A 72089-nucleotide genomic window follows, 5' to 3' on the forward strand; every position below is an offset into this window, starting at 1 on the left:
CTTTTTTTTAGCACCGTTTGCTTCCAGGAACATTTGAAAGTCACCTGCTCCAGTTTTCTGCCAGTTCCCTTCCAAAATCAGACTGCTTCAGTTATTCCATTTTTCTCACTTATGTACTTTATTTCTATCACTGTGTAAAAAAGACATGACACAGGAGTTTTGGCAAGGATCCGCAGGGCTTTTCCTCCTTAGGTCATTTCCAGGACATAGTCACGTGAGACTAGCAATGATTTTAAAAGATTCACCCCTGCTGCAGGCATGAATTGGCGGCAGCAAGTGCTCTGCTTCACAGATGCTTTTGCCCCTCTCTCCTACTTAACAGGATTTCAGGCCACTGGGCAAAGCAGACGGTCCTTAGCTGTCCATAACTGCTCCTACGTGACTTCCTCTTCTTCTACTGCCTAGAAGTGAGCACGAAAAGCAAACGGCAAACATTTTTTTTTTTTGCAACAGTTGTTCTAGTCTGCAGCTGTGTTTAATTAATTACTTGGGTAACTGAGATGGATAGAAGAGCTTTTGAAAGCTGTTGAGAAGAGAGCTGTCTGCAAGCTAATTATACTGTTATAATAATCCCTTGGTATTCCATGGACTTTTCATCCTCTGACTGAATAATAGTAGAGGAAAATATCCAAGGATCCCTTATAGTTTTGAATAAACAGCAGAGAAGTGTGGTAAAGCAAAATAGGATTCAGTTAGGAACAGCTAAAAGTCTTTCAGCTTGCTCACTGACAAATCGTAAAAGATCCGTTCCCAGGAAAATACACAGAGGATTTTCAGAATGTTTCCCCTCCTTCACCCAAAATATTTAAGTTTGCTTTTTTGTGCTTTAGGTAGCTGACATGATTAATTTTAATGAGAATATTTAATACTTATCAGAACCACTTGGGAAAGTTCCTTGTAACAAGCGGCACTGCCAAGAGGCAAAAATGACCAGAATGTCATGTAGCATTTTTGCTCATTTTGGGAAGAAATATGTATGTGTGAATACTGAAATATTATTACCACAGAGCCAAATTAAAAATTTTTCAAGGACTTAATAGCATGTTTGGGTTTTTTTTTTTCTTCCCAGAACAAGATTTTATTGTCAAACACTCCAGGTTACACCTGAGAAATTAGGTTGGGAGGGGCAGAAGGGAAACGCTCGGTACCCGGTGAATTGGAAGACCTGTAATAACCACAGGACAAGTTGGGTGGCTCTTCCATAAAATGCTATAAGACAAGTTTCTTTCCCTTTGTGTGCAGGACTCCACATTGTGAATTGCTCATGCAGGAGACAAAACACATAAATCACCCTGGGAAAAGTAAAGAATAAAAATGAAAAAAGTCTTCCAGTCTGTGGCCCCCAAAGCTTTTTTATTTACATACGTTTATCTCACATAAGCCTCAGTGAGCTTTCAGCACATATTTCAGTCCTCAATGCTGCTACTGATTATAAACACACAATACCCTAAGAGGTATACATCTCCTGCAAATATATCTGAAAATAAAGACCACATATGCAAAGTGAGTAAAATCAGTGCCAGTCAATGCCTAATGATATCGGTCAGGGACACTTCTACTAAAGGTCTTCTGTTTGCTGAGCTTCCATTCAGCCAACAAAAACTGTGACAGGAGATGGCACTTGGTTAACATCAAGCTATAGCTCTGTTTAAGCACCATGATTTTTAACCTTGCTACATACACAAACATGTTAGCTCAGCATGTTCTCTAGAGCACGACACATCTAAATATTAATGGAAGTATTAATTCAGATGTTAAGAAAACAACAGTAAAATTATTAGCAATAACACCTCAGCTGCTGTGTCTCCAAGCATGGAAGGTATTCCAGAGTAACAAAACCAAAAATGACAGCTCTGTAATGCAGTCACACAATGCTGGTTCGAATGGACATGAACACATATTTTCAGCTTTCACATGGATAGTCCCACTAATAGTGCAGATGCAATAGACCTTTTCACTAGAGACACACATTTTCAGGTCTGGGTATGCAGCAGCTACTACTCGATAATGTGCCAGTTGCAGACACTGTAGGTAGACAGAGGAAAAATATCTCACTTTTGTGGAATAAGTCTGTGCACGGGCAGGCGGAAAGGAGCTGTTAGTGTAATGCACTGACAGCCACTGCAGAGACAACCCGGAGATTGTATTTGGCTGCTGACTGCAGAGACTTTTCTGCAATACTTCAGGGTTCTGCATAGCTAGCAAAGACAACATTTTACCAAGCTGAAGTTATGCCTGTCACTTTCATTTAGGGAACGTCATTAATAATCTGGTCAAAAGGGAATATCCCAAAACCCAGCATCAGTGGAAAGATCCTTAAAGCAGCTGTTGCAATGCAGCAACTTCAAAAACCATTTGGTGATTTTCTCATCTCTTGATAAACCCTGTTGGGCAGGAGGGTGAACTTGACAGTGAGTACTTGTCTTCTCTCTCTGCCCTCAGCTTCCTTGCAAAGGCACAAAGCTGTAGTTTTTTGGGGCTTGTCAGTGAGAAAAATCAACACCTGAAGCCCTGGAGACATAGCTCCACCCCACGAGAATCTTGTGTCCTCCCAGTCCAGCCCCATGCTGTCCTCTGAAGGTGACTTACAACTGTCTTCAGAAGTGCCCTAACAGAGGTATCCCCTCTGCCTGGACAGACATGGACTTTCACAGCTGCTTCCCATGTCTTGACCCCTTTTTGATGGTGCAAAATAGGATGGAGTATAAGGGGAAATGCTAAATGTGCGCTGGGTGATAGCTTGTTTCTCTCTCTGATATTCCTTCTGAAATTACATTTTCTTGAGCCTGACAGCTCAACGCTCTCAAATGAGAAGAAACCTGCAAAATCAGCACCTGCAGTTAAATACTTGTCATGAAAACAGAAGCCTGGATCCCAGATGGGACTGGTCTTAGTCCTCTATGGGGAGGTGACCAGCTCTGTTTAGCTTGTGTGTCAGGAAGGAAGCTTGCCTCCAGCCAAGCTAAATGGTGTTGATAATTCAATTGTAACAATACAGTTTCAGTCTTTGTGTCATCTCCTTTAGACTAGTCCTTCCAGAGTTATCAGTAGACTCCATCTTTGCAGTTCCTAGTTAGGATATGGATATTTAGCAAACACAGATGTGCACCTAATGAACACTTTCCATACGTTTTCTCGGTAGCATTATTTGCTTTTCTCAGGTAGGGTTTCAATTAGTCCTACTGAGCACTTGAAAGATCAATCTTCCATTTAAAAGGGAATAAATGCTGGTTTCTTGATTTCTACTGTCTTTTGTAGTCTACTGAATATGAAATAGAAAATGTCACTACAATCAAGTGCAGAGAGTATGATCACAGCAGTAATGTGAGCGAGCATGGCAACCAGCCTCATCTGAGGTAAAACAATGTGTAATTTCCATCCGAGACTTCCATTGCTAGCTACAGCTGAAGTCAACCAGCCACTGTTTCAGAGATCTTTTTACAACATGCGTCATGGTATGTGGGCTCCCCATGGAATCCGCCACTGGCATTCCCCCATGGGGGGAATTTCCCCCGTGTCAGTGGGAACAAAGTAAACAAATTCAAAGGATTCCAAGATGATATCTGATAGGCTGTCTCACATGGGATTTGCACACCGAGAACAGTTCACAGTGCTCTGAACAACAACAGGATGCTGCAGTAGTGCTGTAATTGATCAGTCACAAAGAATAGCCCTCCCTCCCCACACCCAAACACCCCAAAGGTGAGGAAACAATAAGCAATGATGAAAATTAAACAAAATAGAGGATGGAAAGAGGAAGGAGGGGATGGCAGACCAGCATGTTTCTATAGCCATAAATGTACAGTGTCTGGTGATCCCATAAAGATGAGGAATACTTGGGGTTTATTGTATTTTCTGTTGCTTCTCTAAGGTAATTTCCCATTTCAGTGAAATATCTCAGTGTTGGGGACATTCCTCCCTGGAAAACTCTGTGTCAGTCCTTCCATGCCTCTGGCTCGCAGTGGTGAATGCACAAGATAAGGGGGAATGAGGAGGTAACATGTGGTAGCTCTCCCACCTGGCCTTGAAATAACTCCTCCAAAAGATAAAACTGCAAAGTTACCGCTGAAATCAACAACGCAGCGAATATAAAGGCACAAAATATATTTCCCCTAAAAGCTCCACTGGTGCTAATCACACATGACATTTATTAATGAACTGTATATAATACAGTAAGGCTTTGTTGGTTTGATATGTAACGGGGGGATTTCAGTTTTTCTATCTCACCAGCGTAGTTCATGGATCACTTCGCTTTCCACTGCTGACTGCATAGCACTGCTGGTGCAGCAATGAGTTCTTACACGGTAAGTTGATATTCGGGCAACGTTTGTAGTATAATCTAGCTTTCTTTTAGCAAAAAAGTAAGTTGGAAACCAGGATAGGATTCAGCAGCATGTGACCAGTTAGCCTGCCGCAGCTCAGGGGCTGCCGTCTGACAGTCCCTATCCTGTACTGTACATCCACCATGTGGAGGGTCTGCTGTGTGTTGGTGAAAATCACCTTTACAATTAGACAATATTATTTTGATATGTGTGGTTTTATTTAAAGTGCTTTGTGCTTGTAGCAGAGAAGATCGATTGTAGAAAAATTGAAACTTGTTGCAACTACAGTGTTTATATTAATCTCAGATAATTGAAATGAATTATGTATAGCAATGATTTAATGTCAAGAAAGTGCAATTTATTCTTATCAATCAGTTTTTCTTTGGAAACGAACTTAGATTCTAATGAGACTTCATAGATTATACACATTTCAGGACTAGAATCATAGCTTTTTGAGCTGGAACTGAACAATGTGAATTCCTACAGTGTAATTAGCTCATTTTCTCTCTAATTTTTTCCAAAATAAATCTGCTTTTTGAAAGACATTCCCAAAAGCTTTGTTTAATCTTTTCTTTAAGTGACTCATATGATGGGACTTCTCACATTCCCCTTCAGAGAATATTCCCAAATCTAATCAACTGATTAATATATTTTCCTGCTTTTTGAATGAAATTTGCTGCTCTTAAGTATTTTCTTTGAACATGTACTTCAGTTCAATATTTATATGCATTATAGTAACAAAAAAAGGATCCTAATAATAATTGTTATACACATAGGTTATTGCAGTAGCTGTGTCCTCTGTTGAAAAATACCTGATCCAAATTTCAGACATACCCTGATGGACAGTGGCACCCTTGCGGCATGAAGGCTGGCAGTGTGATTGGCACCCTCTCAAAGCGAGGGTGCTTGAGGGTGAAATGAGGAACAAGCGAGAGGTCCACTAACCCAGTGAAATGCATCTGATCGGCTGTGCAAGATCTCTTTATCTTCTAACTCCTTCTCGTTTCCCCTCCCCTGCAAGGTCAGGCACTCGGAGGAGCAATTTATAAACTCACAGCTCATATTCTGGTTGCAGTTCCAGAACTGACACAAAATTAAATCAGTCCTGAGTGCAGTAGGATACAAAAATTACCTTCCCAGTCTACTGAGCCCTTCAGGACTTGCAATAAATCTCCCAGCAGCAGCATTCCAGTGCCGGTTGCCTATCTTCCTTGCCTTACAAAAAGACCTTGAAATGGAAACAGAAGGGTTTTCTTTGAAGTCATATTTCATAGCACAAAAAGACATGCACAGAAGCAGCTGACTTAAGTGGTTTCTCCCTCTTGTTCAAAGTATTTTCTGAAAATTTTTAAATGGGACTTTTTACTTAATCCCCAGAACTCCTAATTGCTGGGGCCACACCACATGTGAAAGCAGGAGCTGATGTCAACAAAGGCTCCTTTTAAAAAAAGATAAAGACAAAACTCTTTAAAAATACGCTAGCTAGCAGAAACATTGTTAGGCTTCATCTAATTGCATTCCTCCCCTGAAAATTATAGCACTCCTCCCTAAAAATATTGAACTTAAGCAAATATGTTCACTTCAGCTTAGAATTGGCACTGAGTGCAGATGAAATATATCCCTGCGTGATTATTAAATTGAGCAAGCCATAATTATCTCTAGTAAGGTTCCCTGGGCTTCAGCAGAGATATCCTGAAGTTGGAGTCTCCTCTGTTAGAGCAACCCTTTCACTTACACTTTGTGGAGCAGCAGGAATGGGTCTTGAGGCTGGCTCAGGTCAGTTCAGAGCCCGTTTTGCTGGTGCGTGGCCTGGCACAGTCTCCTTGTGCTGCACTCGCCTGGGGAAGAAAAGGCTCAGCCTGTTGGCTCGTTCTCTTTTCCAAGAGCTCACGGAGTTGGGAGACTGGCTGGCCCACAGCCCTTGTGGTCACCAAATTGAGGGGCCCAGGAGATGTCCCCCACGCTGACCACTGCCTGGGGATGAGGATAGTCGGGCAAGGGAGCAGCTCCCAGGAGGAGCAGAGGTGCCCTCCTCTGCTACCCCCAGTGGAGAGGGGGTGGCTGCCCTTGCCTCGGTGACCGTGGGGATGCAGAAGCTTCTCAGAGCCTCTGTGAATGTCACCCTACTCTTCATAAAGGGTTGCTGTGGTTTCTTTGGTGTCAGGCTCTCTGTTGCTCCAACCAGCTTAAATACTGCACAGTGGACATGGGCACCAGCCCTGGCACCTCCCAAACTTTGGTCCTGATGCTGATCCAGGCTTTGGCCTGGGACTCATCTCTATTTTAGGTACAGAGCCCTCTGAACCTGTTTGTGTGCAAGCGGGCAATGAGAGGAACTCCCACGTGAGCGACCTGTGAAGACTTCATTTTGTTTTAGACTGCTTAAAGTGTTATTGGAAAATTTTGTAAGGCAGCTCAAGTGAGTGAAAATGATTTGCTTAGGATGAATGTAACCACCAGTGCATTACTTCACATAATCTAAACAGAGTTTCAGGCACACTTCATCTATCATTCCCTGAAAGAGAGAGGCTGAGTTAATGCTCTCTGACAAATATTATGTTTCTCAGGCAGCCCTGGTGCTGTCTTCCACGTTTCCTGACCCACTTTGATTAGATACATAAACAGCATGAGTAGAACACAGGTCGGGTTTTGCTGTTGGAAATGCAAGATAAGGATACCATAAAGGCTCATCAACACCCCAGCTTGCTCTGTGCAAGACACCAAGCACTCGGGAGATTGGAGATTCCTTCTCAGTGCTGTAAGATGAGTCACTTGGCTAATAACTATGATTTATAACAGTGCTTTAATAGCTCCCTGGGCTCTCTGACGAAGGCAGGAGAGGGCAGGGTGTCACACCTCGGGACAGTTGCCTGCAGGGCGGGGGCAGAGGGGAGATTGGGGCCAAAGTCCAGCAGCAAGTGAGCATCGCTCAGAGAGCTGCTGGAGAAGCCCTGGAGGGAAGCGTGGAAGACACGCAAAGCAGAGCCACCGATGGGCTCCTGACAGCAGATTTGCTAATGCTGGCACTCTCCGCTGAATCCAAGTTTAATGTCAGGGACAGGGCTTGGAGCTGGTAACAAAGAGGGAAAGCTCCATCTCCTCCATGTTGCCTTTGCTACAAAAAGGTGGAGCAAAAAGGTGTACAAAGAGGCGAGGCCCTTGCCACTACAGCCTCTGTAGTGGATGATTGAGTGGGTTAAATTTGCCTTAAAAACACCCAAAGCCTCAAATGTGTTTATTAATTAGGTCTAAGTGGGCCCATAGCTACATCTCTGGGCATGTATACAAGAAAGTAATCAGAAGAAAATTGGAGCATTTCTTTCCAAGCATGAAAACCTCCCACATCCATCAAACTGCGATTCCCCTGAAGTCAGCCCTCACTGCTCGCTTTCCCAGAAAAGAGCATTACAGAGCAACTTGGAAGTCAGCAAACAATGTACAAGACACACATCTTCACTATATTGCTAATCCAAAGGGCTCAGAGGTTAACTGAGAGCTGGCAGGAAGAACAAAACAGAGTTTTCTCTATCTGCTTTCCCTATTACAATCATGCTAAAACATCGGCTGGAGGAGGAAAGGCTTAAGACAGCACTTCAGAAGGCTCAGCTTTTTCCCTCAGACCTTTACTCACTTGTTTGAGCAAGAGAGTACAAACTGAGCGACTCCACCTTTCCCCAGGCTGTTCAGAGAAGCAAACACAGCTCTGCCCCGCGGACCTGAATAGTGACATTTGGGTTTTAAGTGCCAGGGGTCCAAGGCAGAGTCATCCACGCCAGTGGGCAACTTGGGAGCACCCAGATAAGTCTCCAGTTAGATCTGGGTGGGCACAATATACCTCTCTATGTCATGTTGCAGGTTTTAAAAATATATTACACAGGGCAGATTGTAGTGGTTTAGCTGGCAATCAAGCACCACCCAGCTGGTCGCTCACTACCCCCCGGCAGGATGGGGGTGAGAACCAGAAGAGTAAAAGTGATAGAACTCATGGTTTGTGATAAAGACAGTTGAATAGGGAAAGCAAAAGCCACACACACAAGCAAAACAAACCAAGGAATTCATTCCCTCCTTCCCATGGGCAGGCACATGTTCAGCCATTTCCACAAAAGTAGGGCTCTGTCAAGCCTAATAGTGACTTGGGAAGACAAACGCCATCGCTCTGAATGTGTGTGTGTCCCCGCCCCACCCCCTTCCTTCTTCTTCCCCCAGCTTTACATGCTGAGCATGATGTCAATATGGTGTGGGACATCCCTTTGGTTAGTTGGGGTCACTATCCTAGCTGTGCCCCTCCCAGCTTCTTGTGCACCCCCAGCCCACTTGCTGGTGAGGTGGGGTGAGAAGCAGAAAAGGCCTTGATGCTGTGTAAGCACCTAAAATATCCCTGAATTGTCAACACTGTTCCCGGCACAAATCCAAATCAAAGCCCCATACTAGCTTCTATGAAGCAAATTAACTCTATCCCAGCCAAAACCAGCACACAGATCAAGACAACTAATTAAAAATCTCAATCCAAAATAAAAACAATAAAGCTGATGGTTAAAAATTTTAAAACTGTGTTATATTTAATTCTGATACCTAAGTTCAATCATGATGATGTATTTTCAGTATTTATCTTCTTTTATTACAAATAACTAAAATTTCAAAATGAAAATCAATTAAACATAATGGTTAGCCCCTTCAGACTTCAAAGAAATAAAAAAAATAGGACGTTTTCACAATTTATGGATTTTTTTTGAAATGCTGATTTTCTTGTGAGTGATTTATAATTTGATGGACCAGTGATTTCTGATGAAAAAAATCTTTCTGTTAAAAACATTTTAAAATAATCCAATTACTATCTAAAAACATCTTTCAGGCTGCTAAATTGTCACTTGTTGTAATGAAGCACACAATACATGTATCCTTATTAATTGAAACTCTGATATTTTTTTTTTTTTTGCACTAGGAAGTAAGAGTCTATCCCTACTGTATTCTCTAGCAGACTTACATTTCTACTGAATATTGAGATGGGGAGAAGAGCATCCCAGGGTCAGTGGTATTGTCTTACATGGGTTGTAGTAAGGGGTTCTTTCACTGCATTTGGTGAAATCTGTATACAAAAAGAGCAAACTTTTCCTTTTTTTTTTTTTTTTTACTAGGAAAAGGACTAACAATAGTAAATAAAAAGACTGCCACTGCAAGGAAATAAAAATAGCCATGGTTGTGGGCCATGGTGACAGAGAAATAGTCAAGTTGGTTTTATCTGTCCCTGGAGATTGCTACACCACAACGGTGTGGGTGGGGGAGCTGGGTATGGACGGGTTAGGATTTGCCTGGTCAGGCACTGCCTCAGCAGCCAAGTCTGTGGTTAGGACAGAGGGCAATTTATTAAGGGTCGGTTTCTACAGTTAGCAAAGACCCTCCAGTGTGTTACGGGCTGATGCAGCAGGGGTGGGAGGAGGGCTGACAGTCCAGCCACTAACGTGGCGTCCACTAATCAGCTGGCTGCTTACCCTGCCCTGGTATGTCCACAGGAAGGGTCGAGTGGCTTCCTTGGAGCCTGCTTTAACCTTCTGTGGTCGAACATTAATGCCTGAAGCTCCCTGTGAGCACAGCGAGGCTCTGTGTGCAGCATCACTCTTCCATGCGGGCTCCTTTTGTCAGCCTGGGGCCTTGGCCAGGGTCAGAAAAGCAGAGAAGGAAATTAAGGTGAATCTTAGTTTGCACTGACAACTGAATTAATTTAGGAGTTATGAAGAACAGGCTACTGTTTTCCGTCCTTCCATCCTTCTCGACTGGGACTGGCTTTCCTTTAGTCTGCCTATTGTATTAACTATGCCTAAATTGTCTTCAAGATGCTGCCTACATTGAGCCACATCTGGAATGTGCCTTCAAGCTTTTTGAAGTAAAAATGGATCTTTCCTTTGCTTTCAATGATCTGTGGGACTTGCTGGCATGGTTGTTATAATGGTGTTGCTTCTATGCAGTTATTAATTAGCCTAATAACAAAATATGAGGGGAGGATGAAGAGTCACTGGCAGGTTTGAGGGCAGCTACACCATCCCTCCAATCCTGTGGCTGTGAGCTGTGCTACAAATGCTGCCAAGTGCCAACACACAACATTGCAGAAAGGGCACCCACAAGGTTCTGCGACTCTGAAAGCCTTTCAGGAAACATCATATGGCTTCGATTTGGGAAAGACCACACACATTACAGTACTTGTGCCACCTGTTACACGTTTCTTGCCAGCCACTGCCTTGCTTTGCCGGTTCTGGTGTAGAGTTGAGCTTGAAAAATCTTCTTATTTTGATAACAATACCACGGTAATATATATTATCCTCATTATAAACATCCCGAGGGTGTATTGCAGGAAGAGCACAGGCGACTGAACCAGCAAAAGCCAAACAGTTGGTAAAAGTTGTTTCTGCAGCAGGTTAGCAGTTTCCCAGCAGAGTAGGGCAGCCACTTGGAGGTTTTGGAGGTTATTTTTGTCCTGGAATATATAACTCATGCTGCAGCACCTGTTGTTTGGTTTTCCTGGCTGCTGCTCTGCAGAGCATGCCCTGCGAATGGAGCCGGGGAAGTCAGGGGGTCCGCTCTGCAGCACCACTTGTGCTTCACAGCCCTCTGTCTTCTGCTCGCTGGACGACCTGCTCGGCGCTGCTGCACACCAGGGAAGTGCTCAGGGAGAACGACAATGCCCACATGCCACTGTAGGTGCTCTGGGAATAGCCTGTGCCGCATCACTGCTGACCAAAACTAAGCACATCTCCCATCTGCCCCCAGAAGGAGTCCAACCAACTTAAATTATGGATAGCAGAGTGTTAACAAGTTATGGATGCCACTGATAGCAACAGTAAAGCTGCCACAGCTAGGTTGCCTTGTATCTTCCTTCCCTGAGAAAATGATCTGGTTGATAGAAACCAAGAAACAAGCACTGAGATAGCATGGAGGTCCTGGCAGTAAACAAAAACTTGCTGTATTTTGAACAGCAAGGGACCATATACTCTACTGATGCTTTTTAAGAAGTACAGGTTTGCTGCTCCTTTGTGTAAGAATGTGCTTGGTGGGGACAGGGGAAAATATTGCTGGCCATTCTCCTCTGGATGTGTTCAGACATCCCACACGTGCTCTGAAATCTGGCATAATTTGCTGGAAGGATTGCATGAACGTCTCAGGCTTTTCCAAAATTTTATCATACTGGGAATGCCGTACCTGAGCTAAGGTGCCACAACCCATGTTTGTCCCCAAAGACCAGGATTGCCACCAGCAGTCAGTAGGCCCTTCAAGCATTTTCTAAACCCTTAGGCAATGTGAGGGGTAAATGTAGCAGGGAATTAAGGAAGACTCACTGCAAAAAACACCCCTAATAACTAAAAATTGGAGTATCTGAAATAAACTACCCTAAAGCTATCTTATTCCATTTGAATAAAAGAGCAGAGCAGCAATATATCCCACCCTGGGGGGGTGCAGGTGAACAGCTGGGCCTGGAGAGCACAGGACAGGGCCCGGAGCAGGTTGCCTGGGCTGGGTGAGGGCTCGAGTCCAATCGTAGCAGTGTGGGACTCTGCGACTGAACAAGAATTACCACTTGCAGGTGAGATTCCTGAAAGAACAATCACCTGAAAGAAACTGAGATCTCATGGAAATCAACAGTGGATTTATCACTGGAGCCAGAATAACCATGAGTAGTCATTCCCTCTTTTTATCTACTGTCGTCTAATGCAGAGGTTCAACTGCGTACATCAGGGCGGGCCAGAAGTTGGGATGGCACAAAAGGATTGTGGGTGCCAAAACTAAGAACGACCAAACCTGCTTTAATTTTGCTTTAGTCTCATTGAAGCAGTTCACCTTTCGCGACCCTATTTAGACACACTACAAAATAAACCAAATATCCAAGCTTAAGTGATGTTTATTTTTATTTTCTTCAGCCTCCCTTATTTAGGTAGATATTTTAACTATTTCTAAAGCCTATGAGGAAAGAAATACACAGGCCTAGAAATGAATTATTACTTGATTGCGTGATTCAAGAGTAAGTTCTTTATCAATCATTTGGTCTTTATTTAAAGGCTATTATGTAAAGTAGGATTGTAGGCATTTAAAAGCAGACTTTTGAATCAGAAAATATGCACGCTGCAGCTAGGATTCTGTTGTTTATTTCTAGAGTCATTAATACATGTTTTATGAGTTCCTCAGGAATAATTTGTGCATTGTTGTGTTTATTGAGATAAGCGGACAATGCTTTTATGACTCTGCTGGAAAACAAACAAAGCTCCCTGGTGAGTCACAGTCCTTATTGTAGACTATTGGCTCCATCCTTAATTCCCCCAGCACCCCTTGCCTTTTCTTTCACCAGTCAAACTTAAGAAGCTATATAGCATTGATAACTTTGCTGTCCCAAACCCAGAGATCACAAGTGACCTTCGTGTTGTCTCCCCTCCTTTTAAATTCAGTCATAATTGCCAACAGCCCCCAGGTTAGGTGAGATATGCTTTATATTTGCACCTCCTCTTCCTCATCTTGCACTCACTACTCCACACCAAGCTTTCTTAGCCTCTTAGTCCATTTCTATAGATTTTACAGTTAGAAAATAGTTATTTTAACAGTGCATATTCACTTGCTCATGCTTTCTGGAGAAACCCAGCTTGTGCACCTCAGGGGAAGCCTCATCTGTGCCCTGGCCAGGAAGGGATACCGAGGGGTGACACCCTCTGTGCCACCTTGTGCCTGACCTCTCCCTGTGGTGACATCCATCATCCAACTGATTTCAGTCAGAGAAGACATCATAGATGCACCTCAGCAGCTGTGAAGGCAGATGGGAAAGTGACAATTGGGTTTGGTATAAGGGAGGGATAGACACTGGGAACCATCGGGTTGTGGGAGGTTTCCCAACTTCAGGCCACAGCTGATGCTGTGGCTTGGAGGCAGCAGAGTTGTATTCCAGCAGTCACCCTCACTTTCTAAGATCCTTTTATAGCAGACAGCAATGAATATTTCTGCCTTAACCTTCCTGTAACAATTTTTTTGGTGGGAAACACTTTCACTTCTCCAGCTGTTTTCCCTTGGTTGTAGCAGCCTGACTTTTGGATCACCCTCTGTCCTACAAGACCCCACCTGTCTGGTGGGCAGGAAGCTGAAGGTGCAGGCTTCTGATTGTTGTCACCTGTCTCTGTTTCATCATAATTGTAGCATGTATTTTTATGTATTTTTACCCCACCCCACCCCCCATACTTATTTGCTTATGTTACAGAATAACAGAATTCATTTCGAAGCGAAAAATCATTTCTCTGACGCAGATGAAGGACTGAAGAGAGTAGTGAAATCTTTTGGCTAGTTTTATATTTTAATGAAGAAACGTCAAATATCTGATGTTCTTTTAGATGCTCAGAAAGCAAGTTTTACTGTAATTAGCAAGGGAAGGAAGTGCAATGAAATGAAATGTGTCCAGCTCTATTAATGATCAAAGTTTGTTGGGTTGAACTTAAAGGCTGAGGTAATGCAGAACTCCCAAGATTTTCCTTTGTGTGTGAAACTTGTTCACAAAGCTGGACACATTTTACAGGACTATCAGCTAGCTTTGATAAGGGAGAAGTAGCCAGTGCCCAAATTTAGGCCAGATATCGATGTGAAACGCTAATCCTTGATCTTCTCAAAACCAAATGAGGTAAGCATGCTCAGAGCATCCTACAGACTTACTAGAGCCGTCTGAGATTCAAGCTGTTGCCTTTGCTTTTGCTGCGTATTGGCAGCAAGCTGGCTAAAATCCAACAAGAGGAGGCATCTCTCCCGGGTGGGCCCTCTGAGTGCCAGTCTCCAGCGTGTCCCGCACAGCTTGGCAGAGAGGTGCCTCTCTGCCCGCCGACTACCTCTACCTGGGGATGGGAGCACAACATGACCCCGTGTACTGATTACCACTCTCACAAATATGAAATACATACCATCCATTTTTTAATATATAATATTTGTAACCATATATTGTATATATGATACATATACTGAATAAAATATATATATGTAATATGTATATATCTTGGTAAAAATAAAGACTGTTTCATTGTAAGTATGTGGTATATTATTACAGTCAGATGGTCAGATATAAATGCATGCATACAGTAACCAACATTTTTATTTAGCTCAGAAAAGTTGTCTCTGTTTCTTCCACACAGCAAGCTAGTTTGCTTTCTGTCTGCGTGAAACAGAGAGGCAGCTTCCTAAAAGCTGTATGCTTGCGCAGTGTCAGAGCAAGGATCCAACCCTTAGGCAAGTCCGTCGAGCCAAGGTGTTGCCTCTGCTGAATAAAGCAGTATCACTTTGAGGACAAATTTGCTTTTAGGTATCCATTTTGTCCAAGAGCATTTTAGAAACGTTGATGCCCTGTGGTCAAGGCCAGACGAAGCCACCTCCTGGCCAGACACCAGACAAAACCACTAGCATAGTCTTTAACTTGACAATAAAAACGTGAGGCCTCACAGTACATAAAACATCCCTGCAGATTGCCAAGGCCACAAGGAAACCTCAGTACATTTCTCTTTCTGCACTAAATGTTAAATTTCATACCAACAATTAGCAGCTGTATTACAGGTTCCTGTGCTGGAGAGCAATGGATACAGTTTATTACTGCTCTGCTTTTGGTAGAGGCTGACCATGGTAGTAAACCAAAACAGCTTTGGGCCAATAGAAGGATGAAGGGACAGCATTCTCACATTTTATCTTTTTCTTCTCTAAGTGATACACATCCCAGGTGTATTAGTAAATGTGAGAAATTAGCCTGTGCTGAATGATAACAATGCTGGTTTTTGTCTAGAACAAATATTTCTTTGGTTCCTTTTCATCACACTCCCAGCAAGATCTGTCTTGAACATACAAACACAGAATTTGCTTCTAGTTATTTATTTTTACAGAAGGAATTGTGTATGTAGATTCTGCCTGTAACGCCCTGGACTCTGTACTTCAGCAGTGGCATAGACCAGAGGAGATGCTGACATTACCCAGAAGCAAATCTGTTTTCCTCCTGCTCCTGTTACTGCAGTGGAGCATTCATATTAAGGATCTGAAATACTATATTCCTGTCATCACCATGGATGTATGAGAGCAAGATCCCATTGGAGAAAACTGGGGTTTTCTTGATGGTAAGAACTCTCTGCTTCCCAGCTTTTATCTAAAATACAATTTATATATAACTATATCTATATAAAACTGTTACCTACAGATGCCATGCTCTCAAGACAACAAAATTAAGGTGGTGGTGCCTTCACTGAGTACTCTACCTAAGCTGAACACATGAATCCAACCCTGTCTTTTCCCTCTAACTTTGAAATTCTTAATTTTTGATGTCTTGTTGGAATGTTGTTGGTAATCCTTGCCTGCTTCCTTTTCTTTTCAGTTTGGGTGCTTGAAGGACTTACAGCTGTGTTTAGCATTTTTGTTCTTGTAGCTTTGCAGAGGCATGGTGGGCACAGAAGGCAGCTTGACGTGGCAGGAGACGCAGTGGGGGAAAAGGCTTAACACGTGGTGCAGGGCTCAGAGCAATGAGATCTTCCGAGGGAGCACTGCCGTAGTGCCAAAGCTGTGTTTGGAGGCTGGCTGGTGCTAGTGCAAACTGGATTCTCTGATTTTCAAATGCCTGATACACTTTTTACACAAACTGTTTCAAGCCTAGGAAAGTGCAGCTGTCCCTTGCCTTGAGAATCCCTTCCCCTCGTTAGGTTGAAGCTACCATATTTCAGTTCTTCCTACGTGCAAGATGTGGATGCAACCTTCAAACCAAAATGAGGCAGACCAGATCATTTAAAATACACATGTTCCTCTCCTCATGGTAACAGTGCTAGTGGCAACTTTTAGCCATGATTACTTTCAGCCACTTAATGCAAATGTAATTATCCTTCAGACTAGGAAGATACACCAATAAATATTAAAATTCAAATCCACAGGAAGCGAGTCAGCTCAAGTGATGAGAAATGACTCTGAAGTCCGTTATGGCTATCTGTCGCTGCCGTTGCTGAATCATTCCCATGGACATTGCCAGCCCCAGGGGTCATCATCAGGACTGAGTTGAGAAGCATGCTTTCTGGTTTTAAAAGTTTAAATGATCTTAACTCTCCCTGTCCTCGATCTCCCGTGGCTGAACGCAGATGAATTTGACATTCCTGTGAGCACCACCATTGTACTCAGACTGAGCCAGCGGTGTTTCGGGGCTCTCAGGTTTTTTTAGCATGATCACACTAACCTCAGTGCTACTCCCAGTTTCTTGCCCTTCATTTTTGTCCAAGTTACTGGCCTGTTTGAACTTTCTGGTTTTCTCAGTCCTCAGTTTCCTGCTGCTGATTGATTTTAGACTGCAGTTACCTCTCTGGGTAAATAAATACGAACAATACTATTACTCATTTCTGAAATGAGTAGCTTTAAACTTAGCTCTGGTTTCTAAGCTGTGATTCCCAATCATGTAATGACATAAAATGGATTGTATTACTTCCCACCTTGACTTCTAAACCAAGTCTTGATGTTGCTGAGATTTCTCTCTGCTGGAGCTACTTGTTCAAGTGTCTGAAGCATCTTCTCTTGTGATTATTGTGCCATTATCTTTGCTGCATTTCTGTAAGGATGCCAACACCTTTACCTGATAGGTTCAGACATGCTTGAGTGGCCTGTGCACAGAGCAGCCCTAGAACTGGAAAGATGATACAGAGATGTACAGGCTCGCATGGAGCTCTCTTGTACTTAACTTTCAAGTGCCCATTTGCACCTTGGTACCAGTATCTTTGTACTGCTCAGAAAATGCTGCCTTTAAGCAGTATTTTATTTTTGGAATCAAAGATTTCCCCATATCCTGTGCCATCCTTTACAGCTTCTCAATCATTTCAAAAGGAAAGCTCAAAAACCTCTCCTGCTGTCCATAACTCCAGTGCGAGGTTTGCTACAATCCTATACTTTCTCCTTTCATTACTGATAACGTGGGCCTAATTCCTGCCCACAGTGAGACCCCTTCTGTCAGATAATCAGTATAAATATATTTTACAACAGATGTATGCTATGTTGCACCCTAAATGATTCCTCAGACTGCCAGGGTGGGCTAAAAGAGCATTAACCTGAAGGAAAATCTGGCTCTCATTTCTTTTCTTGGGTCCTCTAGTATGGATTAAGGATGTTCTCTCACTTCCTTTTCTTCCTGTCATTACACGCTCTGCTTATGGGCGTTTCATCTTACAAAACAGAACCCTAAGCAGTTAGGAGGACCTCCACTTTGTTCATACAGATCTCTATTCTTCCTCAGTACATGTAGCCCCCAAGGTTTCAGCAGGGTGTTTCTCCCCTCCCCATCCTCTATAACCCAAGCCTTCACATAGCAGGTACGGTCTGGAGACCTGAAGGGGTGACATTTTGGTGTGAAATGTTTGACAAAGCCACATCTTCTGTATGTTTCACGTAAGAAAATAGCATTATACAACAGAGTATGGAGAATGCAAGGCTGACTATTTCTTTGGAGACAAAATGAGTCAAAAAATCTTGGAGGCTTACTTATAGAGTGGCTCTGTCTGTTCCAGCACCATAAGATCAGACAAAGGAAACAAATACTCACACTAGACAGCTTGAAGCAGCTTATTTCCTACCTTCTGGGTTCTCCAGCCCTAAAATAGTCTCCACTTCAAATTTGGGCCCTTCAGGTTTTCTCATAAAGCAGCATTTTATTGCTCTGGCTGATTTTAATTCACTTGGGCAAATTATTTTCCTCGACTGTCCTTCTCAGCAAACGTCCAATGCATTCTCTAGAAAGCCAGGCCTCTGGACATTGGGTTTCAGACTGCCAAATCACACAGCGATGGCAAGCATTTCTCGTCCCACATTGTGTCACACAGGTGAGGCACAAATCAACCCTCCTGGCAAGAACTCTTGGGGACGCCCCAGTTTTGGGGGAAGGAGATGGTGCCATTGCCTGACCCATGCTGCCATTCACTTTGAGGAGCAAACCTTGCCAGAGCTGCCACGTAGCAGGAGGTGAGCTGGAATATTTACCCTCACTATGAGAAATCTTTCATACACAATCCCGAGAGACAGAAACGATGCCCACGTACGCCTATGGAACTGTCCGTACCCTGAATGAAGGGCAGGTGGTATTTCCATAGATGAAAGGGAAGTGGGCGATGGAGATTGGACACAGATACACACCCATCATGCTTTGCAGATACTATATGCACAGCCAAAGAATCCATTTCAGCTGAATTTATCCACATTAATTCCTATGTGTGAATTTAAAAATCCACATGATGACACTTCCAGTTAACGTACACGGACGTATCTAACAGGATTGCTTCTAGAGGTTGCCGAAACGGCCCGGTATCTTCACCTTAGTCTACACAATTCTTTTCAAACATAACTGTGATTTGTAATCCAATTGATACTATGTTATTAAGTTTCTTAAGCTCTATACTTCTTGTACTTAGACTCTATTATATATTTCTATCACATGGCAATTAAATAATCAGGCTGATGATTTCCACAGGAAGTTAAATAACCCATTCAACTGTATGATATTAGCTAATAGAAAATCCCTTCTGTCTGTTTTTCCTTATAAAAACTGTTGACCAAAATTGTGTTTTGTTTGCGTATTAATTAGCATACAACTGGTTTAGCTGTTTTCTCTCTACTGTTCTTTCTATATCTGCTGAGAACTGCGCCTTCATGAAGATTAAAGGCCAGGCTCTAACCCTCCATCTTTAACTCAAACTGCAGGAATTTTTTTTTTTTTTTTAATTTCTGTGTTTTCTTCCAGGAACTGGTGGTTTTGGCTCTGCGTAGGACCAAGAGAGCCCTGCTCTGCAGGCACTCTCCATACCCCAGCCACCACAAACTTTTCTACCACCCTCGGTTTGTAGAGTCCTACTGTCACCGTGATGGAAATGACCGTTTCTCTGCCAGCCTATCCTGATGGCCTCAGTAGCCTGAGAATTCACGCCAAGCGCAGGAGCAGCTACCTAAACCAGTGCATCATAGATCCTAATAGCTATTCAGCTACCTATTTGTGTGCAAACCGCCCAGTAAATAATGTATATTTGGTAATCTTTCCCTAAATCCAGAGAGCTGAAAATATTATAGATCAACTTTGATAATGGCTTTTACATTATAAAATATGAATAAATTAGTTAACTATATAGATGGGTTTACCTTTATAAATGCTATTATGCCACACTATGGAGTTTGTCAGAAGCATTTGCATTATCAAAATCACTTCTGTACGCCATGACGTGCTTTGGCTTCCTAACAGAATCATTAAGGTTGGTAGAGACCTCTAGGATCATCAAGTCCAACCATCAACCCAACACCACCATGTCTCCTAAACCATGCCCCGAAGTGCCACGTCTACACACCTTTTGAACATCACTAGGGGTGGTGACTCCACCACCTCTCTGAGCAGCCTGTTCCGGTGCCTGACCACTCTTTCAGGAAAGAAATTTTTCCTAATACCCAATCTAAACCTCCCCTGATGCAGCTTGAAGCCATTTTCTCTCGTTCTATCACTAGTAACTTTGGAAAAGAGACCAACACCCACCTCACTACAGCCTCCTTTCAGGTAGTTGTAGAGAGCGATAAGGTCCCCCCTCAGCCTCCTCTTCCCCAGGCTAAACAGCCCCAGTTCCCTCAGCCGCTCCTCATAAGACTTGTGCTCTAGACCCTTCACCAGCTTCGTTGTCCTTCTCTGGACACGTGCCAGCAACTCGATGTCCTTCTTGTAGTGAGGGGCCCAAAACTGAACACAGTATGTGAGGTGCGGCCTCACCAGTGCTGAGTACAGGGGCACGATCACCTCCCTGCTCCTGCTGGCCACACTATTCCCGATACAAGCCAGGATGCCGTTGGCCTTCTTGGCCGCCTGGGCACACTGCTGGCTTGTGTTCAGCCGGCTGTTGACCAGAACCCTCAGGTCTTTCTCCACTGGGCAGCTCTCCAGCCACAATAATAATGTGCCAATACTGGATTTAGATCCATATTGGATGTCCAAACTGTCCAGTCAGTCTGATTTGTGGAAGAGCTGTTGCTAAAAATTTTAACAGGCTGCAAACCTGCTGCGGCTAAGTCACAGAAAATAAAATGAAAGAAAACCGCTTAGCGACCTGGAAATTTCTGAACGCCCATCATCAAATAGTCCTCCATGTAGGCAAACTATGCAACGGTGTTAGGCTCAGCTTTGGATGTGTATGTGGGAAGGGTGGATATGGTTATCCACATTTGCCACCATAATGACAGCTGCTAAATGAGTAGAAAAAGCAAAGTCTGAGAAAGAAAAAATTTAAAAGTGAAATATTTATCAAATTTTAAGTTAAAAGCTCAGAAAAGATTAAACTCCTGTCCTGAGAGGCTGCTGCGTATACATGTCTGAGTTCTGGCCAAAGAGGTTTGAAAGGCTTAAACTTTAAAACTATAAATGCTGACTACTTTGCTTCTGCTGTAACCATACTGCTGTTCCTCTTCACCTAAAACTATGCATTCAGGCCCAATTTCCTTATGCAAAAATATTATCGCTCACTGCCATCTAGCGTTAATGGCACAGATTGTCAGGAACTTTAAGTTACTTTTCTGGCTTTAAGAATAAAAAAAATTTGCATTTTTGAAGTTTGGCCTTGTGCTGAGAACCTGAACATTCCTGTTTCCACTGACAGAGGGAGCTGCAGACGCACAGTAGCTCAGAAAATCCAACAGCTTATTCATAGGAATAGATCTGAGTTTAGAGGCCACACAGCAATGCCTATGTCCATGCCCCCAATTTGCTGTTTGAATGGAGTACCCAAGTGCTTATTATCTGCCTCAAACTATTACTTAAATAAACTATTACAGTCACTCTTAGATGCAAAATGCTTGTGCAGATTCTGGGAGGCAAACCCAGGACAAAACTTTGGTTTTAACAGCAAACATCTTCAGTTACAGCTGGCGTGGATTTATGCCACTGGGTTCAGAGGTATCAATGAATCTTGCTAGTGAAGAGAAACAAACGCCAAATGCTTCCTGAATCTCTACAGATGCCATCCACCACTTGACATTAAGCATCTGTTCACCTTAGTAAGTGTACTAGAATAGGCAAAACCACCGATAACCTCCTCCTTCCTCTATTTTGCCAGGCAAGGATTTAAAGTCCCAACGCTGGGATAAAGCAGTTGGGTGAGAAAGCATTTTTCCTACTGAACAGCGCGTCACCCCTGGCAACTGTACGGCACAAGTCTCACTAATTTACAGTGCATCTTCCTGTGTTTTCTGAAGATTGGACAAGTTCTGTACAGTGTGAATTACCTTCTGGTGGCTACCTTTTAAATAAACAGGAATCATAATTCTTCCTGTAAAAAACACTTAATGTATATTAACTTCTTAAAGTAAATGTCTGAATTCTAAAGCAGACCACAGAGCGGTACAACCACATAGAGTCACAATTAGTTTATTAGTACTGTTTTTGAAACAAATATATGCAGGTACTTAAACACAGTTTAATTCATGTTTATTTCCACATTTGATATATTACTGTATATTACATAATGCACTGAATATCCAGTAAATAAATAATAAATCCAAAGTGCAGATTAAAATAGCAAGGTCAGTTCTGAGGTTATCAGGAAGGCCAAAATCACACTAGTGGTATAAGGACAGCAAGTTGTAAATGACTGACACGTAACATGTCATTATATTGTTGCTATGTGCATGCTAGTACAAATGATCCCTCCGAGAACTGCATATAATTATCTACAAAAGAAGAGAGTCCTTTCCTTACGTTACGTTTTCGTGATCTTTTTATTTCTTACCTTTCAGGCCTGATCCTGCAGTCCTTACTCAGCAAAACTTCCAACACAACCTGTCAGGGCTCTTTCTTTAAGCCCATTGGTGCTCTCAAAACGTCTGAATACTAAGTGATTAGAGTTTGAATTTCTAAAAATTCGGAAATTCTAAAAACATTCGTAACAGAAAATAATGTAATTAAGTACAGACCTAAGAGTATCAGGGCCAAATCCAGGAACAGTTCTAGACAGAAGCTTTGGGAACTGTCAGGACTGCAGGGTTGGCATCTGGTGAGTTAGGCACTTTCCTGACTAGCCAGCCACTTTTAGGATCACAGTTTTGGATGTAGACACCTTCGGTCTCCTTAAATACTGTTTTGAGCACCGGCATCCTTTCTTCGGATCTGGCCTTATTCTACACTTGAATACACGATGTATCACATTAACATTATGCACAGACAATAGAGTGACCTTAAAGTAAAACAAAATGATAGTACAACATGATATCATAGCCATATCTAGAATAAGCTATTGTTCTTTTCTGTGCTTGGGTTAGGCACATTTGTTTTAACAGCTTTTAACACTGTATCCCATTTACTATTCTTGTGCTCTAACTGCCTTTTCCTAAACTTGTGCTGAAATAAATCATTGCTGTCTTCATCCTCAGCCTCTGACACTATCTCCATCTTTTGGATAATCAATTTAATGAGGTCATGCTGCTTTTCCAACAGCGTCGATATATCTTTGAGCCTAAAAAAGAAAAAGAAAAAGATATGCATACAGCAAGCGTTGTCATTTGGTGTCAAAGGAGATTTTAGCCATTGAAATTACAGATGTAAAAGACCTGACAGTCCTCAGCTTCACCCATCTAACAAAGAATATTATTAGGGATACATTTAATTTTTCAAGCTGTGGTACTTCTCTAGGTTTCAGGAAATAGGATTAAAGACCAAATTTCTGGTTTCTGAGAAAAGTAACTTGCTATATACTAAAGGTAAGAGCAACTTCACTTTCAAAGTAAAATTCTGAACAGTTCCACCAAAAGTTTTTCCTATTGACTGAAGTAATCCGGCAAGAAAAAAGGGCCAGACTTACAATGGCAATTAAACATCCACAAACATATAGTGAACTTCACGACGAGTTTAACAGCATATGAGAGATACTGATGAGGCACTTGCTGATCTCTTTTAAAGTGCCAGCCAAAGTGCAACTGATGCAAGTAGAGTTAACATCAATCAGTATCATGCATACAGAACACAATATCTGTTATCTTTTAAGCAACAATGAGCAAAATGGGTAATGTGTCTAGAAACTGCCTTCATAAAATTACCAAACAGGCTTTTTGAAAATCTGTATTTCAGAATGTCTAGACTTACAAAATTACAGCATGAAATATATACTGTGACTGAAAAGGTTCTCTGTGAAGAAGAGTTTGAGGCTTCTTTAGATGTAGTTGCCTTTTTTTTTTCCACAAGAATTAAAATAGTGCAGCAATAGGCTAACATTAACACAAAGCAGAAAATATCCCACCCCAAATCAAACCAAAACCATACACTCTCAGCACTGATTGCCACTAGCTTCAGTAGGAACTGAACTCCATTTTGAATTCTGACAATCCATACTGGCAACATAGTAAAACAAAGTTTTCAGCTAGTAAGTATAACTTTCCATAATGACATTGCCACAAGTTATTCTATTCCAAATAATTTTATAATTTTATAAAATGATAGTTTTCTTCCATCTCGGGGGGGGGGGAGAGTATGTTCTATGCTGGTTCCTAATATATTGATGCAGCATGGGTTTGAAGAAAGACTTGTTAAATTTCATGGTTTGCCTACATCTGTAGGGTGTATTCTCACCCCTTCGGCTCTTGCTGAGACCTTGATGCAAAAAAATACTTAATCAGAATCTGTGCAGGGAGACAAAAATTTAGTAGGTTAAAGGAAAGGAGAAAGAAAAAATGTATAGAGAGAAGAAGCAGGGGAGAGTGAGACAGAGTGAGAAAGGTTTTCCTAGCTGTATGTTCACAGAAGGCTTTTCTGAAACCATTCTTACAGATATTTTGGTAAGATGAGTAAGAAAAGTACAGACAATTCCTTCCAAGGCTTTGGGAAGAAGATGATTTGTTCAAAGGAGAACCAGGACACCAATCCACTTTTGGGGAAACAATCTGAAGAGGATTTACCATCGGACCAGTGGAAAGCCAGTTACAGATTGTGTATATTTGGAAACCAATTGGAATTACACCAACTGTGAGTTCAAAATAACCCTTGAAAACCTCCACACACAAACCTCTAATTCTGAAATAAAAATGCATTTTCCCCATTACCGCAGTTTACTTTAATGAGCAAACAAGCCTGTCCTCTTTCTCTGCCACGGGATAAAAAATTTTTCTCTACCACACAAGTATTTTGAAGGTAAATACATTACAGAATATAAAATACTATGTTACCATACTGAAGGAGCTTACTTAAGGACACTAGATGCATTGATTTTTACTTTTTAGGTACAGTATGGAGCTTTAGAACACTTTTTAAAATAGGAATATATTTGTAATATTGCTTCTACTTATTTTTACAGCAGAAAAATAACATAATGAATACCTGTATTTCTGCTTCAGGACTTCCAGTTCTAATGTTGTATCAGTGCTCTGTGCATCTGTGGTAGAGTCCTCACACCCAAAGCAATACTGGAACACGCTCTAAACAAAACATGGAATCAAACTGAAATCAGATGTTATAGTCTTACAATAGATTAAAAATCCCAAATAAGTGAATGGTAACAGTGTTAAAGTTGAAGAGTTTCTGTTATGAAGTTATTTTTTTGTATATTAAACACTTGTTTTGCAAAATTTGTTTAATCAGAAAACTCAGTTTACCAATAACAACTGAAATGAAAAGTAAACAAATAAAAGAAAAAACGCCAAAAGGGAGTAATTCTATTTTCTGTCTGAATAACTTTTGTAGGTTGTCTCACTTAGCGAAGTCACAGATCACTGAGAATTCAAACACTAACTATATCTGAATAAGTTAGGCTGCACTCAAACTGATTTATCATCTTCATTGAAGACAGTCAAGGTTTAATCATGATCCCACTGATGTCAGTTAATGATTTGAGTCTTATTAATGCAATGTTTCTAGCAATCTGTGTACAAAGTAAGTCGATCATATCACTTTTGAGTAAGAATTCTTTAGTCCAAGATTCACCACCTTACCATAAATCCACAGTATCTTGGCCTGTTGGGATATACAGTGATTGATTCCTGGTCCACCCGGCTTAAGAACCAAAACGGCAGCTTCTTCTCTAAGTTGGTGTGAAGATTAACCTAAATGTAGTTTTGCATTTAGAATAAGATACATTCTCTTAAGATAAAGACACATTATCATGTGAAAATAACCATTTTGTCATTATATTAAGTACACTATTACTAGATGTCATGTCCCAGAGGATATCTACACTGCAAACGATGGTATAATATTTGAACAGTCCAGCCCAGACACTAAAACCATCTAGCCATAGCAGCATTGAGTGTCTTAGCAGGATTAATTATTCCACACAGATACACACTCTTATAACCAAAATGGTTCCAGAACTGAGTTAGCTCTTGTGAAATGGCTTAAATAGCTCCTTAGTACACTGTGGGTTGCAGTATAGAATTACAGGGCAGAAATGTTCAAAAGACAGAATACCAATCATAGCCATGGGTTTTAAGACCAAATAATAATGGGAAAGAGAGTGATCCTTCTCTCTTTAATTGTGCTATATCCTTCTACTAGATTATGACAGGGTCAGTATAAAGATGCCAGTGGAACACCTGTGAGAAAGGAGTTTTCCCTTGGGTAGAAACAAGCATGTTATATAGAGTGCCTTTTCAGGTGATGCTACCTTTGCAGTCGTTCTCAAATTGCTACAGAAATACTGAGCATATGTATCTGAAAGAGCAGGACAAGCCTACTGCAGACATCCATAAGCCTGTCAAACACACAGAGGTTACATGCTTATGAAAGATCTCATAGTACTGCCCAAAGTTGCAAGACACTATCCTTCCTGAGCATTCTGTTGGCAAAGAACTAAACAGGTGAAAAGCATTAACTGCCATTGTATCTCTGCTTTAGTTATTTTTATCTCTAGCAAAAGAAATCTCTCTTGGGAGGAAATGTTACTCTAAAAGACAATTCTTCAAATACACTTGAACTAAGCAAGTACAGTTTAAAGTTACGTCACTACCAGAAGTTATTTTTGAGCTCTTCCTGACCTTGTGTATTCTGTCCACGTGCAACTCTCTCCTTTATGCTCAGCCACTAGGTAGGCTCTGAAACTTTTTTAAAAAAGCAGAGCCATCAGGGAACATAGGCAAATCCACTCCCTGCACCAGTTATGTGAATGGTGGGTTCCTCTCACAATACAGACTTTGAGCAGAACTTCAAGGAAGCATGTGGACAGACGGTTCCTAAGAATATGTCAGTGAGAAGTAATCTTTATTCTTTATTTGACAGATGTATACTGTGTGTATTTCCACTTGTGAAAGTCAGGCTTGACATAGAGTTCACAAGGAAGAAAAGCTTTTGAAAACTCTATGCCAAATTTATAATTTCTTAAAATGAAAATTTTATGAAGTTGTGCTATTGTCCTAGCCCCAGTATGTAAGCTGTAAGGACTACATTTGCAAAAGCTACTTTGAAAATATCTCAGATGCATACAGTTTTTAAAAGCATATAGGTTACTAAACTCTCTTGATTTCAACAGAACTTCTGTTAGTGTCTTTATACATCTTAAGGTAACCAAAAACATACAGAAATGTGACATTAAGTTCCTTAATTATACCTGGTATTGCATAGTATCTCCTCAGTACACAGACCAGCATGAGCCTTCAGTAGACTGCAATGTATTTGGCGTCCTTTTGATTTCTGTGTCCTCAACCTTCTTTCCACTGCATCAACTCTCTCCTTAAAAGGCAACTCTCCAATTTCTAATGTTGCATTTACTTGTTTTGAGATTCTGTTGTTGGAATAACTCAGAATTCATTGAACTGACTGTTTAGAAGCTCCTTAAAATGCATTTGCTTATACATTTCCTTGACAGTGACTCACATGACTGAAAATGATACTCAGAATAGGATGCCCGTGTTCACCAAGTTGCTTTACATAGATGCTAAGATGTTAGTTAGGGATGTTGATGATAAATCAGCTAATTATCTGACTGGTGATATCTAATTCCTACAGTCGGTGCTTCTATGGTATGTTACCTACCTGCATTGCAATCCTTTTGAGTGCAGCATATTTTTGTACTTCAGCTATGTCTCCAACAGCCAAACCAATCTGAAAATACCAAGAAACATTTCATTATCGATTTTTTCATAGTCTGTGATTTCAACTGTATTTCTTATTTACATTTAAATCCAAAATTACTCTAAAGTTAAATTTATTTTGTTTCACTTGAAGTTGGAAACATTCCCCTTTTGTGCATATTTGGGAAATCCATATCAAGAAATGTAGTAAGCTTTTTGAATGCCAACTATCTGTCTACCAGTAAGGCACTAAAGAGCTACTTCGAAGATTTGTCATGAATAACATCTCTTCTTTTTGATCCTTCATTGCTGCTGTTATGTTAAAAAACTTGTTGACCTCTTGATTGTCTAGGATCAAGGTGGCAATAAATAACTTAAAGTCAGTTGCTCAGCTCATATAAAAACCTGATTTCCTAAAAAACCCCTGATGTTCAATGGAACACGGCTGAAGATATATTACATATTTTTCCTGTTTCTCACCATTACCAGGTTTTCCGATTCTTTTTGTTCAGGGCAGGCTCATTCGTTAGTTTTAACACCACTGTTGACTGCTGTTTTGTGTGCACTGAAGACCTGAGTTTTGGCTATTTAAAAAAAAAAAGTTAATTCTAGCTTATGATGCAGCAAGGGGTTGAACCATTAAGACTATGTATAACCTAGGAGGCACACATTTGTCAAGGTACTTCTTAAAACCATTGTTCACCAATTTTCTTTGTCAAGACCTCATAATAATACATGGCAGCTCCACTTCAAATTCCATCACAATTACTACCTAAAGATATACAAGATAACTCTGCAAGAGTTAACTGTGGAAAAATACTCAGAACAGTAAACTTGAGGGAAAACGAGTCCAGGGAAAGGCAACTTTTTAATACATAGCTGAAAATATCAATTTATTACATAATGAATGGCTGTCACGAATCAGATCTAGAATAACTCTCTATGCTAAAACTGTGTATAAACCTGTGCTTAACCACTTTTGCATATTAATAAGTAGTTTACTTACTAGCAAGTTCATAAGAAGGATTGGAATAAGCAAGGTAAATATAATGAGAACTGTGTAACTCAGGAACGGATATGGCAATTCACTGCTTAGTAGTGGGTCAAGGAATGCATCATGGTAATTAATGTCTCCCAGCATCATTGCAAATGTCTTCATTACAGAAAGCAGAGGCGTGCTATATGTTTGCTGCAAAAAGAAGAAATACCAAAAGTCTAGAAAACACCCAAACTGATGACATTTTTAAATAACCTCTTGAGATTCTGTAGTCAAAAATAATCTTTATAATGATAAAAAATAGCTATGCCATTCAACTAACCTGTGAACCCAAAAGGACAAAGAAACTCAGTCCAAAGGCCAATATTAGGAAAAAGAAAACAACAGCAATCCGAATCAAAGTCCTCAAAATTTCCCAGAACATCACGACATAGATGCCATAGTTTTCAAATCTGTGCAATAAGTAAACAGAAAAGATAAGTGAAATTAAATACTGAAGTTAGAGTCCCTTAGAGTTATTTATGTAAGGCAATAAGCAATCCTGATTTTCATGTGTGAAAAGAGACATTTTGCCTCCCTCAGACGTTCTGAGATGGTATGAACTTGTACTTTCACATCCAAAAGAATGCAAGTGGTCTTATTTACAGCAAGCCTAAACTACACAATCTAATATTTTAATTTGCTAGAGCAGTAGTTCTTCAGGATATTATTTTTCATGGACAACTTTTACTCTTCCCATAGCCACAGACAGCACAATATTGTACAACTGCTGCACTTGAAATAACAACATTAGGAAATTATATCAATTTTTGCTGCTTTTTAAAGCAAATTAGCAACCTGAACAAAGGACAACTGGCACCATGATCCATCTAGCAGCCACATGCCTGATATAAAAATATTTTGCTTTTATGACACTACAAAGTATGGAAAACAAGCAAACAAAAAGAAACACTGCACAAAGAAGGGAAGTAGCACAATTTTAAGACAACTATGTTTCCAACAACAGTCTGTCATCTGGCAAGCTTCTCCCATTCTTGGCTTGAGCAAAAACTAGATATCAGAACATGAGTTGTCATAAAGCAGATTAAGCTACTTTTTCCCCCAAACCAGAACTTGGGAATTTATGTCCTCTGCCAGATTCAGGGATCAGATGACTCTTTTATGCTACAACAGTAGCAACTGAGAAAATCCCTCCACAGGATTTTCCCCCTGAAATATTATGTGCAAGGCTGAAAAGATCAAGCCGGAAGTAAAGCAAACCTGATCTATTTATTAGGCATTTATTAGGCAAAATTCCGTTGCAGTCAATGGAGCCACAGGTTGCTTTGAGAAGAGATGGCCTGAATGAGTTAGAAAAATGATGAGTAGGGTTCTACCGCTACACAAATGAAAAATATGCAGGCCAGGGAAGCATTTCATCTAGCAGAAGAAGGAAGGTTGGGCAATCATGAATTTATTTTCTATTGTTTAGGTTCAACCCCATTTTGCCCACATCACACAGCAGAGAGGACATGCCCATTCATTAGTCATTTAAGATCAGACACATGTAGGACAGTTTGCTAGCAGAGGCCGCACCATAAAGATACTCTCTGACATTAACTCTGTTTACAAACCTTGTCCTTAAACATCCCAACTACAGTAAAATGATCCTGAAATTAATCAGCAAATGCTGTGTTTGTCTGTCTGCCAGGCCTCATGGGGGTGATTAATGCATTTGTACAATAAGAATCAGGAGAGCATATATGAAGTGTTATCACATACTGTCATCCTTATTTTCCGAACACCTCCAAATCAACACTTTTTTGCTGATCAGCTACACCTCACCTTTGTGCAAGGCAGTCCTGCTCAGGCACAAACATGTTTAATTTAATAGTCTTAAGCAGTACACCCACAATATTTTTCCCTCTGCCCAGTTCTCTGCCGTCCGTTACTCCTGGACACTATTGGATCAGTGACAGCATTAAGATCATTAATGGCAATAAATAGACCTAATGTCAACTAAAGAAATAATTTCATCCATTATAATTCTTTTACAGGACACTATGGTGTAGAAAAGTGGGGTATGCCATTTACTCTGTAAAATGATAAAAGAATTTACTTTCTCCCAGGTATTACTTATAAAAACAGACTTTCATTTTTTAATTCATATCTTTTTTTTTTTTTTAAGTGGAAGTCTATACAATGTAATGAAATATGTTTTTGAAAAGGCATATGTGGCAGCTTTGCTTACTTAACAATAAAAACAATCTTGTTATTTCTTTAGTTGCCATAACATATGCTGTGATTCTCTACATAAAAAACACTGAAAACTAGTGTTCATTAGGTTAAAAAACTCCTATGGTCCTAATCTGGAAACCTATATAGCTTGAAAAAAAAAATAAAATAGGGCTATCGCACTTGATCAGTCATGGTCTAGAATATATACAATATCTGAAAATATTAAAAGTATTTTATTGTAAAGCACGTAAATAACTTTTACCGTTGAAGGTAAAGCAAGAAGTTCATCCAAGACAAGTATACAGCAATTGCTCCACATTCCCACTGCAAATGAGCTGGTGTATTAATAAATAAAGAAGACACAAAAATGATGCTTGTAGTATAAATTGTCCAGTCCAGTAGATTGGAGTAATCCAATAAATATTTCAATTTCTAGGATTTAAGAGAGACAGATACATGTTTACAAGTCATACATCATTAAAGGACTAAATTCAATACACTATTTAAATCCTCTTTTCACTTTTAATCTTATATAAATTGGTATTTCCCTTTTAATTTGGGAAAAAACAGCTTTATTTCAATATCACACAAACTGCTATGCAAGCACACTGTCTGATTTATGTTATTTCTGTGTGTATTTACCTGCTGAATGAGCTGAAATATTTCTTTGCAGATTCCCAGTAAACTCATAATTAAAACTAAACACATACACACCCTTGTGAAGTATGAGTTCTGCAACAAAAATCAGAGCACAAAACAAATTAGAAGTTATTAAATGAACATTTATTTCTGTTCTACCTGCTACATATACATTATATTGCCAAGTTAAAAAACTGTTAGTATGCTTGAGATACTTATTACTATCTAAATTCTGTTTTACTGATATGTATTGTGAAATCCATCTCACGTATCTTGCGTTTAAGTAACTCAAACCAAGTATGAAAGTTTGAGCATTCCCAAGACAAATAGTTGCTGTGCAGCTTCGTTATTACTACTATTGAAGTTTGGGAACTGGAAGTGCAGTATTTACGCCACATCTTCAGTATGTTTTGCCACTGGATAACCGTAAAGACAAATTCTGTTGTCCATACCTTCGCTATCATATTGCAGTGTCCAGAACAGCAATAGAAGTCTTTGGATAAAACCCTTATGTGGCTGCTCCCTGTGATGTCTCCCTTATAACCAGTATAGGCGAAGACAACTTTGTCGTGAAAAGCCTTCTACTGGCATAGATAACAATAATGAATTTCATCTTTCAACTTGGAGAGATAATTCCTCACCTGAGGGGTTCATTAACTCATAGGCAGACCGCAACTTCATGGCACTCACTTTTCAGAGAGTCCCTTTTCAGTGACGTCCCTCTTTAACCTGGGTTAAGAGTATAGCACCATATTCTGCAAGACTGTGCTCCCTACAGAGCTGGCATTCCCTGCTCCATTCCCATTGCTGGGTCATTAGGACACTGTCTCCTTCAGTGCATGACATTTCATGTATACCGCTGTTGCTGTAGTCTCTCAGGCAGCACCTTCCCAGCTCCTGTTCACTGCACTGCTGCTCCACCAGCTGGTACCATTCCTCGTTGAAGGACAGGACTCCCCCTTCCACCTATGTTTCTTCCACCCAGTCTCTTACGACTCAAAGACCTGGGTCAGTCTAAGTCATTCCTCTGCCTGCTCTTGTCATTCTCTTGTCTTCCACCAGGGAGATTTGTTGGAGGAGCATGATTTCTTCTGGTTCTGCTAGGTCTGGCTTCTGAATCTTTGAGAATCCCGCACGTACAGGACTGGGCTGTGATTGTCCACACTTTTTCATATATCAGGATATTCTCATGAACCTTTTATATTCCTTGAGTTTATTATATTTCATACTTCTACTAGCATATAATTTTTGAGTTCCTATTGCAGTTTTGTGTCTTTTCTCTCCCCAAAGATCTGTAAAATATTTTCTTGCCTCTTTTTTTTTTCCTTTTGCCAAATCCTTGATTGTAGTGATAAAACCATTTCTTTGAAATGGATCATTTGAAAAATTCACCACACAACAAAAACTTGTCTCCATTACCTCCAGTGTGTTACTGTTTCAGGGCTAATGACACAGGTGTCTCTTCTCAGAATATATGACTTCATGTCACGGAGACAGAGCTCTGTGAGGCTCCTGCCCTTCACATGGACACAGGAGTGTAACACTACGTGTGAGTTGTACTCACAGGTTCAATAAACAGCAGAACTTGCAGTTACTTCTCTGGAAGTTTAGTACAATGTTCAGCTTAAGGACAACACAGCCTTCTTAAAGGACAGACTACTGCTTACTTTTAACTGCAGGAAGGAAACACTTACAAAAAGGACATCAACCAGTTGCACGAATGTCTTTCTTTTCTAAAGCCTCATTCTCTTGTAGCGGTGGACCTGGCAAGTCTAACTTCTTCGGTTCACTATGGTGTCCTAATTATTCCAGTTCCAGCTTCTGAAAAAAAGTTTTAGCTTTGTCTCTTAACAACCCCAAAGTATCTATGGAGGACAGGCTTATCCTGAGGCAGGGTCATCCTTGCTTACTTTCCCTATGGCCCCACCTAAAGCATCATTTCCATCCAATGCATATTGTGAACGAAATCAATATTCATAAATTACTAGAGTAGCCCCATGCCTCTCAGCTGTGACTAAGACAAATATTCAAAAGTCAATATGGTGAATACGTACTTTGCTACCTAATCAAGTTTTTCATTTTGAGATATCATAATTCCAAAATGGGGGTATATCATTCACATCTTAGAACAACACAATTTTTTCTATTTTTTTCTTTTAAGTTTATTAACAGGGATTATAGGAAACATCCGATACATGTAAAAACCTTTCACAGAATTTTCCATCCACATATGACTGAACTCTGCTGTTACGTTTTTTACTACTGTTGTACATGCGGTACCTATATACAGACTGGCAAAAGTTGTTCTGTCTTAGCCTCGTAGTTTATGAGCCTAGTGATGAAATACTGGGCCTGCAAGGGAAAGTAATACATAATATGGGCAAAGGAAGATGTATTTCAATACCCAAAAGCACTTTACTATTGACTACTCTCTCTACGTCAAATTTTAAATGTGCAATATCCAGTTATTTTGGTTGAAAATTCAAAGGACATATAAAGTTAAAAAATCCACTGTTATCTGTCTTTTCATAACTAAATACACATTAGTCTTTTCTTCATCATCATTAAAGAAATATTCACTTCAGGGAAGAAACTGAAGTAATGAGGTAGCAGATGTTAAGATTTTCAGAAAAGATTAAAAATAAGAAATGAGAACTGAAAATTATGCACAGAAGTTGCTGTTGAATGTTTAAAAATATACAATTCCATTTTATTCTTTGGAGTTGCTAAATCATAAATAATTCTGGAAATTGTTTAAATAATCATACCTTTTTGCTATAAAGATCCTAAACATATTCTAACTATTAAGAAAACTCAGTACCTCATATTCTAATGGTCTTGCTTCATAGACCTCTGTTCCATTCAGAGGTTTTCCTGGCTGTATGTGAGTAACCAGAAGAGTCAGTGGGATGAGACCGAGAGAATATATGCCTAAATTCATCAGGTGTGCTCGAAACCCATAGGCCATCCTTGAAAGTAAGAATGTTAAAGTTACAACACTTTACAAATTTAGAAGAGCATGCATTCAAATGTAATGGCCAACGTTGTTTTCAGGATGAGGAAATAAACATATCTTAAAACGTCCTTTTGTGATGAATGTGTTCATTGAGCTTTATGCGGACAGAAGTGTATTGGCCATTCATCTTGACATGCAAAATTACATTTTATGTACGTTAAAATACACCTACCATTTCATAAGCAAATATTCTTTACACACGGGATGACTGAGTAGCTCCATGCGATTGTGGCGTACCATGGCCTATGAAACAAGAAAGCAGAAGGATCAAACTTATCTAGCTAAGTTAAGTGCTTACAAAACTGTCTAGGCTACCTTCTTTACTTGAATATTAGCCTAATTAAAAGTAAAATGACGGTAAAATATTGCAAAGTTCTTTTGCTTATGTGCTCTGGCCCAAACCTATTACTATCTTGCCTTATCTGCCTACTGACGCATTCAGCTTCTCTCCTGCTGCTCTGTTAGTCTATTTCAAGCTTTAAAAAATTGTACAGACTACTGCCAACTACACCTGCGAGATGACCAAGCTTTTCTAGCTACATTTAATGAGAAGATACTTCTTTATTCATTATTATACAGTATACCAAGTCTAATTGCCAACGGAAGGCCCAAAAAGTAATCAAATTAATCCAGAAAGTTTGTTCTGTAAACATTTTCTGACAAAAAATGAGAGACCAGACTAGCAATATCAAAGAACTGCTTAATTTGTTTCAGGCACAGAAAGTATTTTGTAATTAACGTAAGTACGAAAAAAATAAGTTTTGTCAGATTTCTCAATGCCTTACATTCCAGTGCATGGTCACTGCAATGACTGGAGTATGGTTTTCTTTGATTTATTACCTGCACGTACAGCATGTTCTCTTGAAACATTCACAGTTGTTTAAATGAACCAAGAATTTTTATCTAAACCTAAAAGAAATGTTATTTATTACTTTGGCCCATACTTCATTCCAATATACTTTAAATATACACATATATCAGCTTTGGAGAAGAAATACTATGACGACAAATTCAAACCTCTTGATTTTATCTAAAGCAAGACAGCATGGAATGATGTCAGAGTAAAATAAAGAACTTACATTTAAAGTGGTAAGTGGTTCATAGAAAATGTCTTCACCATCCTTTAGTTTCTTGTTAAGTGTCAGGGGACACTGAAGGTATCTGAAGTTATATTCAATCTGAATAATTAACAAATAATAATCATAAACATAATAAAGGTGATTAAACTGACAATGTAAGACTGAAATGATGAGCTTAATTTAAAAAAGGTTATCCTTTAGAGGAAAAAAAGCCATGTTGTGTAAAAGTAATTAGCTACTGATTGTTAGTTACTCTGCCAATGACCGCATGGCATCAAGACACACATCTGTGACTAAGATGATTAAACAAACAGCCATTTTGAATTGTAAAATAAAAAGTACACATTTCTTCTTAAAATATTACAGTTTAAAAAGGTCATTCTCAAAACTGTAATTTGCTTTAATGTTGACTTTGAAGAAAAGCTTGTATTTAGAAGTTACATGTCTTTGATGACACAACCTAAAAAAATGTATAGTAGCAAAAAATCTGCAACTTTCTGTTAATGATGTAGACACAATCCAATGTAAAAATTATTAAGGTGGTTTTCAATATGGTTTCAAAGGTAACATAACTGTCGACATTCATGCCTCCTTAGCACTGTGAAAGCAATCTGTTGCTGAAGATTCTGGACAAGAATTTACAAAACAGAAATACGTTGGACTGTGAACTATTGGTGACAATCGTACTACTTATGATAGGCATGATTTTGATATCCATAAGTAGATATTATGTCTTCTATCACTGTTATTTTGAAATATCCATAACCTCTGATACCCAGCTGGATTGTGAGAATCAGCACAGCATAAAGTCTATAGATTGCTCAAGTTAATGTTATACTTATTAAAATGCATAAGCATGAAGATTACAGAAACTGAACTTCAAAGCCGTTTACAGCCCAAAGGATTAAATAAGATCAGTGATCAGTCACCTGTGTTTTCTGTTAAGATCTGATGTTCATCTACAAGTATAGCTTATCCATATGAACTGGACATTTACATGAAAGTATACATATTGCATAATTCCCAAACTTTCAAGTAAAAAATGTGTTCACTTCAGCATCACAGATGCAATAAAGAGAATTATATCAGTGGCTTTGCTGAGAAAAAAAAAATCCTAACAGTTGAAGACTTCTAGTATCTGATGATTTTAAAAGTCAACCTAATACTGAGGAGTTTTTTGCCAAATATATATTAAAAGCACAGATTCAAATACAGTTACAGGTGATTTACTACTGAATTATTAATAAATCAAGGTAAAATATTGGCTGATTTCAATTTACCAACTATAGAACTATAATTGCAACTATAGAAAATATCTGAGAGGTATTAGAATTTAGTCCAGTATTAGTCGCTAAAAGCCAAGCTGATGATTTTCTAACTTAATTATTATCCAAATAATGTACCACTGCTAACATATGGCCAGGTGCATTATGACATATAACATCCTAAGACTGTAAAATGTACTGTCTTCATACATTTTTTCATCCACTTACATAGAAGTCTCGACTTGTCTTTTCCTCTGAAGACTCAATTATGCAGTTGTCCAAAACCAGCTTTGCAGATGAACAGAAAAGTGAATTAAGGTGATACAGATAACATTCATCAGAAAGAATATGATATTTGTACCTAAAGAAAACCACCTTCAAATACAGCAGTCATCTAACAGAAGTGATGATTCAGTCAGACTTTGCGGTGTAGGTTTTGAAGACATAAAACTCCAGAGTTTACATGTAGGACTTAAACAATGAAGCTATGCAGTTTACAAGGCTACATGCTAGTTTACAACTATAAAACAAGAAATGTTTATGAATATATACATGCCAAGTTCTTTTAAGAAAACGCATTTCTGTAGCGACATTTAACAGCTCAGAAGGTGAAAATACCTCAAATGGTTTTGAACCCAGTTATCCTCTGTCATCACTTTTATACTTCTTTTTATACTACTTTTATACTCTCATAACTCCATTGACCTCAGGAAGTTAAGAACTTTTTCTAATAGTAAAGAAGCTAAACTGGCCAAACTGAAACTATCGTTAAAATACAATTAAATCAATTTGTGAATGTATGTTGTTTCTATTTAATAATAATACGTATGGAGGACAGTATAATAATACGTATGTGAGGACAGTATTAGAAAAACAATGGCAAATGATGCAATGTAACTAAGGGGGTTTTTGTACAGTCATTTCTTTAATACGTGCAAAAAACTTACTTTAAATGAATCGGGAAGATACTCAACCATTTCCAGCAAAGGACACTTATTGGCACTAGAATAGTGAGAGAATGTCACAACAGCTTCTTCCCATCTGCAAAAATGAGTTGAGATAATGGAAAATGAATTAGTTGCTTCTTTTTTAAATTAACTACTTTTAGATTATTTGATTTTTATTTAAGATATTATCTTGCAAACCACGATATGTAACAAGTTTACATACCATCAATTGGAAAATCAGCTGTTTGGGGAGTAATTGAGCAACATTCTGGATGCTTCTCTAAGAATGATTCATGTTTAATTCTGTCATCAGTTAAAGAGAAATGTTTCAACTATGCTAAGACTGAAAAAATATGCAACTTGAACTAAAGCTGGAATCTTGGGTTATAAGATTAGGTGAGTAATAATAAATACAGTAAAGTACTGGCAGTGTTCCTGCAACTCTTACCAAGAGATGTGATCATTAGGCAATGGTGCAACACTTCCGTTCCTGAAGTGGGGCTTTACTATATTGTAGTATAAATATTCCAAACTGCAGTTGAACTGTCACATTTTAAAATATTTGCAATATTTAAAACAATAATTTTAAATTAAACCTCTTGAATGGTATCAACTGTACTCACATTTCAATTAAAATTCTGTAGGTATTGAAGCGTTATGTGAAAGGCCAAAATTATGTATGTAAGAAGAGGGAAGACATTGGAAGGATTACTTATTTCTAATGGCTTCTACGTGTGTTTTTTTAAAAGAATCTCAATACTCAGTTTAATACGGAAAACAACGTGCCATGTACCTGATGTCCATTACAATTTTGCCACTTTTTATTTGCTCTCACTAAAACAATATAATCTCTGGAATTTTAAAATATGTATTCAGTTTTACTTATTAAACTACAGGCTTTCAGAACTTCATCTCAGTTAAAAAAGAACACAACGCAAAATAAATTAAAAAAGCATTTTCTGTGTACCTTACCTTTTGTGCAAAATGACAGCAGACACTACATCTTTTCTCCTATTGTGTATTGCTTCATGGAAAAAAGAAGCTACTGCTTTGTTGAACAGAATTTTCGCACCATAGTCAAGAAGTAACCTTACTGCTTTTGCATGTCCTTCTCTTGCAGCCAGGTGCAAAGCTGTGTTCTGTGCAGAAAAGTAGTAGAGCAATGCATCCATGAGAATAATTAAAACAAAAAAAGACTACCTATTTCAGTCCTTTCCCACACTGAAAAGACACATGCTATTCTCAGTTGCAAGTCCTGAATACTTTTACTAGCAACACTAAAAAATACAATATTGTCACAGAGATTCTGTTAGAGATTATAGACAAGTTCTTTATTATGTGTCTACAACTGCAGCGGTGCTAAATCTGAAGAGGAAACTCAGCTGTAGGTAAGAAAGGCCAATTCATTACTATCTTTTAGTTTTGTAACTAACAGACTGCAAGTCATAAATAGGCAAAAATTATGGTCTCTATACAGAACTCCTGCATTTCATAATCAGGAAGAGAAGGATCCAATTATGTCCAGATGTGCTTGTACAAGCAAATCTGCAAGAAAATCTGCAGGCACAGTTCTATAAGAGGAACATTCTTTTCTTTGGTATTTCCACAAAAGTAAGATAACGAGTGGTTTAGGAATCAAGTCACACTGAAACTGATTTCTGAAAGCCATCCCAAGTCACCCAGATTTTTCTGAGGGAAACTGAGAACTAAGGATTGGCTTCTCATTGATTTCCAGGCAAGATCTGTTCCTAATTCAATAATTCTAAATGTTTTCAACACCAGTTCTCAGAGAAATTAGCAACACCTTCTGTGTTGAAACTGATTAGTTCTTTAAAATGACCACCCTACGTTTTCTGATGGGGAACTGTTAGGCAGGTTCTTACAAGAGGTCTCCAATCCAGGAAATGGATTCTGTCTTGACCCAACAGATACCACACTTGCCCAGACTTCAGACAAGATAGGAGGTGTATCTGTTGGACATTGCTGTGCAGGACAGCTGGATTTCAAACAATATATTAATGAGCTATAGTCGATATTGGATTTTTTTTTTAATCTGTATAAGCTCTTTAGATTTAAATTACCAATGTTTGTACTACATTGTTAAAATGCTTTTGCATTGTAAAGGGGCAGGAGGGACATGTCTAACATGCTGAGCATTTTATGCTTTCTATTAGGCTATTTGCATTTTTTTTGTCTGCCACTTACAAGAATTGGATAACAATTTCAGTAATCGTGTATTAATCTCAGCAATAAACTTTGACAGTGGTGAAATATAAAGACTTTAAATCTGGCACAGGAAATGAAATATTACACATGCAATGCACAGTGGAAAACTACTAATAGCATACCACCGACATTTGGTCTAGAAGTAATAGCGGACAAGAATCAAATAATGCTAAATGAATACATACCCCTTCTTCATCCACTCTGTCTGTACACTTCACATTAGTATCCAAAATGATCTGCATTGTGCGAGTGTATCCTCCGAAGGCAGCATGGTGCAGGGCTGTCCAGCCTTTGTAATCACTTACATGTAGCAGTATAAAATTGGTAATTAAAAATGCAAAACTTTTTATAATTTTAAAGTAAATGTAAATTCCTCCTCCTTTGACTCAAACCTCTTTCCTTTGGCATGGCTACTGCAGAGATGTCCATGCCTTCTGTCAACTAATACATGATTATCAATGCATCATTCAGAAGTAAAAGTTTCAACTCAATAATAGTTTTTTGGTCTCCCGCGCTCTTTTCTTCTCTCTATTTCTGTATATATTTGGATTGTGCCCATTTTCTTATGTCCCTTGAAAACAGCACAAACGCTTGCAACATTCTGTTGCTAATACTTGGCAACAGATGTGGCATAGATCATGGCCATATTACAGAATTTTGCATTTAAAGATAGTGAATATACGAAACATTATAAGCACACAAATCTATTCCTATAAATATTACTTCACCTTAGTATAACGAAACTTATTAAGCCTTTATCATATAGAACCTTCCAGAACATTTATTTTAAAAATGCCAGATTTAAGTCTAAGTTAAGCCTAAATAGATAGACACATACATGTGTACACATAAATATACATACATATATATACTTTTTTAATATATATATATAATGATCTCTATCCTTGCTAGGTGTGATAGTCCAGTCCAGCTAAGGACACTGGGAATAAAGGGTCCATTTAGTTGGTCCTCCACAGTCACAGATGACGAACATCCAACAGGTCTGTCTGTTTGCTAAAGGATCTCCTCAGAACGCTTAAGCCTCTAGCTCCAAGGTGTAGCTACAGTGGACTTGGAAGCATAGGACCTGAAAATTAAAGCTCTAGACTGTACCTGGGAAACAGGACTCTCAACTTTTGGTAGCTTTGTCTCCCGGCTTTACAGGTATGAACCTGGAAGCTTTTGTGAAGCTGCCAATGATCTGAGGATCTTTGACCTGAAATCAGGACTTAAGAGTGCAAGACAAGTTGCCTGGGAACAACCAATCCTAAGAACCTATACTCAAGCCTGTAAGTGAAGCTGACGTGACTATAGTATTTCCAAAACAATATTTTTTCCATCAAAATGTTCAATACTGTTCTCTCAGTTGGATTTAGAGAAACCTCAGTTTCCCCAGCATTAGAAGCCTTGGTTTACAGGTAGCCATGATTCTATGTGTCAGGCTGAAGCAAGGCACAAACAGCTTAGCTTTACAAATATTTTATAAATATGCTTATATTTTATATTTATATTTTTATATATTAATATATTAAATATTTCCATACATTGTGTTTGTATTTATATTGTATTAACTTCTCAGCAGATGGACGTGAAACGTAGGGTGATCTTCTTTGCTTTAACGAATGGAAAGCGGTATACTTACCAGAGAAAAAGGGCCCCTCTCTTCAGAAGAAACTGAACTACCTTCTCATGACCATTCTGGGCTGCCAAATGAAGGGGAGTCATTCCCTTCTTATCACCTTCATTCAAAAGTCTTGTGTCTTTCATATCTCTTATAAGTCGTTGACATGTATTGATGCGCCCATAGCTTTGGAAAATAAGCACAAAATAGATGTCAAAAAAATATAGGCTGAAAAAACGGCATTGATTCCATTGCCTAGACTGCACTACTAACCTGGCAGCAAAGTGTAACGGTGACTTCTTGTCCCTGCTCTTAGAGTAGATGGAAACGTTGAGGCTGAGTAAATTATTTACAGAGAGGGCCACACCTTGTCTGCATGCATAATGCAATGGAGTGCATCCTTCATTATCTTCATCCACTACAAGATTTTTAATATGCTCCATCTGTCACCCCCCCAGGAAACCCAAAAGCACAGAATTAAATTTATATCACTAATGCTCCGCAGCTTCTAATAGCTTCTAACAGTATCATTCGTACTTTAAAGCAGTATCTAAAAATAAGAAACAAACTAGGAGAAGTGAATGTAGCAACAATGAGCGTTTAATGTCTGCTGATTTGTGGGTCACCATTGTTTCAAACAACTACTCTGTGAAGAACACAGCACTTTGCCACTCTGCACCCTTACTGCAATCCATCCACAGTACAAGCACCATACAGGAGATTCTTCTTTGCTGCCAGTCAACCATAATACTCATTGCTGTCAGTAGAAGGCTTGTACAGAATGTCAGGGCAGTCTATAGTCTGTATTCAGTAGCAAAACCTCTGGCTGTCGAGAACCATCACTTCACTGGTTTACAGGGTAATTTTATTTCCCCAACTTTTCTTTCTCATCTTCATTTCCCTGTTTTTCCTCCATACCTTGTCTAACATGCTCCTATGTATAGCCTTTCCTAAAGCAACTAAGTATCTCCTCCCCCAGTCTGCTCCACTCCTTGGTCTGAATAATTAGAAAGTCAATGCAGACAACCGAGAGTTATCACTCTGGTTTAAAACTGATTCTCTACATCTGCTGAAAAGCAAGGTTAAATCCATTCTGCATTACTAACCAAAGTTGTTTACAGATTTCAGCAGATGTTGTAAGATCAGTTATACTTGATTCATATTTAAAAGGTTGTTTCTGGAGCTCTGGAGGCTAGCAAATTTAACTCTCTCAAGTGAGCTTGGGCTCTAGCAATGTTAGTGCTTCATCTCAGCATAGCCAAATACAAATACATGTTTGAAATCCTTTTTAAAACTAAATCCAAGACTTCATTACTGCCCAGTCCACAGAAAGCTCCTGCAGAATATGCTGTGAGCTATTTAAGTCCTAGAACTTGACTGAATATGAGCACGTCCCCTAGCTTTACTGCATGCAAGCTGGGAAAACAGAAGTGAAAAGTTCTATATTTTATTGCCTACCTCTTGAGCTATTCAATCCCCCAACAGCAAAATAATTTATGGGATTATGTTATTCCTTTGCCTGGCAATAAGAAAACTGTATTATTGGCTTTGAAATGTTTTCATGAGAGATATGTACCTCTTCAAACTATTTTCTGTGACACTGGGCAACTTAAGAAGTACCACAAACTTTTACAAACATTCCAAAATAAAATGGTAGTTGCTTTTTTCTTTACACTGTCTAGTGAGAGCCACAGAAAGACATGAATTGATGCTTACTGTACCTGCAGAAATTTCTCATTCAGATGCTGTAATCCTCCAGGCTGCAATACCGTCAAATGCAAGAAATTCCGACCAAGATGATCTTTTAATGATACATTTGCTCCTAGACAAATATGGAAATAGATACCAGCAACTTCAAAACTGCTGGCTCCTGGCACTAACTGATGATGTTTAAGACAAAGGAACAAATGTTGAACAAATGTGTTTATAAATCTAAAAAATAACAAATATTATTCCAAGTCAACATTATAACATATAATTTTACATACAAAAGCCCTACTGATGCTCAGATTTCATCGTTCTCTCATTTGTGTATGCATTTTGCATTTCATTGCAGCACTAAGATTTATGTGGGGCCCTTATATTCAGAGATACTAAGCACTCACAAATCAAGAGGTAATTTAAAAATGCAGATGATCACCTCTTCTAGTCTTATAAAGTTGTAATCTTGTTACAGCTTCAAAACTTATTAAAGGCCTTATTAACTAAATCAGTTATGCTACAATTAACAAGAGAAAATATAGTAACAATAACTAACTTGCACCAGAAGTGTAGCAAATGAAAGATATAGCTCAAACATTTTTGAGGTGGCTGCGATTATATAAAATCACAGATAATGCTTGAAATATGGACTTTAACATTTAAAGATTGATTGCTGGTACAAAACTTGACTCTGTATAAGTGGTGCCTTTATTTCACAGTTCTGTTTACTTTGTGAACTGCTAAGGAATGCAGGGATGGAGTGCCAAGGCCACCTCTACCTTGAGAAGCATGACACATGGCATACACATTTTTCTACGGCCTGTTCACTCCATATTGAAAAGGGTGAAATCATCCCACTAATTCTTCCTTTATCTCAGGGGATACCAGCACTGTGCAGCTGTTTAGCTCAGCTGCTCCTGGAGTGTATTCTGAAGTACTGAACTGAAACTGAGAAGAAAGTTAGACACAGAATTCTAACATGTATGAACCCTGCTCAAAGGAAGTATATAATATGTGTATATTCCTTTTTACCTTTTGAGAGCAGTAAATTCACAATTTTCCACGATGCACAGGATGTGGCCAACAGAAGCGGGGATCGACCTTCTATGTCAACACTATCAATATTAGCCCCCTGCAATAAAGAATTTTGAGTTTATCATGAATAGTGAATAAACGAGATTTTAAAATGGTGCTGTCCTTTATAAGCATGGCAGAATTACAGGCATTCTTAGTAACTCCAGATAAGTAAATTCAATAAATACATTACAACTCTATATAAAACTACTATGTTTTCAAGCTATCAGCCACAGCCCAGTCATCTTTATATATAAATTTAGATGCCTAAATAATAGTGGCCTACCTCTATACTGAGCTCACGACTCATTATTTTTTGTTAGGATACCTTTCCATGCATTTAGGTACTCAAAATTTATAATTCTAACTTACTTATAATTCTAAAATACTGGGATTGAAGCTCTGGAAAAATACAAAAAATTGCAACCCTTTCGAATGATGTCTTACTTATCGAACAATTACCACAACAAGACCCTTCTGAACTGTTCAAGAAGTAATGCATCCAGAGATTAGTATAGTTTGGTCTGTATAGTTTGGTCTATTTTCATTTTCTATTCTTCCTCATAAACTATATAAGCCAAGTCAATTTTGACTCCAATTTAGCTGTATCAACAGCGGACACATGTTTATTCTCCAGACTCAAGGTTTTTGATACAACCCTTTCTCCTTAGGGGAAGCAAAAGGACTGGAATGAGATACTCTGGCAAAAGCCCAGTTTTGCTGTTTTGTCTAAATTTGCACAAGATGCATTGCCAGGACAGTATGGTCACTGTGGTCACTATGATCATACCAGCAGAATACTATGAGCATAAACATATCTATCTAAAAAATCCCACCAACAAGGGAGCATGAAGATACAAGTAAATGAACCAAGGAGATGTATGTATATTTTATGATGTTTTAGATATATTTTTTCTAGATATTGAGTTGCAAGTCAAATCAGATGAGTTGAACAAAGTACACAAAAAAATCTATTTTATTTTAGATAATATCCAAAGATCACTGAAAAAAAAAAAAATCAATGCAAGTTTTTCCATTAACTTGAATCATCTTTGGGTCCAATCCTAACTCAAGAGAGAATTAAATGTAATCATGAGCAATATTTACTTTCTAGGATGGTAAAACCTGCAATGTAGTAATAAGAAACATTTAATAAATGTACAATGATTACTTTACCACAGAGAACAGGAAGTTTCCAATTTATGTTGATGAAATGTTTGAGAGTAACACATGCAGGACCCTTTCCCCAGTTACCTTTCTACGGGGTCAGACCACCTCTTAAAAATGTTCTTACTCATCAAAGAAATAGACCTTTTTTATCCAAGTGGTTCATTCATTTCAGTGAATACAGGGAAGCAATTTCCAGTTAATAACACAATCTTTAATCACCTTCCATCCAGCTATCTTCATTGTTCAGCCTTCAGCAGCGGAAGGCTGAATTCAGCAGAATTCAGCAGTGTTCATCATTATTTAACCACAATAAGGAGTAACATATATTGGCACATATATTTACCACATTTACAATACAGCTGAATTAAGAGTTTGAAAATTTAGTTTCTGAAGTCCTTTTGCTTTTGCATTTATACATTAGTATCTGTGAATTAAACATACACTAATATAAAATAAATATTATGCAAATTTTGTAAATATCAATTAGTATTTATACCAATTTAATATTTCATTTTCTTTTAGTGAAGACGAAAGAAACAAAAGGGGTAGAAGAAAGTTCAAAAAAAGAAGTAAGAAAATATGTAAATTTACTGCTTATTTACTTCAAATAAGTACATTTCAATAAAATTAATGAAGTAAACTCAGGAAGCACCAGTCACCTCAGTCATAAATTTTCTAGTATGCAAGGAAAAAAAAACAGGGAAATTGCTAAGACACTAGCTAAATCATGAGAACTTTCTGATTTTCATGTCTTTATTCTTCTTTATAGTTGTGTACATAACTTGTAAATACAATCACACCATCTGCATGCACAGAGGAGATACTCTGCACCTAATTGTCAAATGTGATAATAGCTACTTTGCCATTATTGTTAAAGTCATTGTGCTTAAAATGCTTAATTTGCAAACCAATTTGTAGGTAGCAATTCTTTAAAACTAAAAAGTTTGGGAATAGTGATCTAGGTTTCGGTGTTTTGCCTTTATTTAATGCTTTAGTTAGCCTTAAGTTATGTCAAAGCATAGCTGTACATCTCACTGAAAGAAGAGCATGTACTCATTGCCACATTATGTTGAGGCCAAATGCAAAATAATGAAAAGCTCTGCAAGAAGTATCTGTAGAGTTTGATTCTCTGATTTTTGGCAGCACATCAACCTACAACTTACAAAAAAAATCGGTGTAATTCAAATATAAAGAGCATACATTATGTGCCTGGACAATTCTGTTTAGCATAGCTGATCTTATTTTTTCTGTCCAGAAAAGCCAGATGTAATACTGTTCCTGTTTAAAATGGCTTTTATTTTCAGAAACAAAAAGTACCAAAAATAAGATAAAGGAAGTAATCATTGTAAGTTAATGTGCATGAAATGTGGATATTTAATGCATAAAATAAATTAACTTTGTTCTTTCTTAAAACCAGAAAGCCATCCTGAACTGGAATTTACTATTTCTTTTGAGCAGTAACATTACTCCACCTTTTCTTTTTTGCTCTCATGTACACTACAGCATAGGCCATACCTATAGATCTTGCCAGGAGTCCAAGAGAGCAGGCAGCACAGGTTGTATGTGCCGCATCCCACTAATGCCAACTAGCATATTTTGATCCATTCCCAGACAGGGCAAATGAAGAGAGACTTAAAACTTTGAAACTGACATACTTTTATATGGAAAGCCAAACAAACCCTCAGCATAGATTCTATTAAAGAGGCCAAAATAGTCAAAATGACGCTCCAGGAACAAAAGTTTGTTCTTAGCAAATGCGATGTTAAAGATATTCCCTCTAACCCTTTGTGCACACAAGCCTCCACATGCAGAAACTTTTGCCTGTATTTATCAGGTAATAACTTCTGTAGATAACTTCTGCTCATTGTCAGACAAGTTTAAGCAGTCAAACCTCACCATTTCACATCTGAACTAAAATTAAGTGCAACATCTTGTTCTGACTAGATCCAGCCCCTGTAACAGAGTTTCTGAGAAAAACAAAACTGAATGCAGAAGACAATTTTTCTTAATATAATTGTCATGAAATTAAGTAAAAAACCTAAACATACATAAAATGGAAAAGAATCTTCTGACCTCTGAAAATTTCCTCATCTGGCATATAATGGTTATATAAGCCTTAGTTTAATTAGTATAAATGGACACTTGGAGCATAGCCAGGAGCATCCCCAGTTACATGTCTTATCTTTCTCCCCCATAATTATTCAGTGAAGAAATATAACTGAACTACACAGATTAAAAAATATTTCTAGATCATGCACAAATTTAAATATATGGCTATGTGATCCCAGAACAATCATAGGTACATACTTCAAAGAAAGGATTTCTTTCTGGAAAAAACAGATTAAATACAATGCATGTTTAGCATTTATTTCATATTCCATAACCTAAAAGTAAGGATGACTGAACCAGTTTGTCATATCTGGTAAAAGATGTTTATGAAACCTTTCTGAGTAAGTAAAATGGAAATAAAAATGCACGTTTTCATCCTCTGTAACTGTGGAATGCTACTATGAAGCCATAACTACTGTTGTACTGTAACTGTCAATTATGCATTATGAAATATATTAAATATATCTCTAAATAACCTATACCTGAGAACACATTCTCCTTTATGAATTTCTCTATGCAGACCTGTAGTAATAGATAACAATAATCTCTATAAACATGTTGCTTGATTAAATATTTACCATTGAAATCAAATACTCTGCCAGTTCATAATGATCAAACAATGCTGTCCTGTGGGGAAAAATACAGTAACATTAGAAAGGACAATGAAGTTGAAAGCCAGAGGGTAGCATTTTTCTCCATTTGATGCATTTTCTAATATTTTCAAATAAGTATATTTTAAAATAAAGAAACAGAGAGATACCTTTATTACATAATTAATTTTAACAAATTGTTTTCATTTTTGTCACGGAGTTTTGTTTACAAACTAAGTTCAGTTAATACATTGAAAAATCACTGTGGGAAACAATGACCTCATTGATAGGTCAACAGGCATTTTCCCACTGATTTTTATCAGAACCAGTCATTTCGTACGTCAGATCTTTTGTTGTACCACACAAGGTCAATGCAGAATTCCACAAACTTCAGACTCATTTTGTTCCAGAAAGACCTAGAGCCTCAAATCCATTTCATTGATCCGACCTCCAAAGACAACTTACTATATATTTTGTATAATAACGTTAAAGTGGGGTTAAAATGGAAATGACTTAGCTAAACATGTATTCTGACTGTGGCAGGCAAGTCTACTTGAAAAGATATGAAAAAATATAATATTAAATGTGGTGACATTTATTAATTTACTGAAATTATTTTAAAGCTGTCTATACACATGAAAAATTGTCAGTTCTACAATAAGATACTGGATTATATATTTTAAGGAAATAATGATGAAAGCAGGAAGTAGAGCACAGTTAATACACACACCGTAAATGTTTGCAGAAGTCTGACCCCTATTAAGTATTTTGACTCAATGAGCAACGCAGAAGGACAGTTCCAAGGTTGTACTGTATCTCAAAGATAACAGTTCCCTTAGCATTGTAAGAGGTAGTAACACAGGGTGTACTAGAGTTAGAACCAATTACTCAAAAGACGTATTTTCAAAATCATGTCATGATTCCAAATAAGTAGAGACGCCTCCATTATCTATAGCAGGCCCCTCCAGACAGGCATAAGTACTGAATGCTTCACACACACTCCAAATAAATTCCAAGGTGCCTGAAGACAGAGTGAAGTCATTTTATAAAATGTTTACATGGAAACATGACAGTAGGAATGTGAATGGATCAAGTCCAGCCTATGCTTTGCTGCTCCTTCACTTCTCAACAAGTCGATGTTTCTCATTTGGTTTATTTATATTCTGAGACATTTGAGGGTTTTTCTACCTTTCTGATGATTCTTGATAATATTTTTTTCCTGTTTCACAGACACAGGGAGTAAGAGAGTGTCATGCTTTGTCCAAGGACAATAATTTTCATGGATATGACAGACAGTTATCTATTATGTAGTACGTTGTATCTGCACAATTTTCTTTGGCATTCTGTCATCACTTTGTCTTCAAAGGTGTTCTAACACAGTAGCATTTCCAAGAGTACCCAAACCTTATCTTAACTTTAGAACACACTCTTTTAATTTCTTCAGTTATCTTTGAATCGTTCCAATTTATACTGTGTCCAAAGAACAATCATCTCTACTGTCTCTGACTTTCTACCAATTGTTTCATATTGTAAAATTCCTTGTAGAATAATACTGTAAAATTATTACACTTAAATGCAGCAAGGCATATCTTTCTTGCAAAAATGTATAGATGGGGAAATATACTACCTCCTGTAGAGTTGATAGCCAGCACCTTTAACTAAGTGTCTTTCTGCTAGAGAAGACTGAGAAAACTTCTCAAGAGTCTAGTGCTCTGGTTTCAAATGGACTCTGAAAGGCTAGAAGTCTAGAGGATCACTACATACAATAATGCCATCTGCAACTTTGTAGGCGTAAGGTAGTGTATCAACACCTACTTGTACCTGATCAGGTATAAAATAATTTTTTAGGGAAAAAAACCAATTTTTTTAAACTTTTTATATTATTTTTCATTCATTTTCTAGAGAACATAGCCCCATTAGATGAAGGCATTTGTTCCACAACCTCAGAAGCTGTTAACAATTCCATAAACTTGTTCACCTACAACTTCCCTGGAGTAAATTTTCAATACAAACTGTTAGTGATCATCCCTAGACATGGTTCCAAGGCAACTGGAACTATTTTGGTTTTGATATCAGCACGAAAATCTTTAACGTTTTGACCAAATTAGAGACTCTTTCGTATTGTACTAAAACCATCTCTTGGAGAAATTTCAACCCATGTGGAAGGGTGTTCCAAAGTACACTATATAAAGTATAATTGGATGCTGAGAAAAACTAAGAATATCATGGCTCACAATTTATAGTGAAGTCTGGCGGAGCAGCCTCCTACCTGTGAAGCAATGTTTCCTTATTCCCATCTACAGCATCAATAATGGATTCCTCACCAGCATAGGATGACATCATTAACTTCACAATCTCAGTTGCTCCTTGAGTAGCAGCAAAATGAAGTGCTGTGCATTTTTCATTCTGTAAATGGGAAAATAAAACAATATTTAAATATTTAAACACCAACAACCTAATCTCCAACCTATTAAATGCACTAGTGATCTAGCCCAGGATTCATAATTCCTAAATGCCTAAATTTCTATGCAAGTAATGAAATTTTAGTCTTTAACTAAAATACTGTAATTCTAAAGAGAACTTAAAGACCAGAAAAGACTAAAGAGAGAGTTTTAAAGGATCACTACAAAGCTTCTTGTTATTCTATGCCAAGTCCCTAAGATATGAGATAATTAACACTCTTAACAATCTTTTGTAGCTGAATTAATAAACAGACACACAGAGCACCGTTTAATACAAGAGATGAAGCAAAGGAAAACTACAGAAAGCCATAGGCAGACCAGTACAAATGAATAAGCAAACAAATGTGCCTATATAATACACAAAACACATTATTTCAAAATGTTTTTGCATTCCTTAAATGGAATCGTCCTTAGATGTGATTCTCAAATAAAATTTTCTGCAGTTTAAAAATAACTTGGTCTAGTATGTTATTAAACTATTATAAGCTAGACAGTCACAAAATTATTAAGCAATGAAGAAATTATTAGAACGAGATTTGCCAAAACGGGATTTCATTTAGTGAGATGGGACAAACTAGCTTTGATATACGCCTGGGGGTTTTGGCTTTCTCCTCTTTGGAACAGGAATATTTCAGTGAATGCATTGGAATGGGCTTTTTCACAGTGCCATAAGCATTCTCAAAACAGTCTTACCCATCACAAAATCAACAGCATAAATCACCTCATTCAAAAGCTGTGTGTTCAAAGAATGAAACCAATAAAAGAAGGCTAAACCATGTTTATCTTTGCTCTCATGAGTTGATTTGAGCCTTGCAAACAATTTGATTAATGATCAATATCTTCAGAAATGTTTACTCATCATGAAGCTGGGTATAGGCCCTTACACCAACAGTATCATGGTAGCTGCAGCAGTATCACAAATTTGTGCTTGCTTACACACAGTGAAGGCCAGGACAAGGCTGATGATAAACAAGAATGATGAGAAAGGGTCAGATCAAATACCCCATTTCTGAGAATGGACAATATCAGGTGCATAGTAAAGACTCTGTGCAGAAGAGTCTGGCTGGAGCAACTCCCTTAATGAGGAAAGGCTGAGAGACTTGGGTTTGTTTAGCCCAGAGGAGAGAAGACTGATGGGGGATTTCATAAATACCTATAAGTATCTAAAGGGAGGGTGTCAGGACGATGGAACTAGACTCTTTTCAATAGTGCCCAACAACAGGACAAGGAGCAATGGGCACAAGTTGGAAAACAGGAAGTTCCACCTCAATATGAGAAAAAACTTCTTTCCTGTGAGAGTGACAGAGCAGTGGAACAGGCTGCCCAGGGAGGTTGTGGAGTCTCCTTCCCTGGAGACATTCAAAACCCGTCTGGATGCGTTCCTGTGCCCCCTGCTCTGGGTGTGCCTGCTCAAGCAGGGGGGTTGCACAAGATGATCTCCAAAGGTCCCTCCCAACCCCTACCATTCTGTGAAGAAGGCCATACCGTCCTCCAGAGTGCTCTCCCAGACTCCATCTGTGTATGACTCAAGGACTTCCTGAGCCACAAGGGGTGTCACAGTATTCAGCAGTTGGGGACTGATTTTTCTTCTATGGATCTGCCCCAAAGCATTTTGAATCCATGCAAACTTTACATAGCTACAACATCTTATGTAACTGGTGTAAAGAAACCTGCCATTTTGACTGATTTGAACTAGAGACTTGTTTTCATTTGCTGCCCCCTACGTTTTGCATTGGAAGAGACAATGAGCAATGATTATCTGCTCATCTTTTTTTCATATCACTTAGAGATTTAGAGATATCTAGGTTTTAACCAAAATTATATTTCACTCCATTTGAAGTTTACCTGTTTTAGATCAATTTGGGCTCCAAATTCAATGCACATTTTAATCATTTCAAGGTCCCCACTTTGAACTGCCAAATGAAGTGGACTGCACTTTCCATTATTGGTAAAATTGATGTGGGTTTTAGCAGAGTGACCCAATTCTTCACCTGAGAAATGAAAATAAATGGAAATTTTTTAAGCGAGAAAGATAACAGAAGCTATTAAGGCTTTCAAAACAAGTATATGAAATGTGGAATAATATTCTCCCTCTCAAAATATGACCCTTTCACATCTATCATTAAACAATGGATGGGCACACATTTAAGAAAGCAGTTAAGCTGCTGCTGAAATCCTGCAAAAGTTACTAGCATGAATTGCCCATAGGAATAATTGCTTAACTTCTTGTAAGTTCGATCACAGTTGTAAGTGCTTGTTTGCACAGTTCTTTGAGCATTAAAGCACTAAATTGGTAACACTACTATAAGCACTAGATCTTACTGACTGCTTGGAAACAAGATATTTACCTTTTTTTAAAAGAATTTCCATACATGTTTTTGCACCTGAAAATGCAGCTGCATGGATAGGCATACATCCCGTTTTGTTTGGTTTACATATTTTCCCTCCATTTTCAATCTGAAAAATAATGCCTGGGTATAGCTTAATGGCATACAGAAAATTCTGACTAATGAACATACTATTACAGGTATAATCTCCTGGGTAGCTGTCTCCTTTTTATAAGTTTTATATGCATTGTGAAGGTTATATGCAAACATCTTTTACATGGTATATCCATATGTCTATACATACATGTGTTTCATTTTGTGTTCTCATGACCTTCAAAATTAGTTTAAGTTTTTTTCTGTTTGCTACTCAGCTATATTTATATATGCTCTTAAAAGATTAAAGTTTGTTAATAACCTAAGCAAAGTAACTTGAATATTAGGTCCATGATTAACCCTCCTCCACTGAACAAAGACAGAACATGGGAACAGAATAGCACTGCATCGAGGCAAAAAGAATTACATCAAAAGATAACAGATAACAATACCTACCAGGAGTGTCAGTGCTTCAGGATTATCCTTGTAACATGCTACAATTATAGGTGTGTTACCTGCTTCACCTTCCAAATTAACATCTGTACTGCTATGCTGGACCAAAATCTAAAGGTTTAAGAAAACATTCAGTCAGCCATAAGCCAAATACAACAACAAAGCCCCACTCCATCACTTTTGTTGTTTATCTCCCAGAGCACTCTTGCAGCTTAATCTTTTCGCATGCCAACAGCCCACAATGCATAGGCAGACGAGGGACAAAATGAGGGAGAATGTAAAAATATGCAGGCAAAAAATGCAGGTGAGAACAAAGAAAAGTAGAATCCTTCACAGCAGACAGCTATGTAACTTGGACAAACACTGCACATAGCTGCAGAGTACCTTAAAGTTCTATTAAACAATTAGCCCAATACTGGAGAAAATCTTTTCTGTAGCAAATTGCAGATGGGGATTTTCAACTGAAGTTTGTATTAATGTCTTGTAATATTCTGTATTCCCTGGAAAGTTGCAATGTTGTAGATGCTGCTCCATTAGGCATCTATTGGACAGTTATATAAGATCGAGGGAGACAGGACTCAGTGAAAACAGGGACCCTCCCAGTCCTGAATTCCAGCTTCAGTCCCTACATTATCAGCTAACACTGGGCTATCAGGATCAACAAGTACCCCTATGACTCCTCCATCACTTTTTGAGAAGCGAAGGATCCGTAAGTGATAATGACCATACTGCGCCAAAATTTATTCCTCTATCTACATATTTATTTAACTGCCATTCAGTAATTCCGATTAATTTTTCTGTACTGGAGGAACTGGCACTTTTTAATCACTCTCAGGCAATTTGACAATAGAAACCAAAGGAGAATTAGGTTGAATAAACAACAGAGTGGGGAAAAAATGGACACACATTTAGTCAAAACCAGAGCTCTAAAATAACCCAAACCCAGAGCTTGATACAAAGCCCCTTTTTAAAAATGTCATTGTATTTCAGATTTTATTGCTCTTAATTCATAAAAAAATACAGGTTTTGTAAAAGATGTGAGGACAGTGAAATATTTTAGCACTGAAAATCTCTAAAGGGTTTTAAGTCTCGAATACAGGAATATGTTTTTCTTTCTTTTGCTTGGATGAACTACAAAAAGAGACAACTTTAAAGGGAAAAGTAAGTGATGTGGTGTTAAGGTGGTATTCACCTAGTAAATTCAAGAACTTCATAAATTCTAAAATTCTATCCAAATGTCTCACGTGGAGTAAAAACATTGTCATTGCACTTGGACAAATTATGAAACAATTATGCTCTTTTAAATCTCAATGCTGTTGCTATTTTACAAGGTTCAAAATGGACACCTTAGCAATTTCTTCACAATATTATTTTGTGTTTTTTAACTGCAGCTTCAGTTCTGCTATTATTCAAATTATTATTACAATGCTGATTTTAAGAACAGCATTTTCTGACTAATTTTAATCTTTTTTTTAAAAAAATACATTAGTTTCAAGAAAATGTTGGTATTTCTATGATTCCCTATAAAATCACAAAAAATAAAAAATCAGAACCAAAATATTTGAAATAACACATGCCAACATGAAATTTTAGCATTAAAAAGAACCTTTTCAAACAAAAATTCTTTGTGTTTGGAAAATTTAAAAAAATGCTCCATGAAACATTATGACTACTATCATAGCACAGATATCAATATTTACATAAATCGGTAAGTTACTTTTTACTTGGTGTGCTAAGACGACAAAAACATTTCTATAAACATCACGTTACACATCCAGCTTGCTAAACAAAGCATATGAGGAGATAGATACAGCATATATAAACAAGGTCTTGGTGGTCTGCACGCCACTGCTGTTGAGCTACTTATCAAGTCTGTGTATGCATGCAGTCTTTAGACTTACCTTAACAATTTCATTGTGCAGGGACTGCACAGCCATGTGCAAAGGTGCCATCATATTGGAGTTGAGAATATTTGGATTGGCTCCTCTGCTGAGGAGCAAACTAACACTTTCGACCTGGTTTTTCTTCGTGGCCCAGTGCAGTGGGGTATTTCCAGAAGAATCCATCACATTTAACACTAGGTCAAAGGAGAGATAACAAACAAAAATGAAAACCAAAATGAAAACCATCAAATGTTCTGATCACACTGAAAAAAAAAAGTGTCTTCAATAGAGGTTTAAGTCTGTGCTACTGCATTTGTTTGAAAAAGGGAAAGTTTGCATGTCACGCAGTGCATTGTGTTAAACAGATTAAATATTGTACTGAAGACACAGTTTTGGTTAGAGAGATGGAAGGGGTGAAACACCTATTTCTTGCCCATTATTATATACCATTTTTCTCCCCCCAAGAGTTACTTGATTTCCCTCTTTTCTTGTCTCTTCTCTTCCCTGTCATATTTGACTTTGCAGCTATTGCTTTAGAGACTGCACAGAACAAGTGAGTATGAATAACTAAAATAAGAAATAATAAATGCTTGGAAATTGTAAGAAGATTAAAGACCATATCTATTCTGATTCAATTAAGAACACAGAAGTTAATCAATTCACACCAGTTATAAAACTGGTCTGTTCTACACATGTATTTTGAGCTTCAAAATTGCAAATAAACTTCAACAAATATTCTAAAACAATAAGACAAATTTTATATACTGAAAAATAATATATTTCAGACAGAATATTCTAAAATTAAATTTGCCATCATTATGTGCAAAAATGAGCTTTTCAGGGCCACTACATGCTTGCTCAGCAGCCCACAGCCTATCAGTGGAGTCCTACATAGTTCACAATGCTTATTAATAACTACTAAACAACACCTTTTACACAGAGTATTTTTCCATCGTTTAAGGCCCCGCATTCTCCTACTTACTACTTCTTCCCTAAATTTCTTTAGATGGCCTATCTCATCAAATGTTTATTCTTCCCCACTATTAATTAAACAACTTGTGATGACAACTTGCATGCCAAGTATAAGAAACCAAATTAATTCTCTTTTGCATTTCCAGTATTATAAATGTAACAACAGACATGTAACATAAATAAGGAAGACAAAAATTCAGGCCCACTGTATTTCAGTTTTCTTTTTCATATCTGAAGACTGTAAATCTGAGTCCCAAACAAAATAAGAGACATCAATTCTCAGCATTAGAGAGAAAACAGTCCTAACTTAACAAGGGCAACCCAAACCACACCTGAGACACTGTGAAATGTGGCAGACAGTTTGAACTGTATTTAAATCTGTAAGTGTAGATAACAGACCAGTTCTGCTTCTGTTGGGTAGAAAACACTTTGATTATTGAACCCTTTTATTCTGTTAAATAGTTCATACAATAGTTCATAAAATGTGTGTTACCTTCACAGGAAGAATCGTCTATGATCAGTTGCATTAATTCTATTTGACCTCCTTCAGCAGCATGATGCAATGGGGTGGCATTTAATTCATCCACTTTGGTAAGCCCAGAACGATTCTTCTTAATAAAGCTCCGTAGCCTACAGGCACTTCCATCTGAAATCACCTATTTTGGACACAAATTTTCTGATTTTCTCATTCTCCTAACAGGCAAGATATTAGCAATGCTATAATGTGTTACTATGGGTATCTTACCACTCAAAAATCCTCTCCCAACTGTTTAGTTTCATACAGAAGTACACAAATCCCGATCAGGTTGAGTCAACAGTGAAACTCAGATTGATCTGACTGATTGCAAAATCAGACCCAGATGAGAAAAAGTGCAAAATTAACAAAATTCTAAATTATCTTGAATACATGATTTTGCCTTCCATAGTGAGCGCAAGATCCTCCCTCCACCATGGAAAATCTCAGACAAGCAAATTCATCACTTACTGTTTTATACTTTCTCCAGTTGCGGCCATGTCAAATGAATTCAACAGAGCAGAAAAAAAATAATAATCTTGACAAATTCCTTCTCTAGATTTTTCTACAGAGAGCGATATGTCCTGGGCTTCCAAGTTCATCCGTTGGGTTACTGTGATGTTCTTTATGTCAGAGCAACCAATAAATTCTTTAATTTCAGTGGTATCCTAAAAGCATCCCATGGACTACTATCTCAGTCTGAAACAACCCAGCATTTTCACAGCGTAATACAATAAAACCTGCTCCAACAGCTCAGACCTCTGACTCCTTGATACCTCCCTGGCACTGTGCTTTACATCCAAAGCTCACTACCGAAACCCTGTTGATTCTTATTTTATGATGTTCTACAAATATTTTTCTTAAGAGTGTTTCAAAAGCCATACTTGTATAGAAAGAAAAGTGATAGAAAAAAATGGTGAGGAATTTAAAACCACGTTATTAAAAATTAAAAGGGAATTAAAAAGAAAAACAATTCAACAAAATTGGGAGGAAAATAAAGATAAAAATATATATCTAAAGTAATGTGAACCTCCCCAAAGGTGTATAAGCAAGCAAAGGGTAAAAAAAGGGAAATGCCCTAAAATCACTGTTCACTCCTCAGCTGCAAAAGAAAAGGAAAATTTTGCTCCCCGGGATCCCCTGAGCCACAAAGCCTAAACAATTTTTTGCTGTCATTAAGCAAATATACATTACAGGGCAGCCCATTCATACAATTAAGCATGTGTTTAACTTCCTTCAGCTTCATAGTCCCATTGACCTCAGTGAGGTTACTCACATGAATAATGTCACAAATGTGTTCAAAGATTTAGAAGACTGGCGCCAAATACAAGGGTAGCATCTGCTTCAAAAGTGCAATTAGAAAACGCTAATAGAAAACAGGTGATATCATTGTGGAAAAGGTATTTAAGATGACTCAACTGTCATAAAAATAAGAGGTCAATTGCACACACAAATATCTATACATTTTATATCCATCAATAAGCTATTTAAGAAAACCTTATTATAAAGTCCAGTATCTTCTATTCCTTCTAATATTCTAATTTGATTGTAATGAATTTCAAATCTTTCTATTAATGTAGACCACATTTTGCCACTCCTTACATTAGAATTTTTTGTCAATGTAAGATAAAATGTGGCCAAAATGTGGCACAATGATAATTTCTATCAGCAAAAATAAGATTTTTCAGCTAATGCTGCAGCATTTCACTAACAAAATAGGAAAGGAATAAATCTGTTAGGTGTTCTCAGTACTTCAGTTGGTTCAAAGCAGCAAAGCAAGCTATTTTAAACAACACCAGCTCCTCTCCACTTTGCCTGAACAGCTCTTTAGTGGCAAATCACCCACCAGAGCGACAACCTGTGTTATGCTGAAGAGATGTGCTTACAACAAAGGCTAGCACACAGAAAGCAAGTCTGGAAATGATCTCATGAGGTCTTTAAACCTATCCACATACTCCGTCAAATTTGTTCAGCCTGCTGTTAAGAATCTCCAAAGTTACCCAAGTTGTTCATCCTGTAAGCTACCTCTTCCTCTGCTGAATTATTCTTACCATTAAAAAGTATTCTTACCATTAAAAAAGGCTTCCCTAACATTTGGTCTAGGCGTCCCTAGGAGCAATGTAAGTACATCGCTTCTTTTCCTACCCTCTGGAAAAGGGGAGAGGTTATATCCTTCCTGGTAGCAATTTTGCATTTGCAGGTTGCGCCGCTGGTTCCCTTTCCCTTCATAACAGTTCCAGTGCTTCTAAACTTTCCTTTCGGGACATTTTTGCTAGATGGTCTACTCATTCCCACCATGACCTCTGGACCTCCCTTTCAGAGGTGGACCCTTTCTGGGGCGTCGTGCCCACAGATCACGCGGGGATGCGAGCCCCTGGGGCGGCCGCCTGCCGCCCACCACCGGCCCCCGCCACCCCGTGTCCTCCTTCGCCTGCTCCCCTCCCGTGTTCCCACTTGCCCGGGCCACACAGCGCCACAGCCTCCTCTGCCTTCACACCCCACGGCAAGGGCGGCTCCCAGCCTGCCTCCCACCCTCACAGCTCTCCCTCTCAGCGAGAGGAAAGGGCTTCCTGGAGGAAAAGGTCTCTGGGATGTAACCAACGCCGAGTCCGCACAGATGCCCCCAGAGCCCCCGCCTCACCCTTACCCACCTCAGCCTCCACCATCACCCCTCCTTGTCCCAACGCCCTCACACGAACCTCCGTCTTGGGCACCATCTTACCCCACGCCGGCCGCCCAAGGCTGGCCCCTCACGCTCACACCCACCGCCCAGCCCTGGGGACCCGCACCTTCTCCGCGACCCACCGCACGCACCTTGAAGACATCCTGCGAGGCGACGGAGGCGGCATCCGCCTCGCAGACGACGCCCTGGTAGGAGCTGGAGACGGCCGCCTTCTCCCGCGACCGGCAGAGCCGCAGCAGAGAGCGCTTCATGGCGCCCGCCCGCTCGGCTCCGAGCAGCGCCCGCTCCGGAGACCTGCGAGGAGAAAAGACCGAGTGACGGCCGGTGCCGAGGCCGCGCCCGGCCACCCCGCCGGAGCGGCGGCGGCAGGAGGCGGGGAAAGCCAGCGGGGGCGCTGCCGCCGCTGACCCGGGAGGACGAGCCGCTCCCCGCCGGGCGGGCACCCCGCCGGGAGGCAGCTCCCGGGCGGTCCCCTCAGGGGCCACCGCCTCACTAGGGCTGGGTGCGCCCTTGGCGGGTTGGAGACTGACCCCGCGGCCGGCTGGGGAGCTGCATTGCTTGCGAGAGGGGGCTAAGCGATGCCCCTTGGGTTTTGGGTGGGTTTTCATTCCCTGGTTGATGTGCGCATCTGTACAGGAAAGAACTGCAGCGTGGAGAGGGCGATGTGTAAAAATTAAAAGAAATAAATGCAACGCAAAAAGGGAGCAGTGAAGTCAGACTCTTCGTAGCGCCTGTGGCGCGACCTGTGAGGAGAAAAGCAGTCCTGCCCGGGCTGGGTGCTGTAGGGGCGAGGGGGCTGGTCTACACCAGCCTTGCAACTTTAAAATAGTTTAGTTTACTGTGATTAACTTCTTCAGCATTTACTTTGTAGTCATAAAATTTTCTCGTAGAGTTTGTTTTACCAGCAAATTTGGAGCAGCGTAGGAAAGCTATAGGAAGACTATAGGAGTAGCACAAAGTGTTTCAAAGGATTAATTACTAAAGCAACTTTAACTGAGTCTTTTACGGAAACCTGTGTAACTCAGAGAACTAACAGTTTGTTTACTGTGATAAGAACAGTCCCACCAGAGGTCAGGTGGCGGCTGGGCAGACACTTAGGAAAGGCGATAGGAAGCATACGGGATGACTTTTTGCCTGTATGCTCATGGTTTATGGCAGTTGGCAGCTAAAGGAGTGCCAGAACCAGGTGTCTCATCCAGTCCAGCCTGTTTAATAGCTGTCAACTGGCAATTCTCCATTACTTGGCTCATGCCCTGTCTGAACCCTTTTTACACTGTGTGTGCCACAACATCCTGTGGCACTAAGTGCCATAATTTCATTACGTGTTTGTGGAAAATACTTTCTTTTACCACTAGTTTCAGTTAGTTCTCCGTAGTGCTTTTATTTTGAGAAATGGAGAGTTCACGATTTTTTTCTGTTAGTTCATAATTTCACAAAGTTCTTCCAACTCTTTGTTCACTGATGGGGTTTTGTTCATATGTTGGGTTTTTTTTTCTTAGGGATGCCCCTCTGTATCTCTGAACACCCTCATCCTGCTACTCTGCATCTTTTCCATGTTCCTTTTGAAATGGGATGGCAAGACCTACATGCTGAAGTCAAAGTGTATTCAAGCAATAGTACTAATTGTTCACTTTTTTTCTTCATTCCTCTCCTAAATTCTCGCAAAGGTATTTGCTTTTTTTGAATGCCACTGAGCTAAGCTTCCTGAGAATATTTGCTGCTCCACCACAATCCCTTTTCTGAGTGGTGATAGATAGTACAAATAAATAACATTCATGCTATACTCATATGAGGGTAGTTAGGGATATGTGTCCTCTGTGTACCCACCAACAATTTACCAACATTGAATTTCATCTGACATTTCACTACTGTATCACCAAATCTTGTGGGATATCCTACAATCATCTGCATTTTCGTCGTTCTGAAAAATTCAGTAACGCCTTCCAGATCACCAGGATATCTTTGCACTATTGATCCCAACACTGACTTGAAGGGATCCTATGGAACTCCCCTGCTTTGCAAAGATCCATTCCTACTCCATATTGTTAACCCTTAACCAGATTCAGGAAATCCTTCCTGCCTGCCCTATGACAGTTTGATTTTGTTGCTGGACTATGATGAGGGACCTTGTTGAAGAACTTTCCCAAATCCACTTATCACTCACATCATTTTTACCTCTGTGCTTGCCGATTCCTTCAGAGTGTTTCACTGGCATGTGTAACACCAGACTCCTCTGTATGAACTCTGTGTTTGTTGTTTCGATCCTAGAGCCTGTAACTCCACAATCATTTATAGTAAGTTGCTTAAGTTACACAACCTTAACTAAGTAGTCTTAAGATCATAAAACTAAATAGTACTAGCTGAGTGGTTTTAAGTGCTTGGGGAGTAGAGCTTTGATCCTATTAATTATCAGGCAACACTGAAAAATGGAACAAAAAAAGTTTCTTCAGCCCACATTCTGCCGTAGCCATACGTGTTGCATACATTCAACAGCAGTGCATTAAGGTAAATTTTTATTTTTATGTCATCATTCATTGTGATTGAAAGAAACAGGGTCATTTGTGCTATAGCAAGAAAGCTATACTCAAGAAAGCTAGCCATTAGTGCCTGCAGAGGTTCTAATTGTGTGATTTGGGATTAAGTCACTGGAGGAGCCCTCCATATTTCTAAACCCTTTTCCTGGTACTTCGATTAGGAGCAGCCCCAGCTGGTGAGATTGTTTACCTTCCCATGGTGAGGGCCCTTTGAATTCCCTGTCTGGCCTTGAATTTTCTTTTGCCCATAATCCTCTTCATGAGAAATTAAACTCAACAAATAACAATCGAGATATTATATAAAGAAAATAAATGCTCTTTTCTGCAAGAATCATTACCTGGAAATAGAGGTATTACTGAAACATTGGTAAGCATTAGTTAATATATCACCCATTTTTTCTTAAAATCCCCTAAACTGCAGTCAGAGTAATGCTGTGAAACAATAGAAGTCACGATCCTGAAGCAACCATAGTTTTACTTTTTTTCTTGAATCTGATAATACTCCCCCTTCTTTTAAAATTACTGTTTTCAATCTTCTACTAAATGTTCAGAAGAATGTTCAGAGCTTGAAAAATAATACAAAGGTTTTCCATTCCCAGGAGGAATCAAATGGAATTTTAAGTGGGCTGACCGCAGCTTTTATTTCTGTGTAATGATTTGACTTAAGGAACTAATTCACATAAGTAGTCAAAGAGTAACCTTTCTTATATCTGTTTTTCCCAAGAGTGGATTAAAACACATTTATACCCTTCTATTTCAAACATGATCTTGCTAATGGTAGAATAGTGGATCCATTAGTACAAGAAAAGTTCACTAAAGGTAATCATAGAGCAGCATTTCATTAAAAATGTGATTGTTTAATAATTAAGTTGCATATACAGTAAATATGCACCATTCCAGTCCTGTAGCCTTAGTAATACAGTACAGCAATTTTGTTAATTATGCAGGCCTAGGAACCGTAAATTTAAGCAACTATGAGTAGTGAAAAAGATGTACTGTATGGTTTTTTGCTTTGGAATTGATTTCTTTGGCAACAGTGTTACACAAATTATGATGCGTAAAATGATATTTAGGATTTTGTGTTGTTGGCTTAATTCAGTAAGCCAAATGAATTAATGATGCTACTTCAGATATTGATTACAGTCATCGAAAAATTAATCCAAGCTACTGCCTAAACAAGCAAGAAAGCATTGCGTCCTACAAGTTTTCAGAAACATGCTTGCACTTACCATGGAGAAATATCCTACTGTCTTTTTAAACCGGCAAGGTGAATTTAACTCATATGTTACATTTATGTCTAACGGATTTTTCATTGCATTTTTTCTTCTTGAGATTTTGATGTAGTAAGGAACATGCTGCTATGCTCAGCAGAAGGATTTAAGTTATTGACAGGTTTATTGCATGCCTTACTTAAAACAGAGGATTTAGAAAACAATAATTCTTTCCACTACACCACAGAGACTGTTTTTTAACGATAATCAGGTTTGAAATAATATCTTACAGATTTTGAGTGCCACTCAATGCTTTGGACAAGAAAAAACTTAAATAGAAGCCCATAGAGTACAATCGTGCTTTGAAAGTAAATGTAGTTTGATCTTACGGTTAATACCAATTGTACTAAGTACAGAAGGTGACGCTCCATGAGAACTTTCTTGGTAAGGATACTTTCCAAGGTGTCCAGTTCAGCCCAGCAATTAATTTCAGTGAGTATTGGCTTCAAGTTAACTCCTAGAAAAAAAAGCTTTCAAATATATACGCTGGATCTAGAAAAGGTTTAGATGTATGGTAGCAAAAGTGAATGCATCCCTGTCCCTGTGACAGTGGGATGTGTACAGGTGAGGGGTGACTTAGGTACCTATTTCAGACAGTAATCCTCCTGTGAAGCTGGGAGCTTAGCCATCTCTAACAAACTATCTTTTACACAAGTGGAGGGCCTCTTACGTACCAGGCATCATACACCTCAGACTAAAGAGATTAAAACATTGTCTACTGCTTATGCGATCATTGCCACCAAATGGTAGCTTGCTTTCTGGTAGTGAACGTGCAAATGTACAGCCAGAGACTGTCAGGGTCAAAGTGCTGAAGTCTGGTTCCCTACCACACTGGAAAACTTACCTTCTCCCTACCTCCAGGACTGGTTTTGTGGTTTTATGTTCAGCTACCACTAACCAAACTCAGCAACCACCTGTGAAGTAGGGACCTCAACCATGGGCTTCCCCTAACTATGGAATTTAGGAAAAGCTGAATTATCAGGCTTCAGAAACTTTCTGGTCCATAAAGTCCAATCAGACTGAGGGATGGTATATATGCATTACGCTGCTTGTTATGGACAAGTTTATTTCAGTTCTGGATATTGTGAAGATACACCTCCAGTTGTACCAACTCTAAAAAACTGGAGAATCTTAGTAATGAAATACATAGAATCATAGAATAGTTTGGGTTGGAACGGACCTTTAAAAGTCACCTAGTCCAACCCACCAGCAATGAGTAGGGACATCTTCAGCTAGATTGGTTTGAAGATATAGGATATTCGTACATGTAAGGGTTAGGCAAGGGTTTGTTTTAGGCAAGACACTCCTAGATTTCAGAAGCCTAAATCCTACCTGCAATCTAATTTAGGCACTTTCTTGCTGACAAATAATACATTCAGAAAGCATTATTTCTTAATGCTACTTGGACTTTCCTCATCAGCTGTGCATTTTACATCGCCATTGCTGTCCCTACATGCATCCACAGATCTCTCCTATACAGTATATATGCTGCCATGCTTGTCAGAGAACAGCATGCTCATTGCAATGTTGCTTGTCATTCATTAGTCTCCCTGCTTAGAAACTCTGTTCTCTTCCGGACATCCTATCCAGCAAAACCTGTCCTTTATAAAGATGCTTTAATCACAGAACGCCTACTCTCTCTTCTTCTCTGAAAAGCTGGAAGAAGCTTTTGATGACTTCTTTTGTTTCAGAGATATAGTCTAGTCTCATTGTTGGTTATTTATATTAACCTGTTATTGATAAACGTCCTTAAAGATGGAAGTTTTTAAAAATGACTGTATGAAGGAAAACCTGTCAGAATGTGTCCTGTTCATGGTATGCTTTAGGAATATAATTGAGTTTACCATATACAGTATCAGAAAGGCAAAATAAGATGGCATAATTTCTTATTACAACTCTATTAACTGCTTTATTTATCATTCTGTTGAATGTTTCCATGCATTCATTATTTCCTAATGAAAACACACAGTAAATTTTAAGCTCACTGTCTTGGAGTTTCCCTATTTTGCATATATATACTTTTATATACTTTTTTAGATATAATGTAAGATTCTTTCCAAAAGACATTTTGTCATTAAGGGATTAAAATAGTGATGGAAATATGTTATAAATTACTAGATAAGTGTGAATCTACTCATGCTTGTTCACATTGGTAGAAAATAACTCTTATATCAAAGATGATTTGTGCCAGAAAGTGCTTGAAATCAGCATGAAATAGAAAAGTTTCAACTTGGAGGGGGAGCGGGGCAGGGAACCCAAATAAACAGAGGAGAATGAACTAGGCTTTAGGATCATAAAAATAGGTAAAATTGTGGAAAAATGCCTGTCAGCATTTTCAGGGGAGATGTACTGATACTATTGTCCTCAAAGAGTACAGCGTGCATCTCACCGCTAAACCAGAATGATCAAAGTTTTTCATGCTCGCAGTAGTTCTGGGGAACCACTGATGGAATAATGTCATGGATGTTTCCCTTGTCACCAGTTTGCAAGCATAGAAAATGAAAGGTGGCAACTTCAAGCATGGAAAAGTAGCATTAGTAAAACAATACTGCACATTATTTCCAACTGTCTTCATGCTGGCATTTCAATCTTATTTTTATGACCGTATCTCTATCCTTCCTATCTTGCCTGTTCTTCTCCCTTGGCTTCTCTGTTTATATTTCAAGGCTGCTTAATCCTGTCTTCTCTTTCCCTGACATAATTTTCTTTCTGTACACATTATCCAGCCAAAGCCTGTCTTCCCCTCAGCTTCTGCTGACTATGCTTCCATTTTTTTGAACTAAAAGGATCCACTATGCTCTCTGTCTTATGTACAAGGGTTTTCTGAAATGATGTCCAGCATTTCTAATATCTAAGAGAGACATGGATCCTACCTTTCCAGTGGTTAACCTGAATCTCCTGTATAACCAACTGGGAGTAACGAATTGAATCTGTATCGCAGAAGCAGCCGACACTGGAAGTCTTCAATAAATGCTTTCTATGGATCATCACAGACTGGTGTAACTGCAACAAAATATTAGTTTTTCAAAATAGAATGCAGGTCCTAATATCTATGTCAGATTATACCTCAGGTTTTCACTTCTTTCAAACATCAGTAATTTATTTTGCAAGATGTCTGTATCACTTTTCTTTGTTTCCAGTGAATTGCCCATGTGATTGCAGTGAAATGGTGAAGCAGAACTTTTGGTATGTTAAACAATATTTCTATCAGGTTAGGAAAAAAAAGACTTGTTGAAAGCCAGAATTATTAAAATGTATGTTATATAGTACAAATAAGCTCTCTCTATATATTATTTTAAAATGAAATAAAACATTATCTTGAAAATGGTTACAGATATAATTGAGTGAAAATGATGCTTACATGCCTGAATTTGTAAAATATGGAAATAAATAGTTTCTTTTTAAATTAGTCAGCTTAAACACATATAATTCAGGAAAGAAGAGAAAGGTCAAAATATCTTAATGAAAGTACTTTAAGTACAGTATTGCATATTTTAGCTAGTCTTTAAGACTTGCTGGCTCTTGACTTGATTTGCCCAAGTCCTGGATATTCCTTTCCTAACTGAAGGATGGTAGTCATATCAAAGCCAGACATTGTGTTTCACAAACTAAGATTAAGTTCTGTATGCTTATTAGATGGAATAGATAAGGGTATTTGTTTGAAATATAGTTTCTATTTCATATTTATAGACACAAAACTATGATCAGACCCTCAGTCATAATAGTCTATTTTATTCTAAGCAAATATAACTACATATTTCATTTTTACAAATATTAGTTAGAAATAGAGTTAATATCTACCAGTAAGGAAGATGCAATACTTAGAATATTTTCCTGTATGGATCACCTGGGGAAAATAAACAATGTCTGGTGGCCAAAAAAACCCACCTAGATTGTGAAAAAGTTTTGCCGATAAAAAGAAACATAAAGTCATACTGAACATGAAAGGATGTCATATTATTTGTATATTACTTGCATTTTCCTGCTTGGAAAAAGTAAATTTTATTAAAATTCACTAAGATATGTATCGTACAGTTCTTTAATTAGCTGAAATTATGCCATATTTACATTTAAACATGAATTCCAAATATTCTACTTTGTATTTTTAACACAGAAAGCTCCCTAAAAGCAAAAGAAAAACAGGCCCAACAAAAATTTGAGCGACCAAATCTGAGCTACAGGAAAACTATATTACGCTTACCATTCAAGAAGTTTGCAGGTGATTTCTCTCTGAAGCAACACATATGTAAAGAACCGAAAGATATGACTATCTGATGCTTATATCAGTAAGTTCTTGGGGCGTGTGAAGCCACCAGTTGTGTCATCCGGTGGCTCGCTCTGTTTAGACAGACGCGTATTTAAAAGAGGTAGGTATGCATTGCTCAGTGTGGGAGGAGCATCCATACTCATCAAGTGATCCTCAAAACTTTCTTTTTTTAATACGTCTGATCCAAACACATCCATTTTCATTTCTGGCTGCAAATGTACCTTCTGTACCAGAAGATTTTTTCTAATGCAATATCTTAGAGCAGTTTCAGTTTTGTTAGGTAGTCACTGGAGGGTACTTGTTTACCTATTTGCAGTGAACTAATTGCTTTTAATGGAAAATCTAAACATTACCAAAGAGGAATACTGTCTACTTATGAAGATTCACTTTACTAATAAATGTTTCAAAAATTAGAATTGCCATATAAAAAGTAGCCGACTGTGATCAATACCTAATGCAATATAGGGCAGCAGAAGAGTTGCATGTGCTTTCTTTTTGAAATATAAATCATACTTTGTTTTTTGCACTTTATTTTCAAAGGGCCACAGAATTGCTCAGTTCATTTGAACTAATTCTCAAATGACTCTTTGGACCCATCTGCGTTAGACTGAAAGTTGGACTACACAGTTCTCTGATGCTGGAACAGTTACTGTGGCCAGCATTTTGACATAGAACAGTTACCTTGTGCTAGCACATATCAATCAAATTGTCTTACCACATACACTAAAATAAATAACTGTGCAATCTGGAGAAAGTAGCTCATATACTCCAAGAAGGATCACAAATTTAAGTTCTGCACGATTTCATTTTCCTGCTCTAGAATCTATAATCCTTACTGATTTTCAAACAAGGCATTTGATTTGTGGTTAAGAGAGGCACATATTTAAGCTTTTCTGTTGTTTTGATCATATAGAAGCTGGACAACACTAAGATATTTAGAAAAAAGTACTTATTCTAATTTAGATAAATTTATATAAAATCTGCTAAACTGACATTTGACAAGGATGGAGCTTCTGATTCTGAACTTTATCTTTCCCCAGCCTGCTGAAACCCACCAAGCATTTTAACTCAGCCATGCTAGCTCTTGTTCATGACCAGGATAGCTTAATGACTCCATGACTCCAGATGAAGAACAGCTTCCTAACCACTCAACAGCCAAGCAACTTAGACATTTCTCAAAAGTTGTCTACCATCACTCAATTCTATTTGCCTGTCTCTTTGGATATGGAGTCTCTAACTCAGTAAATACAAAGCAGGGACACACAGAGGATACAGAGTCTCTGTCTCAGTAAATACAAAATACATGCACACACATAAATAGTCTAAATAATAGTTGAAGCTTTACAGCATGACGTGATGTGGCCAAGAAGGCCAACAGTATCCTGGGCTGCATGAAAAGGAGTGTGGCCAGCAGGACAAGAGAGGTTATCCTCCCCTCTACTCTGCCCTAGTGAGACCACATCTGGAGTACTGTGTCCAGTTCTGGGCCCCCCAGTTTAAGAAGGACAGGGAACTGCTTGAGCAAGTCCAGCGGAGAGCTACCGAGATGATCAGGGAACCGGAGCATCTCCCTTATGAGGAAAGGCTGAGATATCTCAGTTTGTTCAGCCTGGAGGAGAGAAGACTGAGGGGGGATCTTATCAATGCTTACAAATATCTGAAGGGTGGGTGTCAAGAGGATGGGACCAGACTCTTCAGTGGTGCTCAATGATAGGAGAAGCGACAATGGGCACAAGCTGGATCACAGGAAGTTCCACCTAAACATGAGAAAAACTTCTTTCCTGTGAGGGTGGCAGAGCAGTGGAACAGGCTGCCCAGGGAGGTTGTGGAGTCTGCTTCCCTGGAGACATTCAAAAGCCGCCTGGATGCGTTCCTGTGCCCCCTGCTCTGCGTGTGCCTGCTCAAGCAGGGGGTTTGGACAAGATGATCTCCAGAGGTCCCTTCCAACCCCTACCATTCTGTGATTCTGTGATGATTATCTTTAAAAAATATGGAACCTGAGAAAGACTGGTCTTGGTAGACTTTGTGGACTTATCGTTGTACTTTGAGTTATTTGCCAGGGCTGCCATACAATGCTTGAACCATGAAACGGGTTGTGTTCACAGACTTTTGTTGGAGCAGGTAAATAGATGATACAGTGCCTGGTTCATGAATATGAATGTGGTTGAAATTTTGTGGATATTGAATAGTGGTTCTCAGTCAGAAAACATAATTTACTCAAAATCAGAAGTTCAAAGCAACAGGATATTTTGTGTGGGGAAACTTCAAAAAGAAACATTTTTGAAAAGGCATTTCTGCAATCACTGAATTGAGTCATCTGATAACCCGAGTGGTCACAACATGTCATTCATCAGGTGAACAAATTCTACCTTAAAGCCAATGATGTTTCTTGCCCCTATTGCTCTGTCTAAAAGGCTTTTCCAATACCTTACTGCTTTCATAGTTAGGAATGTTTCTGTAATTTCCAAACTAAGTTTATTCATGATCTAGGAATGACCATTTTCTAATGGTTAAGTGTGTCTTCTGTTTTAAGCTATTCTTCCTTCACCATGGTACCTATCCTTCTGATTTGCTTTGAAGAGGACAATGGTAGCCCTTTTATAGCCTTATTTTTGTCAGACTTGGCAAACCATTCTTTCATCTTCTTCCCAAAAATCCTAACAGCCTCTTGGGACTTGTTCCTGTTTGTTCTTACTGTTCCCAAATAGCAATTTGTAGGTTTTTTATTCTGTATTAAAACTGGCAGCTACAGAAGTAACAGCACTTTCAAGAATTTCAGGTGTACATTAGGACTTAATTTAACTTAATGGAACTAATGAATTCATTGTAACCCTTTCTGTTGCCCTGAGAATAAGTCATGCTTTTGACTACTCAAACATAGACTAACAGTGCTCCAAAGAAGTCTCCCTCTTTCTTTTCCTGATGGTTAGATTGCATGGCTTTTTGCTCATATCCCTCTAGGGTTAGGGATTTACAAATTAAGAGTGAGGGCTGAGAACCCCTGGGACCCATGCTTCAAGGCTATTTAGGTCCCTAACAGCTATTTTTCCCACTTAAGGAAAAAACAAGGAAGAGACAGTATAGCATCTGAAGACCTCCAGGATGCAACTGTTTCAGCCAGAGGAGTGCCTAGGCTGCATGCAGCATGGAAATAAACTCTGCAGCATCTTTTCTTCATGTAAGTATTGAAAGCATTCTTTAATATTTAAAAGTCATTAAGTACCAAATTAAAAATAGGCCATGATCAAATGAATGGGAATTAGATGCTTAAATACCACAAGGATCCAAATCTGAATCATTTATCCATTTTAGTAATTCATTTTTTAAGACTGACACTAAAGGATTAGGAAGACTACCTGTGAAAAGTTTATTGTTCTGTTGCAGGAGTGATACAAGACAGAGAGAGTTTGGGGAGGAACTCGTAGAGCTCCATAAGTCATGTGGCAGCTGGTGATAATATATACAGAGAAAAGGACAACAAAGTACACCATATCAGAAAAAAAGATTAGATGGTATGACTGAATCAAAAGCAGCAGAGAAAGTTAAAAGAATGAAAGCTAAAAAAAAAGAGAAAAATGTAAATGCAAAGATATTTTAGTGAAAATAACTTCCATAGAATGGAGAAATTGTGAAGGACTAGAAGTGGTAAAGTCAAAGTCAAGATTTTAGATATCACATCTAATAAGCCCAGAGCTGAGAATAATTGGGGCGGGAGAGGGGAAAGAAGTAAAAAAGTGATAAATGGAGAGGTAGGAGAAGGGGCTTGTAGAGGGTATCTTCATATGATGGTACCATGAGGAAGGGAGAGAAGAAAGGAGTAGAGAAAGTAATAAAATATTATTCAAGTGTTTTCTTTCTTGAAGGCAAGTTATGCTTTAATGAGATTCATTATAAACTGAAGATGAGAAAACGTATGCATAGCTCATGCATAATGTCAAAACACACCAGTTACTCAGCGCTGTAAAAGGTGAAACCATTTGGCATGTTCACAATCAGAAAATTTTAATCAGAAGTATTGTGCAAATAGATCCAGTTGAATATACCCTGGATAATTTTTTGAGTTTTCTTCAAAATTTTCTCTGCCTAATGACTCCATTTCTGTTCTCTGGAACAGAGATATTGCACTAGATTTCAAAGCAAGAAGCAAGATTAGAGTTGCTAAAATAGTGTAGCATATATACCTTAATATAAAACCTGCATTAAGTTCAAGCTTAGTGTTTGCACTGTGCTATCTTCTCAATGAATGTGTGGCTTTCACAAAAAGAAAGGGTTTTTTTCATATATCATTTAATTATCACTTCATTTAATTAAAATACAAAAGTTAATTTCACATTGCAAACAATGTATAGACATTTATTTTTACTTCGTGAAAATTCTGATAAATATGGATCCAGCTGACTTCAGTGGGATGACAGTATGCAGTATTATCCAGTATATTTAAGGCATTAGTATGTAATTTAAAGAATTTTGACACTTTGACAGAACTACTTCAGTACAAATCCTTATGAATCACCTCATCTATTCTTGCCAAACCAGAAGATATCTTTCAAACAAGTTCAAAATTCTTCATTTCTTCTCCCCTGTGATTTCTGGCTTATGTTAGAAGAAAGTCAAAATTGTTCCAGTAATACAGTGTCTGTA

General features: G+C 38.6%; 1 protein-coding gene across 1 annotated transcript; it reads right to left on the bottom strand.

Moving 5' to 3' along the window:
* Positions 1-21746: 21746 nt before the first annotated feature.
* TRPA1 (transient receptor potential cation channel subfamily A member 1) lies at positions 21747-59780 on the bottom strand. Its single transcript, XM_075085235.1, has 27 exons — positions 59508-59780; positions 56673-56835; positions 55226-55401; positions 53328-53435; positions 52800-52908; positions 52297-52442; positions 50259-50395; positions 47978-48026; positions 44079-44178; positions 43067-43167; positions 41619-41788; positions 41367-41531; positions 39910-40024; positions 38471-38637; positions 37499-37592; positions 36780-36839; positions 35287-35385; positions 34380-34450; positions 34013-34160; positions 31195-31284; positions 30815-30984; positions 28658-28787; positions 28345-28527; positions 27301-27369; positions 25266-25376; positions 24655-24752; positions 21747-22801 (listed from the first exon to the last, which is right to left on the bottom strand). Exons 1-27 carry the CDS (start codon positions 59625-59627, stop codon positions 22570-22572), a joined length of 3381 nt encoding a protein of 1126 aa, XP_074941336.1. The 5' UTR covers positions 59628-59780; the 3' UTR covers positions 21747-22569.
* Between the last annotated feature and the right edge of the window lie 12309 nt (positions 59781-72089).

This window comes from Phalacrocorax aristotelis, chromosome 2, assembly GCF_949628215.1.
Source record: "Phalacrocorax aristotelis chromosome 2, bGulAri2.1, whole genome shotgun sequence".
Taxonomy (NCBI): domain Eukaryota; kingdom Metazoa; phylum Chordata; class Aves; order Suliformes; family Phalacrocoracidae; genus Phalacrocorax; species Phalacrocorax aristotelis.

Excerpts from the sequence above, each read along its gene's own strand:
- TRPA1 (XM_075085235.1), bottom strand. The coding sequence starts at position 59,627 with ATGAAGCGCTCTCTGCTGCGGCTCTGCCGGTCGCGGGAGAAGGCGGCC. Across the intron at positions 44,179-47,977 it reads CAGAGTATTTGATTTCAATG|GGGGCTAATATTGATAGTGT; the intron begins GTAAATATTTAA and ends TCTTTATTGCAG. Across the intron at positions 25,377-27,300 it reads TCAAAAGGATTGCAATGCAG|GTTAATCTTCACACCAACTT; the intron begins GTAGGTAACATA and ends AACTACATTTAG.